General features: G+C 31.1%; 1 protein-coding gene across 1 annotated transcript; it reads right to left on the reverse strand.

Annotated features, from left to right (window-relative positions):
- Positions 1-25,634: 25,634 nt before the first annotated feature.
- LOC131596356 (probable histidine kinase 1) lies at positions 25,635-32,136 on the reverse strand. Its single transcript, XM_058868985.1, has 12 exons — positions 31,855-32,136; positions 30,612-31,622; positions 30,299-30,355; positions 29,808-30,035; positions 29,624-29,717; positions 29,307-29,513; positions 29,046-29,226; positions 28,567-28,937; positions 28,339-28,442; positions 27,450-28,226; positions 27,082-27,246; positions 25,635-26,872 (listed from the first exon to the last, which is right to left on the reverse strand). Exons 2-12 carry the CDS (start codon positions 31,344-31,346, stop codon positions 26,750-26,752), a joined length of 3,042 nt encoding a protein of 1,013 aa, XP_058724968.1. The 5' UTR covers positions 31,347-31,622; positions 31,855-32,136; the 3' UTR covers positions 25,635-26,749.
- Between the last annotated feature and the right edge of the window lie 25,364 nt (positions 32,137-57,500).

Genomic DNA, 57,500 nt, shown 5'->3' on the forward strand with positions numbered 1-57,500 from the left:
GTCAACTTCACTAAAGCTGAGTGTGTGGTTACTAATGAAGAAAAGGAAGTAGTAATGAGGGGTGTCAGATCCAAAGATAACTGCTACTTGTGGGGTGTCTCATGAATCCAGTTATTCTACTGTATGCTCTAAGGAAGAAGAAGCAAAGCTGTGGCACCAAAACCTTGGTCACCTTCATCTAAGAGGTATGAAAAGGATTATTTCTCTGGAAGCTGTGAGAGGAATTCCTAAGCTACAAATTGATGAAGGAAGAATATGTGGGTGAATGTCAGGTAGGAAAACAAACCAGGATGTCACATCCGAAGGTTACACATCTGACTACTTCCAGAGTTCTTGAACTGCTACATATGGACTTGATGGGACCAATGCAAATAGAAAGTCTTGGAGGAAAGAAATATGCTTATGTGGTGGTAGATGACTACTCCAGATACACTTGGGTAAATTTCATCAGAGAAAAATCAGATGTGTTTGATGTTTTCAAGGACCTATGTCAAAGAGTTCAAAGAGAAAAAGAAAATGGTGTTGTCGAGAATTAGGAGTGATCATGGAAAGGAATTTGAGAATCAAAAGTTTGCTGATTTCTGCCTCCTCTGAAGGAATACATCATGAATTTTCTTCCCCTATTACTCCACAGCAAAATGGGGTTGTTGAAAGAAAAAATAGAACTATTCAAGAATCAGCCAGAGCCATGATCCATGCTAAGAATCTTTCGAAGTTTCCTGGAATGTGTCGAAATGCAACCGAACCGAAAACTTTTAAATGACTTAAACTTGGTATAAATCCACTTCATACCTCTTCTGGAGTAACTTTGTCTAGCTTCTTTGTAGGGCACATTTCAACAATATGGTGACTTCTGAGACAACTTCACCCCACAATTCCTTCGGCAAGCTTTTACCCTTTAACATGCTACGAACCATATTCATTATCGAACGATTTTTCCTCTCGGAAACACCATTTTTCTGAGGTGTATAAGGTAGCACAACCTCACGCACTATACCTTCCTCATCACAATAATTCATAAACTCATTCAAGGTATACTCACCTCCACCATCTATTTTAAGAATCTTCAACTTGTGCCCGCATTGCCTTTCCGCAATGGATTTGAACCTTTTGAACACATCATACACCTCATATTTCCTCTTGATAAGGTAGGTCCATAGTTTCCTACTGAAATCTTTGATAAACGTGACAAAGTATCGATTGCCGCCATAAAAGATGACTTGCATTGGACCCCAAATGTCAGAGTACACAACCTCAAGGTGAAATTTGGTCATATGACCCGCATATTTTTTTTAAGCTACCTTTGTATTGCTTCCCTTGCACTCACTCTTCACACATCTTAGCTGGAACATTGATTCTTGGCAACCCGGTTACAATATCGTTCCTATGTAACACGTCGAGATCTCAAAAATTTAGATGTCTAAGACGTAGTGCCAAAACCACTCTTTTCAACTTGCCTCTGTAGCAAGACACCTATGCTCCATTAATTTCAACTCTATCTTGAAGGTTCTATTGGCAGCCATATGAGATTTAAGGACTAAAACCTCGTTTTGGTCATAAACGCGCAAAATCTTATTTTCCATGCGAATCGTGTAATCCTTCTCAAGAAATTGACCAATACTCAAGAGATTACATTTAATTCCAGGAATGTATAACACATCTTTGATCAAGGAATGGCCACCATCCCTTCTCATGATCAAAACATCACTGACCCCGTCGGTCGCTAAAGTGGTGTCATCCACAAAACTCACTTTATTATTTGTGGCTTGATTGATTTTGACAAACCAATCCTTTCGACCTGTCATTTGTGTTGAACAAACAAAATCCAAGTACCATTTATCACTGCCTTGGACTCCATCTCGAAGCCTTACCATAATAATTTGCTCCGGACGCATTTTTGCAACATTTTTCAAGCTACTGCAGTTGCTGCCCTGCAACTTGCAGTTGCTACTGCTGTTGTCCAGCACCTCACTACTGCCATAATTCTCTTCTATGATCATCCCAAGAAGCTTATTATTATCATACACTTCTTGTCGAGCAGCCTTAGCCTCATCGCTTTGACTTTCCATTTGTTTCGCATTACAATCTCTTGCAAAATGATCGTATCTTTGGCAATTGTAACATTTCAAGTTACTCGTGTCCCTTCTCTTTGTGTTTTCGCTTTTCTCACTACCTTTGGAGATGATCTCTAAATTTTCCCCAATCCAGACCTTTGAGTTTTGCGAATCATTTCCACCAAAATTCTGGACATTTTCTTTTCGATAGTTTGTTCTTCTCATTGAGTCGTGCTTACAACGCAACTTCTGCTTTGGCCTTATCATTTCCTCGGTTCATCCATCCTTTGTTCATGAGCCTGACGTGAGCTTTGAATCTCTTCCTTGCTCAATGACAAAAGATCCTTTGATTCTTTGATAGCCACTACAATATTGTCGAATCTTGACGTTAAAGAACGCAAGATCTTCGACACAACATTTTGCTCCACAACTGTTTCTCCACAAGTTTTGATTTGATTCACCAAACGCGTAATAGGCATTACGTATTCATTGATAGTCTCATTCTTTTCCATTTAAACCAACTCAAACTGATGCTTGTGAGTTTGTAACCTTACCACCTTTTCCTTATCAGCCGCTTCATAAGCTTTCTTCAAGATCTGCCAAGCTTGCTTCGCTGAATCGTAATTGCTAACTTTTTCAAAGTTATCACCATCAACACAAGAGAGAATCCAGAAGCGTGCCTTGTAATCTATCTTCTTTTCTTCATTATTTGTAGCCTTATCTGCGTCAGTAGCTTCTACCCTAAGTGGTGCAACACCATTGTTAACCACTTCAAGAACATCTTGATAGCCAAATAACACCTTCATTTGTTTGCGCCATTTGTCATAGTTCTTCGAATCTAGGGTTAGAAGATTGGAGGAACATGGTCATTGAATTCGGTAGTCATCTTTGCAGCTGATTAAGGATCAAAACCAGGGCTCTTGATGTCAAATGTTGGAACAAGCACAAAGCTTGTAGGTGAATCAATGGAGAACATAGAGAATTTGAGAAGATGGGGAAATATGAGATATTGAGGTAGAGAACAATTGAGGAAAATAATATCAAATGGCATTAACATTGACCATATTACATGAGGGAATTTATAGGATACTAAACATTACAACTTGGAACTAAACAGACCCATAAAACAGGTAAAAACAAATTATCGCACAAGAATCGATTTCCCCATACTGGGTAATCAATTTCCACAACTGAAAATCTAAAAATAAGACACTTCAAGTCTCAGGGATATGAGGGATAAAGGAACCAAATTCTTTTAAGAGAGTGATTTAAGACTAGTTTGAGGAATAAATTTGAGAACCAGTAGAGATGAAGATGTATCCCCACCCCCACCCATTGACATCACTAGTAGTTAATTTTTTGTGTGTTTATTATTAGTGCAACAATCAGAGAAGAGTCGAGTGAGGAGCATTATTACTTTGTGGGACTTTCTTTGAGCAACACACCTTTGTGGGAGACACACCACTTGTCCACCTAAAACCTTAATGTGATGGTGAGTGGGTTCTCCAATTATAAATGCTCAAGTTACCACATTCCTATCCAATGAGGGACTATTTCTCACGGTTGTTATATTCTCAACACTCCCCCTCAAGTGTGAGTCCACAATACCCCCCTATGCTCAGGTTATCACATTCATATCCAATGTGGGACTATTTCTCACACCTGTTATATTCTCAACACTCCCCTTCGAGTGTGAGTCCATAATGATCTCCCTTAAGTGGAAGCTCTTTCTACATACACTTGTACTACAATTGACACTCTTTCAACGAGACACTCTTTACCTACATGCAGGACAGAGTCACCCTTTACCTACATGCGGGATGCTTATCAAATGTGGGACTATTTCTCACACTTGTTATATTCTCAGCACTCCCGCTCAAGTGTGAGTCCACAATGCTCTCCCTCAAGTGGAAGCTCTTTCTTCCACATGCACTTATACTACAGTTGAAACTCTTTCAACGAGACACTCTTTAGCTACATGCGGGACAGAGTCACTCTTTACCTACATGCGGGACGCTTACCCTTGCTCATGTGGGGTACTTTTCGATACAAGTAAGTCGGTCCCTTTCTTGAAATCAAAGGTTCTGATATCATTTGTTAGTGCAACAATCGGGGAAGACATACTACTTATCCACCTAAAACTTTAAGGCGATAGTGAATGGATTTTCTCACTTATAAATGCTCAAATTACCACATTCCTATTTAATGTGAGACTATTTCTCACACTTGTTATATTCTCAACATTTATAAATACAAAGAGACAACTCTTCTATCACCGTGAATTTCTTAATTACCCGTTTTTTACATGTGAAAAACAAAGACTCGTAGATTTTATCATTGAGATGCAGAAGGAATAACTTTAAGAGGCGACCCTAAGAACTAAGAAGGATCAAAGTTAGAGAGCATTTCAACTCTTTAATTACCAAATGGGTAGGGAATATATTTTGACATTATGAAAGCAAATACAATGAAGCATCGAAGCGGACAATTGTGCCTATGGCAAAAAAGGTTGTTCTTATCTATAATATAAGAAAATTAATGGTTGTGGAAAAGTCAAACATACCCTTATTTAATTTTTTGCCACCACATTAAAATTGAGGTTTTTTGGTCTTTGCACCATAAAATTCTTAATTTTATTATTAAAATAATACAACTCTTATATTTTATCAAACTTATCAAATCTCTCTCCATTCTCTATTTTTTTTCTCTTTCATCACTTTCTCACTTCTTTCTTTCACATAAAAAAAACTATTATTGATTTTTTTATATACGAAAAATGATATTTATGATCGAAATATTTTTTAGTAAAAAATGATATACGGAAAAAATTTATTCAAAAAATCTATTATTCATTAAATGTTTTTATATACGAAAATTTAATATTGATTCAAATATTTTTGTAAATGATACCTAAATAAAAATAATATTTGTATACGGAAAAAATCTATTATTTACGAAAAATGGTATTTATGATCCATATATTTTTTATTCAAAAATGGAATAGGCCAAAAAAATCTATTATTGATCTAAATATTTTTATATACGAAAATTTGATATTGATCCAAATATTTTGGTAAATGACACCTAAATAAAATTAATATTTGTATATGGAAAAAAATCTATAATTTACAAAAAATGGTATTTATGATCCAAATATTTTTATTCTAAAATGGTATACGGGAAAATAATCTGCTATTGAGCTAAATATTTTCATATACGAAATTTACTATTGTCCAAATATTTTTGTAAATGATACCTAAACAAAAATGAGGTTTGTATACGGGAAAAAATCTATTATTTATCTAAATATTTTTATATACAAGAAAAGGTATTTATGATCAAATATTTTTGATCCAAAAATGGTATACGGGAAAAATCTATTATTGATCTAAATATTTTTTATACGAAAATTTAATATTGATCCAAATATTTTTGTAAATAGTATCTAAATAAATCTATAATATAAGAAAATTAAAGGTTGTGGAAAAGTCAAACATACCCTTATTTGATTTTTTGCCACCACATTAAAATTGAGGTTTTTTGGTCTTTGCACCATAAAGTTCTTAATTTTATTATTAAAATAATACAACTCTTATATTTTATCAAACTTATCAAATCGCTCTGCATTCTCTAATTTTTTTCTCTTTCATTACTTTCTCACTTCTTTCTTCTAAAAAAAACTACTATTGATATATATTTTTTATAGGAAAAAGCTAACATGTGCCCCAAGGGCACAAGTTAATGAAATATTTATAGAAATATTTTATTGGAACGCGTGCATTCAATGTATCGAAACTTTAAATTTGACTTTATTACATTTAATTACATTTAACTTTTTCTAATTATAGTATCATTAACATGTGCCATAAGGGCACATGTTAGCATGACCCTTTTTTATATACGAAAAACGGTATTTATGATTGAAATATTTTTTAGTAAAAAATGATATACGGGAAAAATTTATTCAAAAAATCTATTATTGATCTAAATGTTTTTATATACGAAAATTTAATATTGATTCAAATATTTTTGTAAATGATACCGAAATAAAAATAATACTTGTATACGGAAAAAATCTATTATTAAATGGTATTTATGATCCAAATATTTTTTATTCAAAAATGATATACGGGAAAAATCTACTATTGATCTAAATACTTTTATATACGAAATTTACTATTGATCCAAATATTTTTGTAAATGATACCTAAACAAAAATAAAGTTTGTATACGGGAAAAATATCTATTATTGATCTAAATATTTGTATATACGAAAAATGTTATTTTTGATCGAAATATTTTTTATTCAAAAATGGAATAGGAAAAAAAAATCGATTATTGATTTAAATATTTTTATATACGAAAATTTGATATTGGTCCAAATATTTTGTAAATGACACCTAAACAAAATTAATATTTGTATATGGAAAAAAATCTATTATTTACGAAAAATGGTATTTATGATCCAAATATTTTTATTCCAAAATGGTATACGGGAAAATAATCTACTATTGAGCTAAATATTTTTATAAATAAAATTTACTACTGATCCAAATATTTTTGTAAATGATACCTAAACAAAAATGAAGTCTGTATACGGGAAAAAAAATCTATTATTGACCTAAATATTTTTATATACGAGAAATGATATTTATGATCAAATTATTTTTATCCTAAAATGGTATACGGGAAAAAAATATATTATTGATCTAAATATTTTAATATACGAAAATTTAATATTGATCCAAATATTTTTGTAAATGATACCTAAACAAAAATAATATTTGTATACTGAAAAAAAAAAACTATTATTTACGAAAAATGATATTTATGACCCAAATATTTTTTATTATGAAATGGTATATGGGAGAAAATTTATTATTGATCTAAATATTTTTATATACGAAATTTACTATTGATCCAAATATTTTTGTAAATGATACCTAAGCAAAAATGAAGTCTGTATATGGAAAAAAAATTATTATTGATTTAAATATTTTTATATACGAGAAATGGTATTTCTGATTAAATATTTTTAATCCAAAAATGATATACGGGAAAAAATTTATTAATGATCTAAATATTTTTATATATATGAAATAATCAATTATTTATCTATTTTTTTTTCTTTTTTAACATTTTTATTTAAAAGAAATGATATATCCAAATTCGCATAACCGAATAGAACCCGTGCGTATGCACGGGTTTGTTACTAGTTTTGATACGAAAATATTTATGAAAGAAACAGATCAATATAGGTAGGTAGATAGAATATGTAATCAAGCTACGTCACATCACATGGAGATAAAGAATATTTACACTAACTATAAAACATATCGACATGTTGAGGTTAGTTACATATGTTAGTTAGCATCAAGCATATAATGTTTTTGTAAACATACATAGAAACTACAAAATTTCATAGAGGGCACTAACCTTATTGTATAGCAAAAACATTGACATTGTTAAGCATGTGATAAAAAGTTGAGGAACCTCCATGCTAAATGGAAAAAGTGAATAGGATCTTAAAAAGAGAAAACTTAGTGCGCCATGTTAAGGGGAACATTTGATGAGGAATTTAATCTGACTCAACCTGGCTTGCAGACTCAATTACTTAAAAGATGATATGAAATATTCCAACGGGGAGAGTCTGAGAGGATATATTTGAAAACAAAATATTTGAATTTGAAACTTTGGACTAAAATTATTTTAGTAGTCGTTTAAAATTTTAATGAGTGTTTAATTACAAAGTGTTTAAGGTACTTGACTTTTTCTTTTCTCTTATATTCTAGTGCAGTGTTTTAGAAATAGGATCGGACCGATCAGTCGAATTGTTCGAATTGGGAATTAGAAGTCATCGGTCTAGTCTGATTGTAAAATCAGATATATTATTGAACTAGTGAGAATCGGCCAAAATCGATGAACTGGCGATTTTAGAAAAATCGACGTGTCAAATGCGTGTTTTTCTCTCTCGAATAAAAGAACGCCGTTTTGATAATTTAAAAATAAAATAACATTAAAATATAATTATACTTTAATCAAAAACTTATTTGGAAAAACTTTACTTTGCTTGCAATTAGATTTGATTCAAAATTTATTTAGATTTTTATTTTTTATTATTTTGTTGTGCGTGATGATTATATTTATAATTTGATTTTAAAAAATAAACATTTAAAATTATGATTTTTTAAATTTTTGTAGGTGTCGTGATATTTTAGAGACAAAATCATCTTGTTTGATCGATTTAATAAATATATAGTTTTGTTATAGAGACCGTTTTATTCAACCAAATTATCCAGTTTAATTTGATTTAATCATGTGGTTCGACCAATGACCCAATGATTCGATCAATGAAACAGTAATCCAATATCCTCATCGGTTTGATGACTGACTTAGTCTTTAAAACATTTCCCTTGTGTTTGATTGTTGTGAGATGCAATGACAGAGCCATCAAATTTAATTTGTGGGGACAAAAGTTTTTTTTATAAATTTATAACATATAAAATATTGAAAAAATAGATGATGCAGTGACCTTGTAAATTAATCAACCAATGACGGTCATATATGCCACTAAATCAAACTGAATTTTTTTAAATCTAACATACATCTATAAAAATCTAAGTACTATGAAATCCATTAATTACCCTCTGATTAAAATTAACAATTAAACTAATTACAATGGGCAAATTAGACATTTTGTAACACTACTATCACCATATTGATTTGGCATTTATTGCATCTGATGTGTCAACACATTACATTTTCATACAATATTTGTTTTTTTATTCAGTAAAAAAAATATTATCATTATTCATACAATTTGAACAACCAACATTAATGTTTTTCTTGAAATGATAACTCACGATTTACAACTAAAAAATCTTCTTTTTCAAGATGCAACAAATAACTCATGCACCCAACCCTATTAAAACACAAATCAGAAAACCTAATTTCCTTTCATTCCTGCGCCGTTCCATCTCTTTTTATTCTTCCCTCTTTGCTACAAAGTTTATTAACCATCAGAACACCTTCACCTCCACTTCAAATTTCCTCTTTCTCTTCAACCATCACAACACCTTCACCTCCATCACTCCACCGCTTTCTGAACCGCCATCGACGATCCCATCTTGCTATTTATTCGTTTATAACTTTTCTGATTTTGGATGTTGATTCGACTAGAAAAGTCATCGTGTTATTTCAATCGGTTAATGTATTCATTAATATTTTGAATCATTCTAATCCTAATTAATATTCGGTATTAGGTTTTGCTACAATTAGATCCGTTTCTTAACTAACTCACCAGCATTTTCAAGCGCAACACTTAAAAGGGTTTTGTCTGGGTTACTCTCAAATGATATATGTGTTGTCGTTGATGTTATTTTTTTGTTAGATTCAGTCAAGGTTTTGGGCTTATAGATTCTGAAACTTACTTTTTATTTGTATTTTGTTGTTTTTGGTTTTGTGTCTTTTTTCTTTTCACAAACGCAGTCCTAGCCGCCGCCAGAGAACCACTTGGTCGTCGTGTGCGTCACCATTTTATTGAGGTGAGTGATTTCAGCCTTATACTTCCATTCGTATTGTGAATTTTCCATGGGCTGAGAAACAAACTAAAAGAGAGGTTTTTGATGCGCTTTGTCAAGAACTTGAGTACATGAATAATTAGCTTATGTTTGTTGTTTGATTAAATGGTGCATGTTGTGATAATATTCTACTCTAACTAGAAGTGATTAGTTTTGATTTGGGTGTGCTTCGTAATATTGATACAGTGTGGTGTAGCATAAAGATATCTAAACGCAACTTAAAAGCTTCTACAGTATGCAGCCATGTTCGTGTTAGAAGATGCGCCATTTATTTTCTTGGATTCTGCCAAATGTGCCTTGAGCTAATACTGGTAAGAATTTGAATGATGCATCATTTATTTTCCTGGATTCTGCCAAATATGCCTTGGGCTAATACTGGTAAGAATTTGGATAATTTTCCGTTGTTTGGCGATACATTCAAAGTGGACCATTTATTTTCTATTGTTAAGTAGTGCAAGTTTTGCTTTGATTATAGGTTGGTGCGCAAACTAAGACAGAACTAAAGGAAAAGAAATTAAAGGTTGTTCTGTTCTTATATTTTTTTCTTGATTTACTTAAATAATTGATGACCTATTTGATTCCCAATAACATGTTTAATCTCTTTCTATATCTACACATTGTTTAGTTTGAATTTAATTTATTTTGAATAGTTTTGTTTGATTTTTCTCATGAGGATAGATCTTTCTTTGTGTTTGCTTTGTTGTTGATATCTGTTGGATTTCTAAATTCATGTCTCTTCTTTTACGGATTTGTCATGTAACTTAAGTTGCTTTCACAATGAGAATCCCTAAATCATTGGGAACTTATATGAAAGGTGAGGTATGTAGAACTTTATCCATTTTATCTTCATTCATATAAACTTCAAAAACTTTATAAGTATTTTTCTTTACAATAGCTCGAATATGGGTTCCAGCAAGAATGCAGATCCTTGACAATTAAAATTTATGCAACCATCTATGTCGCTCTTTTATTGATGTTTGATTAATATGACGGTTGAGCTTCTTGAAACAGTTGTACTTCACTCTAATATCCCGGTCTAAGGACAACAACATTATAAAGCGTAATACATTACATATTTGATAAAATATGATATATTTTAGTTTTGGTATCCTATGTGTTGATGGAATGAGCAAGGTAAATAATGCTTCATGAAGATACGAAGGAAAGAGTAACGAGTAAATAGTGCTTTCTTTTTATCTCTGCATTTTGAGTTTTATGTTGTTTAATCATGTAATTTTTTATGCAAAATTATAATTTGTTGCTTCTGTTTGTGACAATTTTGTGTAAATGGTGAATGCTACTTGGAAGTTGTTGTTTCTGTAATTGAAAACTTTGTGTTGAGGAAGAATGTTATGGTAATAACATCTAACCTGATTACCAAATTTGTTTTTTTACTTTATCACTATCTCCACCAACAGGCCCCATTTTGTCACCAATTTCCAAGTTAATTCCACGTGTAGTTTTTCTTGTCTCCATTCATTAAGTTTTCAAGTAATAAATATACTACTTGAATTTGGATCATATTCTTAAAATATAAAAGATATTTTAGTGTTTATCTAAATAAACAATAATATTAAATTTGGATCCTATTCTTATAATATTTTAGTGTTTAATAAATTATACTGATCCCCCGCAACTACGATCGGGAGGAGGCTGATATATCATGATTTTTGTCTTACATCTCTCTAAATTGATTTTTTTCATTGTCATACAACTTCTTATCATCAAATATCATAAGAGTCATTTATTGATTGTTGTACTAAATAATTTTAAAGTATAATGTAGTTTCACAATAATATACGATTTCTTTTGCTTTTGTGAATGATATAATATAATTTTAATATTTGTTTGTTATAAATTAAAACGGAAAAAGTGTATTATTGGTAAAAAAAATATTTTTATAAACGGGAAAAATTATAATATTGATATAATATTTTTATAAACGGTAAAAAACTTACTGTTGATCTAATTATTTTTATAAACGAAAATAAGTTACAAATATTTCTATAAATGCGAAAATATTTACTGTTGATACAATTATTTTTATAAAAGAGAATAAGTTACAAATATTTATATAAACTGGAAAAAGTCTAATGTTGATACAATTATATTTATAAACGAGAATAAGTTACAATTTTTTTTATATACGAGAATAAGTTACAAATATTTTTATAAACGTTAAAAAACCTAATATTGATACAACTATAGACTTTTCATTTTAATGTCCATATTTTTATTTCTTAATTAGGAATAATCAACTTTTTTTTCTTAATTAGTATAAAAATATATTATTTCCTTAATTATTTACGTCTATTAATTTTTATATAACCAAAAATAAATATTGCTTTTATAGTTATTTTGAATTATTAAAGTAATATATAGTATATTAATTATTTTATTTAATGTTATTTCAACTCAATTCTACAAAATTTTAAGATTTTGTACAGTTAAACTTCTATTATGAAATTCTCCTAGACAAAAGAGATAGATAAAATATTAATTTAGAACTGAAATTTGAAGATACCATGGAGTGTAGATATTCATTTAGAACTGAAATTTGACGGGGAGCTGTCATATACAGCAAGTTTGTAAAAATTATAAATATGATATAATAAGAAGGATTTAAAACTGATACTTGACGCGAAGCTCTCATAAATTTTAGGTTTGAAAAAATTGACTAATATGTAAAAAGTAATGTTATTTGAATTGGAAAAATAATTTTATTCAACTTTGTAGTTTTAAAATTAACTCATCTGGATTCAACTGAGTTTTGTTAACTCATCTATATTCACGGGTAGATGTAAATGTATCTCTGAGATACCAGTTGTAGAGTGTTTATTTTAATATCCATCTTTTAAATATTTCTCTTGCTGTTGTTTTATATAATTGAAGTTAGAGAATCGGCTGTACGATTCATTATAAGCATGAATCAATGTTTAAAAGTTGATGCATATTATTAGAATATATTTGTAACTATGTCAATGTTAACCAATTGAAGAATGAAATCAAACTTTATAAATGATGGTTTAGTAGACAAGTGGTGTGAATCCAGACCGAACCCGTGCGATAGCACGGGTTTCTTACTAGTTATATATATGATATGAGAGAATGATATATATATATATATATATATATATATATATATATATATATATATATATATTAGATGATAGTGTAAAACTTTTTTATACTTTTAGTACATCTCTGTTAAACCAGAAAAGTTACTCTCTTTATTTCTAATTATAAAGCTCTTTTGCATTTTTATCCTTTAATTTAATTTTTTTTTTTTTACAAATTTTCAAATATATTAATTGTTATTGTTGCAAATGCATCCTTTATAAAAACTATCAAATTATTTTGAAAAATAAAATGTCAAAGTAAATGTATCTATAAATAAATGATAACTTGCTTGTAGTTATTAAAAAAATACATAAAAATTATACTAATAATTTTTTTAATATACATGATACTTATTTAAGAGTTTTATAAATAGATATGAAGAGAGTATATGTTATTTTTTTAAACGGTAGTTAGTTATTTAGAAAATAAATAGTTTTTGTGAAAATCTTTTAAATTGTATATAACTGAAAAATTATATATATGGTTGAGGAAATTACAGCGCGTCGAAGTTTCTTGAACACTATAGTTATGAGGCACCATGAATCGAAGGTTGTGATGATGATGCTTCTTGCACCAATGACGTAGATCTTGAATCGGTGTTGTTAACCTCTGATTTGATGGATCAAGGGGGGAGGTTACCTGCATGGTTAGCACGCCAATACCCAAGTCAGTTTATGGTTCAAGATAGTTGTAATGAAAATTGATATTAGAGATAGTGTCCCTATAAACTGTTTGTGAAGTTATGTATACCTTCGGCTCAATGGAGTGTGTAACACCCCTTTCTAATACCCCAATTAAATAGGAATAATAAATAACAGAGTAACATGCATACAGAAAAGGATGTCACAGGTTTGATTTCCATAAATTGAAAACCAGGAATAAAACGACAAAACACGACAAAACAAAATGATATACCCTGGTCATAAAATAACACAACCTGAATAACTTATGCCATAAAATATTATGCATAAACGCAAAGCGGAAAATCAAGAATTGTTATCATACAACTTCAATGAATATGGCCCATACCATATCCATCTACCAAAAACTAAAATATCATATACATCACAATGTTTGGAATACAAGTTTGGGCTACAAGCCAACATATCTCAAAATATACACCATAGTATGAAAACAACATTATACTACACAACATAAGTCGATAAACCCCCAAGTGTTACAAGACTAGAGCATCAGACTCGATACCTAATCTATAACCAAAATCTAGGAGTCCTTCGGCTAATCTCCGACTAAGCTACTAATCGCCAGAACCTGCACGTTACCAGCAAAGGACAACATTCAAACAGAAGGGTGAGTATTCACATTTTTATGAAAAAGTATAATAAGGCACAATGAATGCATACATCAATACACAAAGTAGATATAATACTCACATAACAAATTATCATCAATTCAATTACCACACAAAATCATTCACACCGAAACAATCACACAATGATTATAATCAAATATCACACAGCAAGAAAATGTGACTCGATGCAAATGTGACTCTTATGCATGTGGTACCCAAACGTGAACCCTCTGTTTCACCGCTTTCCGATTCAATATCTAGAATCTAAGCCACACTCCTGAATCCGAACAAGATCCAAAAGTTACGTCTATTTCAACGTCTGCACGTCTATTTCCAATTAAGGATCAACGACCACGCTTGATTCCATTAAGGACATCAACGTCTGCACGTCTATTTCCAATTAAGGATCAACGAATACGTATCTTTTTAACTTCTGCTTGTGAACCCACAGTTTCACCACTTCCTCAACGAAGTCGACTAATGGCATGAATGTGTGCACAACAACAAAACATATATGCAATTCAGATTATCACACAAAATCTTAACATACAACATATCTCAATAATCCGCACAATTCGAATTATCCACCAAAATGTACACAACATTCACCAAATGAAATTAACACTAGTAGCTCGTACTATCTCATGTTAACCCATTCACCAACAACAATCGCAAACAAGCACAATGATTATCATCCAATCATACCGCATAAATAAACAATTACATGTATTTTCCAATCACATCATAATTATTTAATCACATGCTAACCAATCCTATATCATTATATAGAACATTCAATTAGGTTCCTAACACTTCAAATGACGCGTAAAAACGACTTACGGATCAAAAGATACAGTAAAACGAAGTTTGGAAAAACAAAATATTGCACTGGCCGCTTAGCGGGTCGCTTAGCGCAGATTCCAATGGCAAAATGCAAAGAAGCTTCGCTTAGTGGGCTGAGCTCGCTTAGCGGTCTCTGCGGAATTTCCAGAAAATATCTTGCTCCGCTTAGCGGACCCGTGACCGCTTAGCGGACCTGCGGTTATGCAGAAAAATCAGTTCTGCAACAGACCTGCCAAGACCAATCCCACTCCACCAAAACCTCACCTAAGTCTCCTTGTATCTCCAACACAACCCATACATGTTATATATTCATTCCAACATCCATTGATTCATTGTTTATTCAATAAATGTCATAAAACCTAATATATTTCTTAGAACTCAAGAAATTATGGAAACAAGCAAGTAATGGAAAAATCATCAAACAAACACAACAAGAATATTATCCAACACCTATTATCACCCAAAACATATTTGTATCATGCTATTCCATGAAAATCCACCATTTTCTTCCAAAACAAGCAAACATGGAAAAGTAGTAAGGAAGAAGATGAAGAACAAGAAAACCAAACCATACAAGAACATAAGAACATAAATCCTCACCCCCTACCTTGATTCAACAAGCTTTGATGTTTGATTCTACACTTTCTCTCTTCACTTTCTCTTCTTTCTTCTTCTTTCTCTTTTTCTCTCTTTTTCTTCTCTTTTCTCTTTTCTGTTTTTCTTTCTCTTTTCTATCTTTCTATGTTCCCCCCTCTCTTCTATTTTCAAAATATCCCACATAGCGGTCTAAACTTAATTGCTCAGAAAATTCCCAAAACGCAAAATAAACTCTCACTAATATTTCTACTACGGAAAATATAAAATTCGCCGATTAATTATCTCTCCGCTATGTCGAACTAATACCGTCTGAACTACCCAAAAACGATAAAAACACATTTAAACATAATTATGCACATAAACAATTAATTATTATAAAAAATAAATCAGATAACCTATTAAAATAAATACGACTAAAAACAGACTGTTACAGAGTGGGTTGGATAGAGGACCTCATGCTATGGGGCCTTTGGCTGGCACAGAACAGATGCCCCCAAGACTGGCCGGGCACCTTGGATGTTATGAGAGTCTTTTCAGCAGACGTGTGTAGCCTTTGGGAATGGTTGTCCATGAGTTGGTTGGCATGCGCTGCTTTGGTTTTTCCAAAATGTAATACGGGGATGTGAACATTAAATGTAGTCCCATCAAAGAAACATTTTACCATTTTTTTACGTGTGACCTGAAAAGGTATGCAGTGGTGTGTCGTAGCTTACCGTGCACTTGAGTATACTTCTCTTCAATTCAGCTTTTCATTCAAGCATTAACAATAATTTTGTTACGATGAACAATAACCCTATTATAATCGAGAGTGATTCAAACGATAGTGTTTCTTCTCCTTCGATAGAGAAAATGGAGTTTGTGTCGCATTCCCTTCCCTATGCATGTAGGGACTTTGAGTCAGATATCACTTCTTTGATTGGGAATTCTGAAACAGAAAGAGTGTTTAAGGATTTCTTTTCTGAGAGATCATTGTCATGTGGTCCTTCAGAAGTTTTCCTGTTAGGAAAAACTGCTGAAAGTAAGGACCGTGTTAAGTATCCCATATCTCATCCTGTCTTGACTGAGGTAGAAATAGAAGCTTCCCTTCAGAGGAGGGAACTTCCCAGTAGCTTTAGTGGGCTATACAGGCGACCAAATGGTCGTGAGCTAGTCAATGCTGAAATTGTGTGTCATTTTGAATGTCAGGGACAATCCAATGTTGTATCTTGGGTCAATCCTGGTGATCATTATTAGGCGGATGAACTGGCGTGAAAGGCGCTGAGGGAATTTGATTCTTTTGGTCGGACGTGCAAAGCGTCTCTAGTAGCACCTCTAGAATCTGGAGGTGTGAAAGGTGTTGAGAGGATTTATTTATTTTTTCCAACTTGCAAAGTATTTCTGACAACACCCCTAGAGTCTTTAAGTCGGGCAGTCATAATTTGGTGCCCTAAAAAGCAGGATAAGACAGAAATCATGACAACCAAATTATAATACACACACACACACACACACACACACATATATATATATATATAATAGAAATGTGTTAACTAAATAATATTTTTGACCGCGAGTATGTACTGATCGCTTGCCCTTGGATGTGTTGTTTTAATGGCTGGATGGTTGGGTGATATAGAGGACTGGGTCTTTGACTTGTGAGATGGTCGACCTCTGATGAGTGTGTCCATTTTTGCTTCACAGGGTTAAGGTGGACTGACATCTTTGGACTCGGAGCTTCTTCGGTGCATCCGGTATGTTTGGTTTGTTTAGGAGACTAGTGATGATGTGTTCCGACTTGTTTTTTCCCTTCTCATGCCAAAGAACCTTCATCTTGGTGAAGTAGTCATAAGCATCAAGATTTCCTTGCCGAATCTTGTACACCTCTTCTTGAATGACTGAAATACGAAAAATATCACTCAAAGAAAAGTATCTTGAGATTTTGCCAAACTATGGGTGTTGATTTGATCCAAAGAACTGATTTTGCAATGGATTCATTGATGGAACGATGCATACATGCTAGAACCATGGTGTCTCATCGAATCCAATGTGAATACAGATGATCTGATGCGCTTGGCTTGGGGAGAGTTCCATCAACAAAGTTCTCATTATTCTTAGAGCTTAAAGAAACATACATTGAAAGAGTTCAAGAGTGGTATTTCTTGTGATCTAAGGAAGGTGAGACAAAAGTAAGGGTCGGGCTTTCATTAGGATGAAGGTAGTAAGAATTTGAAGAATTAGTTGAAAAATCACCATAATTGACAAGAGCCATGGGAGGGTGATCGAAGGAAGTAGAAGAAGAAGATTATGTATTGAGAATAGATGCTAAAGTTACTCATGATGCCATGTTAATGAAGTAACTTGGAGATTAAGAAACCCATATTATCAATTGAATAATGAAAGTCACATGAGAAAATTCTCTATGATAATCGTCTATATAAGAGAGACCAAAGGAAAGTTAGTAAACTAACTAACTTCCATAATCAATCCTAACCAACTTCTAATAACATAAAATGGTTCAATGAAGTTGTTACTTGAACAACAAGAAAGATGTACAATTAACAAAGGGTTCTCATAATTGAAATTTAGCTATACTCGTCAATTATGGAAATATCTATAAGAGCGTATTTGAATGGAGCATTTTAATGAGGAAAAATAATTTTTTGAGAGAATTTAAAATGACTTAATTAACTAAAATCCATTGTTTGGATACAAAATATAAAGAATTGTTAAAATGATGTAAATTTATGAAATATTTCATTAAAGTTAATTTTAAGGAATTTCAAATGACATTAAAAAGTAAAGAATTTGAAGTTGTTTCTTCGTAAGATATAATGCAAATGTTAAATTGTTTATTATTAAATTCTCAAATTTTGTAAGATGGTCCTTATATTTTATGAAAATTTCAAATTCACCTCCAAAAAATTTTCAAAGAATGGCAAAAAAGTTCCTAATAATTTTTAAATTTTACAAGTTAGTCCTTCAAATTTTTAAAAATTGTAAATTGATCCCTATTTTTCATATATTTAATTTGATCCAAAAGTTTTAAAATTTATGAAAATAACCTTAAAATTTTAACAATAGATCATTTTAATACTCTATCTAAACAAAAGAATTTAAAAATAAATAAATTTCAATTAAATCATTTAAATTACTTAAAATTTAAAATTCTTTAAAAATTCTCAATTATCTCATCCATACACAATGTAAAGAAAAGAAAAAAACTTAAGACCTGATACAAAATACAGAGACAAAAAATGAAGTAGAAAACTCAATGATGGAAGAGAAAAAGAAAACGAAAAAAAAAATTCACCTCATCACTTAGACATTAGATTAATTCAACTTTTTTGCTAACACCTGTGAAGGGTCCAACTATCTACCACTAGTATCTAGAATCTACCGCATGACTTTACCAACAACCTAGTAAAACAAATTCACTGCCTATGTTGTGAAGAGCAAGAACTTTCATTTTCTTGAACAAGTACAAGGTTGTTATTTTCTTTGTCACAAATAGACAAAAGTGTAGGAGTAGCCAAGAATGTTGGTTTCTCATTCCCTGCCATAATGACTAGGATTTTCTCTTCGTAGGCTTTGAGTTCTTTACTTTGAGAGTCACTCTCTTTATTGTCCAAGTCATTATCTTGGTTGTTACTACAATAAGAGCAAGCTAGTGCCAATAACGCCAATGCTATGAGACCCATAATGGCAGTTAGTCCTCCAAAGATGTATGGGACTGGAGTGTGCCATAAAGAACTTGTGTTGGGGTGTGTGTTTAGCATTATGGGGGGTATGCTCCTCATTTTCTCTTTTTTCTAATTTGTTCTAGCAAGGGAGAGGAAAGAGGGTGAAGGAAGTGAGTGAGGTTGGAAATGAAGAGATGTGGAAGTAAGCTATATTTATAATGGCCAACATCCATCAAGAGGAAGATTAAGAGAAAGTGAATTCACCTCTTTGATTTGTAACTGTAGCCAACTTGATTATGAATTTTTCTCATTACACAAATTTAAATTTATTAGCCGGAAACATTTTAAAAACGGCGCGGTCGCGTCGCAATCACGTTAAAGTTTTTCGATTTTGATCGATATAAGTGTTAAAATATTGACTGCGGTCGTCGTGGTGTAAATTAATTACAACTTGTTCGTTAAAATAAAAACGGTGATAATAGTATCAATATTAATATTTGTTGATACCGTTTTGTCGCAGCTATTTTCAGAGTTGCGGACCTTTCTTAGAACCCTCGAAATATTCTATTCTTTAGTTTATTCATACATAATTTAAGAATATTGTGTCGATAGTGTAAATGTGCTAGCAGCATAAAAATAAATTGGGATCTGAGAGAAGAGTGCATCTGTTTTTGATATGTCTCCACCTTAACGAGACAAGATGATATCATGAGACAATTGTATTGTCAAGAGTGGGGATCAAAAAATAAAGTTGGTTGTTAATCATAATAATTGTTTGAGAATATATAATGGAGAAGCATGAATGGGGCAATGTCAATATTCTTAAACTTTTTCATTACTACTAGCACTTCGCCTGGAAATAAAGAAAAAAAAGTAATAAAGAAAGAGACGTTTATATACATTAGGAGAGCCGGACCGGGTTCTTGGGTCCCACCCAAGGCCATAGTTGTGAAAAACGACTAAGTTTGAAGACAGTTAAGACCATTTTGCTAAATGGTTCCACAAGGAAATCTTGAGATTAGAGAAATTAAATTTGTTAAATAAGTATAAAATTACATTTTAGTTAAAAGTTAAATCAACTTTTGTCAGGACTCTTTCACTTAGAGGTGATCGTATCCGAACCAATCCAAAAGGAAAACCGCAAACCGAACCAATCCAAATCGAAAACCGCAAAAACCGCGTTTGGTTTGGATGGTTTTGGATGATTTTTGGGCCAAACCGCACAGTTCGGTTCGGTTTGCGGTTTTCATTTCACAAAACCAAACCAAACCGAACCGAACCGCATATTTAACTAAACTTTTGAATTTCTATAATTAATTTATTATATTTCCAATCCAATTGCAATACTGTACACTCACATCACGTGACTCACTATTCCTTCATTCTTCCTTCCTATTCAACATTTCAACTTCATTCTATGATTTCTCTCTCACTTATTCTAAAGAAGCATTTGGTGTATATGTAGTAAAGATAATATTTAGTCCTGAAGTTGTAATGTTGTACTGATAATATTTATCTGATACTTGTATATGTAGTATGTAGTTTATTAGTATGAAAAACTGTATATAGTATGTAGTATGAATAACTAAAGTTATATTAGTAATTTAGTATGTAGTATATGTAAAATACATAGTATGGTACTGTAAAATACATGATACACTTATATGGTAGTAATTTTGGTGTAAAAGAATTGTTTCGGTGTAATTAGTATGAAAAACTTCTTTTTAATGGTACTGTAATATATGTAATATATGTATGGAAGAATGAATTATTTTTTTTTTTTTTTTATTTCAGTACATTTTTATTTTATGGTGTAAACCGCAGCCCACCGAACCGATCCTAACCGCATTGGTTTGGTTTGGTTTGGAGGACTTTTTAAAAATTAACCGAGCCAAACCAAACCGCATGCATTTTTATCTCGCGGTTAGGATGACTTTTATGCTCAAAACCGAACCAAACCGCACCGCGAACACCCTTACATTCACTTGATGAAATAGATCCTCTCGTGTTGTTTCCATGCTGCTCTCCCTCCTGCGAGGTTTGTGATCATAAGGCAATTTAATATGTAAAGGAAATATAGTTATAAATTTGTATTGCTAAAGTATAATATTTTATTTAGAGTTTATTGGTAGTATATTGTCAGTGTAAAAAAAGATTATATAGTAATATTTTAAAATGCTAAATCATAAAAGTATTTTAAAATTTACAGTATGATTTGCCGCTTTACATAGTCGTCATTGATTAACAGTATAAAAATAATTTACACTGTCAGTGCACCATCCATTTTCTATATATATATCCTACAAAATTATATATTTTAAAATTTATTGAATAATTTTTTCAATTTTAATATTTTTCACTTCATAAAAGAAATTTTATACATTATGTTGGTTGAAAAAATATTTTGTTGCATAACTTTTTTTTAATGTCAAGTTTTTAAAATGCAATAAGGCTTGACTTGGAGAAATTTGATGGAAGAATCAATTTTCTGTGTGAAAATTAAACTCAAAGTTGTTTTGATACAATTAGGATTATGCTAGACATTGAAAGAAAACATTTCCAACATGGACAATGACAACTAGGAGGAACAAAACTTTTGAGAGCTCCGAATACCATTAACATGTCTTTGGCTAAGAATATTCTTCTGAATGATATTAGTATGTCATCACCCATATAGATTTGAAAGAAACTTGAAGGAATATATCAAGGAAAGAGTAATTCAAATTGGTTGTTGTACAATGAGCAGTTTCATATGTTGTGTATGGCTGAAAATATAAAAAGTGTTTGATCATATAAGTGTTCTTAATGGTATTGTTTCTGAATTAGAAAATATTGGCGTCAAGATTGATGATGAAGATAGATATTTGAGATTTACATGGTCTCTTCCATCTTCCTATGAGCATATTAAACTTATTTTAAATAGTAAGAATAATACTTCATCAAACTCAGTGTTGGCTGCAAAAGGAAGAACATATGTGAAAAAACAATGAAATGAGTGTGAGATGTTGAAATGTGAAAAGATTAGGCGTATAAAATATAAGTGTTCCGAAGGAACAACCTCAGATAAGAGCTTTGAGTCAAATTCTAGCAGTATTTCCCTCGCTATAAAAGATAATAATTTTTTTTTTGAAAAAATTGGGAAGTGCATCATGACATTTTCACTATCAAGGAAAAAGATGAACTATTAAAGATGAACTATTGCTAGCAGATTAGCACATGAGTATTGGTGCAAAATATGTTGTGAGATTATTTTGTCGTGATCAAAGAACTTTCTACTAATAAATTTATTAAAAAAATCATTTTTTATAAAGAATCAAACTTAAAAACTTTTTCATATTTTAAAAAATATCTTTTAAAAATCATTTTTAAATATAAAATAATATATATAGTTTTTTAAACTAAAACAAACAAGTCTTTAACGTGTTTTTTTTTTTTTTATTGTAAACTCTCTTTTGTTCCCCTTTTCGATAGTTTGATTTAAATAAAAGCGATTCTCATTTTCAAGAGATAATGGGTCTGTTTGTTTCAGCTTTAAAAAAATAGATTTTTTTTATTTTTGAAAATAGATTTTTCAAAATCGTTTTTCAAAATATTACAAGTTTTTTTATATTCGTTTTTTCTAAAATGAAACACTAATTTTGACATCCTATAACATAAATACACATTATTGAAGACCAAAACTAATTTTTTATATTCGTTTTTTCAAAAAGTTGTATTTCAAAAATAATTTTTATGAAAATATATTTGAAATAGCTTCAAAATTAAGTGATTTTTTAAAATTTTAATATCCAATTTTTTTCTCATAAATAGATGAAATACCTAAAATCACATTGTAAGAATAACTATTTAAACAAAATTTTCATTTGAAACTTTTATAAAAAAAAATTTTGTAAAATTTTTTTCACAAATTTATGTAACACTATAAAAATTATTTAAAAAAAAAATCAAAACAAACGGGCCAAATACATTTAAGTATGAATATAAGGTTAGTGTCATCTATATAAATTTAGTTCCTATGTTTACAGAAACCTTTGATTCTTGGTGCGAGCTATGATATATGTGTAACTAACCTTAACATGTTGATATATTTTATAGTTAGTGCAAATATTCTTTATCTTTATGTGATGTGATTTAACTTGATTACATATTCTATCTACCTACCTATATTGATCTGTTTCCTTCATAAATATTTTCGGAACAAAATAGGATCAACCTTTTTTGCCACAGTCACAATTATCCTCTTCGATGCTTCATTTTACTTGCTTTCATAACGTCAAAATATATTCTCTACCTATTTGATGATTAAAGAGTTGAAATGCTCTATAACTTTCATCGTTTATAGCTATTGGGGTCGCTCTTTAAGTTATTCCTTCTGGCTTCTCAATGATAAAACTATTAGATTCTTTGCTTTTAATTTTATGCATTCATTCTGTAAAAACTATTAGATTCTTTGCTTTCAAATCCGAAGGTAAATCTCAAATCTTTCTTATACGATAGTCTTAATTTAGGTAAGGTCTAAACTATCCTTAAAATGTGATAATGTGATAATTTATTTTAGCTGATATGATCCTAAACTACTAGAAATATACACTTACCTGCAAAATTTTCTATGGAACATAATCCGTGGATTTTCCTGCAGCTTTATACATTAAAATAATTTTACTGCGGATTACGTTTTAGCTGAAAATTTTGCAGGAATACTTGCGGATCTTGCTGCGAAAATTATAGTGAATAAAAAACCCAAACTTCATTAAAATATCTGCAGATAATTTCGCAGGAAATGTTTATGTGGATTTTGCGGAAATTGTATTTTTAATAAAATCAAAATACTACAATATCTGCAGGTAATTTACCGTAAATGTTTTTCAGACTTTGCTGCGAATTCTTTTTTGTAGTATATTTTTATTACTTTTAAATTAAAATAAAATTTAATATTTTTCTTTTAATTTTTTTCTATTTTTAAAATTATTTTTATGGTGTTTTTTATGGTGATTTCTTGTCTCCCTTCATCTCAACAATTTTTCAAGTACCATTTTTATCGAGTGTTTCATTTCCTCGCTCATAGTTTGAACTCTGTTTTTACTTTTCAATGCTTCTTCAATAAATGATGATATTCTCTCAAAATCTAGAGTTACAATAAAACTCTTGATATATTGTGAAAATATGTTTAGAGAATACATATTGAGAAATATGATATCTATATAATCAGGAACACAATCTTCTATATTTTCTCAACGCAATTGATAAATTATATGAATCAATATCATTAACATCATAAATTTAAGAACCATTCATATGGGGAATCATTTTCAATACTTACCTCCTGCTCAGGCGATTGAAGTTTTTTTTTTTTTGAAGCAGTTCAAATTTACTTTTTCTTCGATACACTATAATTGGTGTCAAAGATTTTGATTCTTGCAAAATAGATGGAAATCGAGAAATTGAAATAAGACTATATGTAGACTGAAGAATGTGACTTGGAGTTGACTTAAGACTAGGACTAGAGCAGGTTCACTCAAAATAGATGACAATTGAGGTTTATGAGTAGACTCAAGATTAGGATAAGGTCGAGACTAGGAGCAAGCTCAATACTAGGAATAAGAGTATATTCGCCCAAAATATGAATTGAGATAGGTGTTTTAGAGAAGTTAAGACCAAGGATTACAAACTCAAACTCAGAGTCAGAGTCATACACACTCTCCCCCAAAGGTTGAGGATGAATGAAGTAAGACACATTTTTGTGAAAGGTAACATTTTTAGAAGCAAAAGACTTATGATTGGAAGGATGATAACATTTGTAAATTTTTTGTAATGACGATAACACACAAAAACACGTTTGGTGTTGCTTATAAATATGGACAAAAGCAACACGTTTAAATACTTGAAATTTGAGACTCTACAAGATAGAAGCAAAAGGAAAATATGAGATCCTAAACTAAACAGGATTAACATCACTTATAATATAAGCTGCCACACGAGTAATTAGATTATCAATGCTCAAAACGTTTCACCCCAATCTAATTTAAGGACAGACATTTATAAGAGAAAAACTCGTACAACTTCAAATAAATAATAAGTTTTTTCTCTGAGACACCATTTTGTTTTGTTGTAGGGTGTCCACGGATATGAATCATGGAAGATGTCATGTTAACTTGTATAGCAAGAAAAATTATGAGGATCATATTCTCTATCATTTTCAAAACATATTCTTTTAATGCCTTTTCTAAATTATATTTGTACCATATTATAAAATTGAATTATTCATCAATTAAAATCCAAATTATTCAAGAACAATCATCAATAATATAAAAAAAACAACTCACATTAGAAATGTTGGAAACAGGGGTCGGTTCCCAAACATCAAAATATATAAGATCAAATGGTTCATAAATTCTAGTGAGTCTTTAAAGAAAATTAAACTGGTTATTTTTAGGAAACTAACAAATATTAAATTTTAAAGACTCAGTAATTTTTTTTTTTCAAATGAGGATGACCAAGACACTTGTGCTGAAGTCATAAGATATATATAGAGATATGCTTATAATAGTGATCAGATGGCCTAATATTTACAACCGAAAATAAACACCATCACTGTCTTGCTTAAGAAGAAATGAAACATTTGAAAAAGATTTTTTTGGGAGAAGATGTGATACACAGTATTTACTAGGAGACAACTTATATTAAAAAATAAAAAATAAAAAATGTCATCTAATATGATTTCTTTATAAAAATGTCACTTAAGTTGAGATGGGGGGAGTGCATTCTAACACTATACTATCTTACTTGGGTTCTCTCGTATTTGTAACAAGATATTAAATCTTTCTTCATCTAGTTTTAATTTCATGGAAATTAAAAAAACAAGTCACCATCAAACTGAGTGGCTTTTTTCATTCTTGTCGTGAGATCTTCAACACTCTTGTCTCAATCATGTTCCAATTTTTTGAGTAACAATTCGACCATTCAGCCATACAAATAGTTCGGAATCCAACCTTTCATGAGCGCATAAAACATATCGAAATAGATTATTACCTTGTTGGTAACAAAATCTGTTAAGTGTTGCATTCATCTTCTATACCAATCTCTTCTGCTAATCAAATTGCTGACACACACACACAAAACCTCTTCGTTCCGCCTTTCACTTATCACTCTTCATTATCCAAGATTGACATGGTTGAAAATTCAAGGTATATGCGACAGCTTGACGAGGCTATAGCTCTACCTAATATACCTCTTTGATGGTTAGTTAGTTATGTTAGTTGTATTTCTGTTATCTATTCGACTTTTCGGTAAAGAGCTCTGAAGCTTCCCTTTGTATAAATATTACCATTGATCAATGGTCAAAGCTTCCCGATACATAACCTATTAGAAAACGGTTTTGTACTGCTACGTTCACACTCCAATTAGTCCTATACTAGCTATTTTTTGCAGCACTCCCTTCAGAACTACTAGAAAAAATTGGACTAATAAAGAATAATTTAGATCTATACAATGACGCCGATGAAGAGAAAAAGAACATGATGCATTCTTTTGCAAAACTTTCCTAGGCTCTTATTCCTTTTTACACAAGTAAAATTTACATGAATATCACCTTAGATGTTTTTCAAGACACTCTTTTAATTTTAGGAGTGTCACTGGTTTCGACACAAATGCGTCCATACCGTTGGCGAAACATTCTTCAGCACTTTCTGACATTGTGTTTGCTGTCATCTGCATCGATATGAGATAATATGAAAAATGATAATATACTACTAAAAGGTTGTCTTTTTATAAAAACTAGCTCGTTCTAATATTAAAAACCACTTCCTAAGTTTTTCAAGGTAAACCAAAATATCTTTGCGCGCAATTGTGCAGATTAATCTCTCTAGGACTTCATAAGTTGTTTGTATATTTTTAAAGATTAATAGATAAATGCTCACCGCGACAATGTGGATCCGCTTTTTAGGTGGTACAGAATGATCATCTGAAGTCGATAAACTTGGTTCAATTCCAGCTTCTCTTGCAGCATCCCAATTGCCTGATTCCTCATAAGATCTAATCAGTTTTGTTGTTTGAAGACCATTCATAACTGGCATGTAAACATCCTGTAAATTGCAAGTACCAAACCATTACCAAAAGTCACAGTCTTTGAATTTTATGAAAAAGCAACAAAGTGAAAGATATGACTTGGTGAAAATAAAGAAACATTTCATTGAAAAAACCCAACACAAATTGGGATATGACTAGTTAGTCGCAGATTTATATTGCAAAATTGCATTAAGATAAACTTCAAGATTCAAGAAATTACCATCAAAATTATGTCATAAGAATGCCGTTGAATCTCACGTATGGCTTCAACACCATTATTCACAACATCCATGCTATATCCTAGCTGCTTCATCATTGACTTTGTCACCATGATATTAATTTTGTTATCTTCAACAAGAAGAATATTCGGCTTTAACGTCGATTTGGTTACTTCTGATGATGTGCTGGTGCTACTAGTACTATCTTCCTTCCTTTGACCTTGACATGTTGTTTGCTGTGGTTCACTTGACTTTGTTTCTAAGTCCATTTCTCTACCTGCTTCCTTATATTGACTAGAGTTCGCAGTACCGTTTTCTAACATAACATGTGCCTTATCATTATCATGATTCTGTTTGTTTCCATTAACCAAACATTCATGCTTTGTTTCTGAGCAGTGACTTGACGAACTTGTTGATTCAGACATATCTGAAGCATTAACAATAACTGAAGATGCATCCTCAATTGAATTTGTTCCATTTGAATTGATGTTACTAGAGAGGTTTGAGTAAGAGTTGTTATCTGGAAAACCATTCAACTTGTGTGAGATTCTGTGTGGCCTGGTGGATCCATTAGAAGAGAAAAGCGAACCTAATGTTCGCGGTTGGAATTGGAAGAACCCCTCGGTTGTGTCGTCTTCATTATTCTCAACATCTGAAAGGTCATCTGGATCATCAGAATTATCACAAGCTGTTGAAACCTTGTATGGTAGTATGAATGTGAAGGTAGAACCACAATGTTCTTTGCTAGTTACTGTTAGGCGACCACCCATTAACTCAACCTGTTCCAATCCAACGAAATCATTTTCAAGGAGTAATATATAATCAGATACAGAAAAATAAAGATTAAGACAATATTTTGTCAAATAAAATTGCTTTGAATTAAGAGTTTACCAGTTGTTTGCATATTGCTAATCCTAGACCCGTGCCTCCATATTTTCGAGCATGGTCTGCACTGACTTGCATGTACCTTCTAAATAAAGTAGGTATAGCCTTTTCTGTATCACATTATTACATCAAGAAAAAAATATTAAGCACATGTGCTAATCAAAAATCAAACTTAACTATATGAATACAAAATATAATTAATTCTAAGCAAAAAGAAGGAACACTAATACATACCTGGTATACCAATTCCTGTGTCAAATACATCGCAACGTATCCACACTGTTGTTTCAGTTGAATGAGTTTGCTCCTCAGTATCATCATTCATTGAGCATTCACTGTTGGCCGAAGATCTACTACATTCGTTGCTAAATGCTTGATTCTGGATTGGTTGGTCAGTGTGTTTTTTACCATCAATAAGATTTTGATCGCATCTAGTACTTCTTGGTGATGATGTCTGTTTTTCTTCCTTCAATCCATTTGAAGAAACAGTTGATTGGTCTTCTGTCACCTTTTGGTGGCATTCTTCTGATTTGGCAAATGATGGCTCTGGAACAACATAAAGGTTTATACCAACTTTGCCTTGATGTGTAAACTTGACAGCATTGCTGCAAAAAAAAATATATAATCAGAAATATAATATCAAGTGGAAGAGAAGGAAGCACAAACGAAATTTGGTATTAACTCGATATTACCAATTACATAAATCAAAGTACCTGACTAAATTTGTGAGAATCTGCCGAATCCTTAAAACATCTCCGGTGACCTCAATAGGTATATCATCTGCTATATCCCCTTCCAATGTTAACATTTTCTGCAATGATGCTGCAGCTGTCTGGAGAACATGCCTTACTACCTCTCTTGGCCTGAATTTTGTAGCTTCCAATTTCATAGCTCCTAAAGATAATTTGTGAATATAAAAAATCAGTATTTGAATAAGTTAATAATAACAAACAACTATAAAGGAGATTTCTAACCTGACTCGACTTTGGAAAGATCAAGTATGTCATTTATAAGTTGAAGAACCAAATCTCCTGAAGATATCATGACATCCAAGAGCTGTCTTTGCTCCCTATCAAGTTTTGTTGTAGTGAGAATTTCAGCCATGCTAACAACACCAGAAAGTGGTGATCTTATCTCATGAGACATTGTTGCCAACATTTGTTTTGCTCTCATAGTCTCCTCTATTACAATGAATCAAGAAAACTATAATAAGCTTCTTGCTATCTTAAGCAAATTAAATTGTAACACACAAATTTTTTAATCAGGATTCGGCGTGAATGACTAAGCAAACCTGTAATGTGAATGGTTTTATTAAGTTCTGTTTCCTTAGCTTTCTGAACTGCAATTTCTTCCCTTAGCTTAGCCATTCTTTCTCTTTTTCTCACCTGCGGTTTTTCGAAATTATGAATATTCTCTTCACAAGAAGAATAAGATTGCAAATAAGTACTTTCAAAAACCAAAACAACGATTTTTACCTGATCTGTTATTTCCATTCCCATATAGTTTACTCCAATTGTTTCCCCTGTTTTGCTAAACACAGGTTCTACATATATCAAAAATGTCTTGGCTCCAAATAGTTCTGTCTCAAAAGTGATTTCTTTTTTTGCAGCTACTCCTTTCTCCATTACTTCTCTTTTGAAATCTTGAGATTCCTTAACACCTGATCCCGTGAAAATTTCGACATCCGTTTTTCCTATGATATCCTGGAAAATATGTACAAGTTAAATAACTTATGAATCCTGTCTTGATAAACAACAATATTTAGCGTTATAGCATAATCACTTATTATATAAGTCACTTATCATATAAGTGCTTATATATAAGTTAGCTCAACATCGAAAGATAAAATAGAGTCAAAATCGTTTTCATAAGCTATTCTGGAAAGCTTATGAAAATAAGCTGGAAAACAACTTATCGCAACTCAATCTTATAACTTTGCAACAAGAGCTTCAAAAGAAATCATTACCTCCTCTTGTAAGCTTGGAAAATGATTATAGATAAAACGATAGCGCAACTCTTTGTCCTGGAACAAATTATCAGAGTCAGCCCTTTGTAGATTGAGAGAATCAATACAATGGAAAACACAAATTCAGCATTCAAAATAACGAATCAACTAAAACTACAATAAAAAAGATATAACCATGTAATAATAAATCATTTAGAACTTAGACTAGTGAAGAAAATAATCCAATACACAGATCTTAATGCCAAACATCAAGATTTTTTTATAAGTAATTTAAGATAAAGAAGAAATAAACACAATACTCACTGTAATATACCTGATGGCCAATAACAACAGGTGCATTTTGAAGTATAAAATGTAAGAAATTATCTGCTCTTTTAAGAATCTGTGACAGTTCCTCCACAGGTGAAGATTGTCTTTCAATAGTCTCTATACTTTCTTGTAACTTCTCCTTTAATATTTCCTCTCTCCGAATACTTGCCTCCAACTGTTTTTCCAAATCTTGCGACCGATGTTTCCAGTAAACAACAGTATCATACTCAGCCTCAATTTCAATTCTCTTATTTTGAACAACAACATCACTTTTCCTTATCGCAACCGGTAGATCTTGCCACGTGTAGTAAACATCATCCAATATCGAAACCGGACGTTTATCTCCACCGTAACTCTCTTCCTCGAACCGATTATTATCTTTAAGTATCTCCAATTTTCTAAGCTCAACTTCCTTCCTTTGTTTACTAAGATTGTCGAGCTCTTCTCGGAGAAGCCGAACCGCATTCGCCTGCTTATACTCCCAATGTTTCATTAAATAAGCCAATTGAGATGACCCTTTTTCTGTATAATTTGTAAGCTCCATTAATCTTTGAAAATCAGCTATAGCTGGTTCTTCTAAGATTGTTACTTCTTCCAACATATCTTGATCTCTTCCTGGTTTTTCTATGTTGAACTGTTTTCCAACATCAGTTCCAACATCCTCTGGCCACATTGATGGTAAAACTTCAATTTCCATCATGTCGTCTTCAATACAATCACTCTCCATCTCACAAACCATTTGAACCAAACCTCACTTAGTCTATGTTTGGCAACCCAGTGGGTCACCTCTACCGCACGTTTAACACCCTTTTCACCGTGATTTTGAGAAGCTGGTATGTGTAGCTTCTGTCCTACCTGATTTCCAACCGTGATTTCTCACCGTGATTTTTAAGTTATTAAACAATCTAAATCCAATTTTCCTTTCTATAAATATACAGCTTTTGATCTCAACTTCAATTCCATAGCACTTGCATCTCAAGAAATTTCAGTCCAAATAGTTGTAAATCATCATCACCTAGAAAAACACAAAAACACAAAAATCAATACACATTTTGAAAATCTCAAAGATGGTTAGTTAGATGATTGATTGATCAAATTCCATTATCACAAACAAGTCTGAAAATAAAAAACATTCACACATTCAAAAACACAAAGGAAGGGAGAAAAATACAAGAATTGAAATTGAGTACACTTGGGATTAAAATCAAACACATGGAATGCATAGATGAAAAGAAAACCAATCTTACAAGTTATATTGTGAATCATTCATGAAGATGAATTGTTGAAAAAGCTTGAAACTTAATTAATAGAATTAAAACTAGTGACAAAAAAAGTTGATGGTGACAATGTCTAAAAGTTTTTTTCTCCTTATGGATCTGAGAATCTCTTTCCACTTTAGAGTCAAAAGCATGAAGTGGACACAATGTTGAAACAAAACAATAACAAAAGAGGAGAGAGAAACTAGAGAGAGAAAGAGAAGACAGCATATACATATGCATATCATATGATTGTAATTGTAAAGTAAACTTGTGATGTAAAGAGAAAAACTTTATAAAAACACAAAATTTAATACAACAGAAACCCAAGCAACCATGTGCATTAAGAGTCAAATATCATAGAAAAATTGAAATTGTTCTAGTTGTCTTACACGTGTCGTATTGTGAAGTCAGAACGTCACTTTCACTGTTCAGAGTTTTTTCTTTTTCTTGCAACCTGCTGAAACATCATGAAGCCAAAATTATAGGAGTTAGCAAATTACAGCCATGCAAGAATATTAATATTTATTTAATATCTTACAAATAAAGAAATTTAATCATATGTCTAATAATGTCTTGTTATGACGTCCAAGGACGTACTCGGGGAATACCGAGTTCGATTCCCAGGCGGAACAATCTTGCTTGGCCAGTGTGCATGCCTCTCCACACGAGCCGGATTAGTGGCCCACCTGTGGTGGGTCGACACCGGTGCAAATAGCAAAAAAAAAAAAATAATGTCTTGTTATGTACTCTGTACCACTTTTTTTAATATTATCTTTATTATCAGATAAGTTTTTGTATAGGTTGTTTTAAATATTATAATACTAATACATTTGTTTTTGAGTTAATTTTAAGATTTAGTTTATATGTATTATTATAAAGATTTTAGGTTTAAATGTATTTTTTGTCTCTAAATTAGCGAGTTTTTGATTTTCGTCTATGTAAGTTTTTTTATTTGGTCAGAGTCCATATTTTATTTTCGCGTTCGTTTTAATCCCTAAAATCAAAATCCGCAGGAAAATGCACAGAAAAATCCGCAAGAAACCTGCAGATTTTCCTGCGGATTTTGACTTTAGGGACTAAACCGCAAGCAAAAAGTAAGATATAGGGACTCAGGCGCAAAAACAAACTTACATGAACGAAAATAAAAAACTTGCTAACTTACAGAACCAAAAGTGCATTTAAGCCAATATTTTATAATATCGATTAATTATAAGATTATTGACTTTAATTCTAATTATTTCTAAAATCACATGTATAATTATGATTTATTGAGTTAAATTTTTTAACTTGATAATGTAAAAAAATAGGACAAACCATACTGAAAAAACTCGTATTAGTTTGTAAAGTCTTTCAACAATCTTTAAAGTTGTCTAAAAGATTGTAAGTGGTATTAGAGCATACCTCTTTTAAGTTGATGTTATTCGAAGACAAATCAAAGGAAAATTGGTGGGCATGTGTCGCCTGAAACTGACGAGGATGAGAAGTGACCGCAAGTAAACAAAATATCAATAATGAACGGTTCTTGGAAGCTGCTAAAAAAAATGGAGACATGGATGAGCAGAAATCACATAGAAAGAAAAAGATCGTAAGATTAAGTTCGTGCAATAATTTGAAATCATATAGGAAAAAATGGATCCTAAGGTTAAGTTCGTGCAATACTTTGTTTGTACTACTTATATCAATAACGTGTATTTTTTCAGCGACTCATGTCATATGAACTCCACAACTAAGTGCGATTGACTTGAAATACTATTTGAATAGGCAACCTTCTAAAAAGTGTACAGCGAGGACAAAACACGTTTAAAAGACTTGTTAATTTATAGGTCAATCTACAATACTTTAAATCGACAATACTTGAAAGAATGATTGATGCCTTTTATTCTTGTACTTGTTGGCTTTGATAAGACATATGCCCTTGTATTCTGCTTTCTTGGCATATGTGCAAACTCATATGCCTTTAATGAGCTCAGTTTCTCTTTACCATGGTTGCGTACTTTTGTAATAATTGATCATTGGGATGTGTGTCTCCCTTGATTTGTGAGACCACTAGATAAGAATATGTGTGTAGTTTGACTTATTATACTCTTATCTATGATGCTAAAGTGATTTCGACGATGAAGGTTTGTATCTGGCTCGATTGTTTGCGGCAGAGAAGTTAAAGCATAGAGGAACTTCCAATACAAGCCCCTTGTCACTCTTGAGGATGAAACTGGTTCCACTTCCTTTACTATTTGATGAACCTTTTGTAAAGACGATCCCCTTCGTGCATGGTTCAGATGTGGCCGAAGTTAATTTTACAAAAAAATCATCAAAGACTTGTTCTTTTAGGGTCTTTATGGACTCGAAAGAGATGTTAAAATCTAAAATATTTATAGACTACTTCGTCATCAACCTTGTTAAATCTAACCAAAATATTACTTGTTTTAAAGGTTGGTCATTTTAGACTATTATTGAGTGGGCTAATAAGTAATGTCGCAATTTTCTTGAAGTTATTACTATAGCAAAATAAATTTTCTCGATCTTTTGGTAATGAGTTTCATGACCAATTAACGCCTTGGAGATGAAATAATTTTGGATCTGGTTGGTACTTACCTTTATCATGAGGATATTGATCACTGCTTTTATTGATACTTCCAAGTATATGAATAAGGTATCTTCCGCCATACGTCTCAAAAGGACTGTAGGTTTGGAAAGAGTGTGCTTCATTTGTGTGAAGGCTTATCTCCACTCTAGCGTTGACTCGAACTATAATTCATTTCTTAGGAGTCTGTAAAACATAAGGGTGTGTTGGGTGTATCTGGAAATGAATCTGTTAATGACGGTGAGCATCTCGTTCGACTTTATTATTATTTATTTTGTGGGCAGGGTCTCCATCTTTATGATGGTGTCGCATTTTTTCTAGGTTTTCTATAATCCCCTTTTTTGTAAGAAAAATTAAATCCTAATAGTTTATCAGATTTGATCCCAAATGTGTACTTCTCCGGGTCAGCCTTATGTTGTATTGTTGTGCTCTATTGAATATACTAATAAAACGACTTTTACGTAGTTCTTCCTTTTAGGACTTAATTATCATGTTATTCATGTATACTTCTAGCATATTATTAATCACTTGCTAAAAAAAATTTCTAGCATGAGGACTTGATTATCATGTTTTAAAATTTTAGTTAAGCAATTTCCCTGTCGACAGGTACTTAGTTATCGGTTTGTTGTGGTTTGTAGTAGAAGCTATATATATTTGATATATTGATCACATTTAATTAAGTTCAATGTCAAAATTTTGTGGTTTCATTAAATATATTAGAATCAACATGAAAGGAGATGGAAACTACAAAATTTCATTGAATTGTAGTTAACTATGTTTATAAGTTAACTATGTGATTCAAATATAAACTTCCATATATATATATATATATATATATATATATATATATATATATATATATATATATATATATATATATATATATATATATATATATATATATATATATATATATATATATATATATATATATATATATATATATATATATATATATATAGGGGACGACTCAGGCGAGAACACTTGGTTATTATGAGAAATGAGAACAATGAATCACAACCATTAGATTTAGATTTGTTGATTTTAATGGACAAGATTTCTTTCTCTTTCTATGATTCTTATTATTTATTTTAAATCAACATAGAAAGAGAATCATATCCTGCCCATTAAAATCAACAAATCTAAATCTAATGGTTGTGATTCATTGTTCTCATTTCTCATAATAACCAAGTGTTCTCACTTGAGTCGTCCCCTATATATATATATATATATATATATATATATATATATATATATATATATATATATATATATATATATATATATATATATATATATATATATATATATATATATATATATATTGAGAATGAATAAGTTATATGAGAATGTAAGAATGAATAAGAATTATCATATTTAAAAAGGAATGGTTGAGATTAAATTGTGATCTTCACTAAATCACGTGTCATTAAGTAGAAAAATAAATTATTAATCAAATTTCAAAAAATATCTTTTAATCTCAATCATTAAATATAAATTTAATGGTTGTTATTACATTCTCACATTCTCATATAACTTCCATATATATATATATATATATATATATATATATATATATATATATATATATATATATATATATATATATATATATATATATATATAAAAGGAGGGTTATATTGACTCCAAGAGTAAGTGTTCAACACTTACTCCAAATCATAACCATTGATTATCATTAATCCAACGGTTTTAATTAAAATTTTATATAAAAAAATATTTCCAAAAATAATTAGATTAAATGATCAATTAAAACCGTTAGATTAATGAAAATCAATGGTTATGATTTGGAGTAAGTGTTGAACACTTACTCTTGGAGTCAATATAACTCTCCTCTCTCTCTCTCTCTCTCTATATATATATATATATATATATATATATATATATATATATATATATATATATATATATATATATATATATATATATATATATATAATGTGATTGTCTTTTATATATGAGAATGTGAAAATGAATCTGAACCGTTAGATTTTAAAATAAATGGTGGATATTATATGTGAATATTTTGTTATCTCTCCTCCATTATTAAAATAAATGATGTAGGAGAGAGAGAGAAAAATTTACACATAATCTTCACCATTTATTTTAAAATCTAATGTTTCAGATTCATTCTCGCATTCTCATATAAAAAGGACATTCTCATACGATATCATATGTCCTATATATATATATATATATATATATATATATATATATATATATATATATATATATATATATATATATATATATATATATATATATATATATATCCCTCCTCATAAAATTATTAATTATTAATTGTAACAGTGACGCATGTAAATTAAATTAAATGCATTATGTATTTTTATTCTTATGCGTTTTTTAATCAATAATAACACTTCAGTATTTTTATTCTTATGGGGTTTGAAGTTTTTAAAATCCAAATGTAGCTATATGTTCCCCGCCATTTTCAATATGACACGTGTAATGGTGGCGCGACGCGTGGAATGACGCGCTATAGTAGTGTTGTGGGTTTAACTGAAACACTACTCCACATGATAGATCTAAGCTTCATGTTTTTGTTAACTATTTTACTTTTGTTTGTGATATGGTGCATTGCACTTGAAACTAGGGGTGACAATTGGATCCGTTACCCTAAAATCCATCCAATCCATCCACCAAAAAATCTATCCAATCCATCCACCAAATAAAAAATTAAGTTAATGGATGGATTAAATCCATCCATTTATATACATGGATGGATCCAATCCATCCAACACATTTTGATAATCCAATGGATTATTTTTATTTTATACTTTAAATAGTTAAAATTATTTACGAGTTTCTTCAGAAAATTGAAAAATCGAATTTTTTTCCGAAAAAACGAAAAAAATCGTATTTTTACGAAAAACAAAAAAATCCAGTTTTTTCGAGAAAACAAAAAAATCGGGTTTTTTCAGAAAAACGGAAAAATCAAGTTTTTTCAAAAAAACGAAAAAACCTAGTTTTTTCCGAAAAACGACAAAATCGTGTTTTTCCGAAAAACGGAAAAAATCAGGTTTTTCTCAAAAAACAATAAAGTCGAATTTTTTTTTCAGAAAAATGAAAAAATCGAGTTTTTTTCGGAAAACGAAAAAATCGAGTTTTTTTTCGGAAAAACGAAAAAAATCGAGCTTTTTTTGGGAAAACAAAAAAACGAGTCTTTTTCAGAAAAACGAAAAATCGAGTTTTTTTTCTTCAGAAAAACGAAAAAATTGAGTTTTTTCGAAAAAAACGAAAAACACAAGTTTTTTTTGGAAAAACGAGAAATCGAGTTTATTTTGAGAAAACGAAAATTCAAATTTTTTCGGAAGAACGAAAAATCAATTATTTTTCAGAAAAACGAAAAAACTATTTTAAAATACGTAAGTTATTATTTTTATGAAATTTTAAAAATAATAAAATATTTTTAATTATCTTTTGGATGGATGGATATCCATCCATTAGAAATTTGTTAATGGATGGATTGGATGGATTTTATTCCTTAATGGATGGATTGAATTGGATTTTTATTTAGAGAGTTTAATGGATTATAATGGATTAATGGATTGGTTTGATCCATCCATTAAGGATCAAATCCATATCCATCCAATCCATCCATTTTGCCACCCTTACTTGAAACCCAAAATAAGCAACCATTGGGACGGTTTGCACAGATCGATTCTTAAGAAATTAAATAAGTGTGTTTATCTCTGACAAGCTTTTGTTAATCTTGGATTAGTTTGTTTTGAGTAGTTAACATGCTACGTTTGTTTGGTTATGTTATTTTACCATCTCATGTGTCACTTTGCACACATGTTTATTTATAAGAAGTTTTTATTAGTTAAATTAATAGACAATGTAACATGTCAATGGTTGGCTACCTTTAAGAGCTTAACCATGTTTTAACTTTTAATTATTTTATTTTGTTTATACTTTGATTATGCTTAATGAGTGTTTATGATAATGCAAAAAAAAAAAATCACAATCATGTTCAAAACACCATTACCCTTAAAAACCCAACTTGAATATTCATGGATTCTCCATCAAAGACACTTATTTTAAAAGAAGTAATTAATTCAACTGATCGCTAAATCGGTTGCAAAATGTTTTAGTGACCGATTTTTTTACTTTTTAGATTTTTAAATTGGTCACTAAAAACAAATTTTTTTAGTAATGCAAAACACAATAACGATATCCAAATAATATAAAGATTGTATGAGATACTCTCCTCAACAAAATAAAATGATGCAACGAGGAAAAAAATAAAAAATAAGCAAGGAGTAAGTTTTAGAAATTTTCGGAAGTGTATCTTGGTAATTGTTTGACAAGAGGTTTCACAACTACATTCAAGAATTGAATGAAAAGTGTCCAATTCTTGCCATAGCTTCTTTAATTTTATGTAATGATAAAAGATTGAGCAACCATTTTTCTTTAAATAAATTTCTTCTTGAATTTTTGAAATTCTAAAGACATCTCCTTAATAAAATCAATCCATTAATTCATTCTAAATCTCAACCGTATTTTCCATTCATGATATACTTTAAACAATGTTAGGGTCAATAGATTTGTTGATCCATAACATAATTATTGTATTACATTTATCTCAAACAATAGAATCACGATCTTCAGCTAGAAATTGAGGTAATACACCATTGAGTCATTGACGAAATGCAAATTTCTTCTTGAATATTAATCCATGAGATCATTATATTTGTTACAAGTGCATTTCACTCATTCAAAGAAACATAGTAGAATCATTGATTGCAAAAATCACAACATATGAGATTATCTATCATGTAAATTCATACATGAACAATAACTAAGTCGATGTAGCTTACAAGTTTGTCATTAGTTTTTATTTCTTTCTATTTTTAATAGATCAACTTGGTTACCTTTTGTGATGTATTATACTAAAGTGTTTTGGTCATAAGTAGTATGATTATTAGCATTGTTTTTTGTGTGCTTTAAGGAATGTGCCTTTGTACTCTTTACTGCTTTGTACTTGATTAGTCTACTATTCTAGCAATTTATAGTATGGACTATTTGCAATTCTTTATAGAGTATATATACATAAAAGTTGCTTGAATCTATACCTTATTGAATTAAATTATAAATAGTTATTAAAAAGAAAAAAGAAATAAATATTTTTTTAAAAGTTATTAAATACATATATTTTTTATCCTAATTAAAAAAATGAAAATATCTAACATATGAAGGAATCCTGCTGAATAATAAAATGATGTCCTTGTCTAAAAAAATGATAATATTATTAGCAATAAATAGTTGGATAGACATGGGAGTATTATAAATTTGTCTATATTATAAAATATATTAAATCCATATTTTGTTATTTGTTAATGCATTTGAACAACTAAGCCATATTCTGTTATGTTGTGTCTGCTTGTTGAACTCTGTCAAATTAGCCATTTTCATGTGACAGTCTGTTTAATTTATTCATAGAATTCGTACAGCCACATCAATCTAACAACTTCCACGTGGCACGCTGACTTTTATGACATTTGGCATTAATATTAATATTTTTGGGGTATTAAAGAATTTTATAACATTAATGTATGGTTTTTATAGTTATGTGCTTTTTCTTTTTTGAATATTAAAATTGAAATGCCAGTTAACATTCAATCATCACTTCTAGATAGAATGATTAATATCCACAAGCCAAGTTATGAAGCTTTCTTCTTTTTTTAGAAAAGGAAAGTAGATGTCGTGGTATTACCATATACATACATTAAACAGACATCTTATTTGTATTTATGAAATTATATCTGAGTTGAAAGTATGTCTGAAAGAGTCGAGATGTATTCTCAAATACTCAAAAAAATTATCAAGCATAAAAAAGTCTAGTCCTATGAGTTAATTCAAATACTCAGAGTTTTATCAAACATAAAAAAATGGGAGATCAAAATTGCATAAGCATTTTGATGTCTTGTCGTAGCTAAATTTTATTGATTAAACTGTGGAGCTGTAATTTTAGATTGTAAAATAGATTAGTTTAATAGAATTCAAATTACTTATTTGAATTGTTGTATATTAAATTTTATTGATTAAACTGTGGAGCTGTAATTTTAGATTGTAAAATAGATTAGTTTAATAGAATTCAAATTACTTATTTGAATTGTTGTATATTACTTTTACGTTATCCCTATCCAATTTGATGTTTGATTCGTTACATAAAATTATTTTTAATTGCGTAAATTCATTTCATAACAATTTTCACCAATACAACTTCCGCAAAGTAACTCTAATTTTCCTTATAGACCTTTAACCATCATATCCAAGAACTTGTTCCTTTGTTCATGATCGAGTTGCAAATTCAATAATAAAAATAGGAATCAGTTTGATAGTGTTTTTCTTTTTAATAAAACCTTGTATATTAAAACGGAAATATTACAAAAATGAAGAGACTATAACAAAATTCATCAACAAGAAAATTCAAAACTAGGCATTATTAGTTTATTACGATTTACGAACAAATTCCTTCTTAATGTTTAAAGGAATAGAATCAAAAAATAAGAGACAGTTATAATTAATATTTATATTTGCTATTAAATCCGTACAAGAGTTACCGTAGATGTGCGAAAAAAAACTACCTAGACACAAAAAAAAAACTTATATAATTGATTCAATAGATTTTGATCTGCCAAAGAATTAAAGCCGGCTTAAAGAAAGCTTGACCCACTAAAATTGAGTCTATTTCAATCCAAAGTCTACAACAACCTTTCTCAAAAGCAATCTCCATAGTTTCGAATAACTACAATGAATTCAATTAAATAAGACGAGTTTTCATTGCTTGATAGTATGTTGTGGCTTCCAATGATCAATTTGATTGTACATTGTTAAATCAAAAGGCAGCTATATATACTTGTATTATGAGTATTATGTTGATGCATGGTACTTGAATAAGGAGCACACAAATACATGTTAGAGGGACAACTCCATACTTTGAAGAATTGTTCCCACCACTAATGCAAATTAGTACTTTATCATGTGAATAATCTATAGTAATGAAATTTATGTCAACACTAGAATTGTGTCCTCTAACACCAAATCAGCTTTGATAGCATCCCTAAATAGTAATTTTGTTGTTTAGATTATTTTTTTGCAATAACTAAAAAGCTTTCTTAAAAGTTATATTGCTTTGGACAAAACATCCCTAATAAACGGAATACGTTGTTTTTTGGTTAAAGTGATGCATTCCCCTTTACTTGTTTTCTAGACGGTCTTGTGTTATATGAGTGAACAAATTAGATGCAAATCCAATTAACCTTATAATATGGTGCAAATTCACGTTAGTTTCCTTTAAATTAAATTTTTATTTTCATGGATCTGACCACATATGTTTAATTACATGAAGAATCCTGAAAAGTTGAATTAGTATTTTGTTTTACTCAATTACACTATCGATTCTTAAGTGTAGGTAGTGAACCCTAAATTCACATTAGTAAAGTAACTATGCTTTTGGTTGAGAAGTTGAGAGGTAATTGATTTGAATATTGGATTGGTCAATCAAATCGGTGGAACCTAATGTGAATTGATCAAAATCGACTAATCGTGAATTTTACAAACAGGAGAGAGGTTAACATTTTCCTTTTTTTTCCTTAAAAATGAAAATGACACTATTTTATCTAATTAAATTAATTTAGTTGATAATTATGCAAAAAATAAGACCATCTCCAATGGTGCAATCCATTTTTGAGTTTTCTATGGGTCCCACCAGCCATATCATCTCAAAATAATTTATTTAATATTTATTTTATTAGTGTAATTCAAATGGGTCCCACAACTTTACCTCATAAATTAATTTGATTGGGTACCACAATTTTTTACTAGTTGCATTGCAATACAACTCTACTATGACATGGCATTTTGATTCAATATTTAATTATTATATTGATGTCTAGTTGGAGAACTCCTTAAAAAATACCACCATTGGAGATGCTCTAATGCGGTTGGAATCTACAAAATCTAATTTATTTACCTTTAAGAAATGAAATATTGATCATTATAAAAAAAATTAAAGAAAATAAAATTTTAAAAAAATAAATCAATTTAAGAAATTAAAATTTTCGAAAATTATAAAAATTAAAATCTCCTTTTATCTTTGTTCACCTAAGTTTTTTTTTAAAAAAATCAATTTAATCTACAATATTTTTATTTTTTATATATCATATATTTTAAGGATTTTTTTAGAGATTGAATCATGTTCAATTAAATTTAGTATTTATATAATTTTATTAGCAAGATTAATTTATGTCACTTATTCATTCGATTTTGTCTGAGTCAAACATACAACTCAATAATTGATTCTCTAATTCGACCATCAACCACTCAATTGTGTTGACTGTCGGAGTTAGTTTTAAAAATAATGATCTAACTAGAAACAAAATAGAAAAATCACAAAAAGTTTATTGAATGTTTTAACTATTTATATAAATTTATTCTTTTAAAAAAATTAATTAATATTTAAATAAGGGAAATATATATATATATATATATATATATATATATATATATATATATATATATATATATATATATATATATATATATAATGCACTTTAAAAAAAATTCAAAAATCTTATAAAAAAAGTATATGAAAAAATCAAAGTATCTTATATTTAAATATAATAACAAATGACAGAAAAATTGAAAATGCATTTTATATAGTGATGATAATTAAAGTAAAAGATTTTAACTAATTTGTAAAATATAATGTATTAACAATATCTAATTATATCAAAAAGTATAAATCACATGTATAATATAACTATATCCACTAAATATCTAATTAATCTAACATTGTAGGCTTAGCTCTGTTTTTTAGGCAATCTAACATTGTTGCTAGAAGGTGCACTTTACACATTCTTTATTAAGTTTAATCATACTTTAATCCGCATCAATTGACACTTACTTAATTTAGTTACATTTATTTTTGAATTACTCTTAACAACATATCATGATCAACAAAATGAAGTGGAGAACACCTTTCCGGATTTTGTTTTTGCCCCATACTTTCCCATTATTAGTTATATTAAAATTAAGATAGAGAAAACACACTATTTAGGTTAAGGTTTTCTTTTTTGTGATAATTTAATTTAGGTTAGAAATTTAAAATAACACATGTCAATTTTTTTTTATAACAAATGCATTAATAATATTATTGACGTAATAATTCACATATTAAAACATTGTAACCATACAATTTAAAAAAAAAAATACAAACATTTAATAATGTATTTAATTGATTTAAAAATAATGCCCTAAGTGAGATTTTTCTAACTCATAGCTCTCCATTAAAAAGACACAGTACAATACAGTACATGTACCAACCTACATCATCTAGCCTCCTAAATACTTTATAAATTTAATCTAATAATTTTTGTGACAAAATCTAATAATTTTTATTACAACTTGCTTTTCAAGAGAAAATTAGTTTGATCCAAAGCTTAGGTGCATGCTTCCAATTCCCTTCAAAAAAGAGGCTCCAATGTACAATGAGTATAATCTAAAAACCAAATCATGAACTTCTACATAACCTTGCATGTCTTGAATTTTGTGCTAGAATCATTCACAATGCAAATATTGTGACCACTTTAATTAAATTGATTAATTAATCATAATAAGAAACAACAAGGAAGGTTACTTTGCCAAAGAAGAAGGGAGCAAAATAAAAATATAATATTTCAGCATTATTATCAATATTAAAATTAGTGGAGCACAATGCATGTCTTTCACATAATATACTATTCCTCTCTCATCTTCATATGAAACATTACAAATAAAATTGGATGTATATTAATTAAACAAAAAGAGGAGAGCTTGATTTAATATTTAAATATGATTAAAATATAATTAGTTAAAGATGATGATTCAGTTGAACTTGAACCTAGATGGATTACTTTAGTTAGACACAAAGGTTCCTTCCCACATGCTGGTTCTATTTATTTAGAACATAAAACAAATGGATCCACTTAATAGTCCCATAATCCTATTGTTTATGTAATAATAAAAGTAGTGGAAGTTTGACTAAAAACTAAAATAGAAACCAATTAATGTGTTTTTGTTGTTTATTACTTTATTTATTATGATCCCGATAATGCTGCATTGGTGGAGATTCCATTAAAATTGCATTATTCTTTCTTCTCTTTGGGTAAAGTATTTACTTTTTTTAATTTGAGGCATATTTTCCTACAATGATTTGGGCCATAAAGCCCGTAATTTTCTATCTTGAAAAATGGGCCAGAGTTCCCTTAGATGGAAATTTCTATTTAGATCCTAATTTTTTTAGGTATTTGGCAGAAAAAAAATTTATCACCAGAATTCAGAGATGCATTTACGAATATATCATATTTCATTTTTTAAGGTGATTTTGGAGATCTGTTTTTTAATTTATCAAATTTAATCTTCTTTTTAATAAAAAATGGTATTTCTGGATACGCATATCCAAAATAACCAATATTTAGTCTTGAAAGTTTTCGGATATGCATTTTCAAAACAACCAGATATTTGGTCTTGCGGATTATTGAAATTGTATTTTTGAAATAACCTAATATTTATTAAAAAAATTATAATCAAATTATATGAATTGTATTAATCCAGATATATAATTAAAATATACCATAAAAAATAAGACAAAAAAAATCTTTAATTGATGTAATTTTTCATATATTATTTGGTCTAATTGATATTATCTCTTTCATCTCATTCAAATATTTTTGGGTAAAAAATAATCTTTAAATTTAGTATTGATTATAATACCCAAAAAAAAAAAACTTCTTATTTTTTATGATATATTAGATCAATTAATATATGAAAAAGTATATGTGATATTAAAGAATATTTGCATAAGTTATAATAATTAATTATTCAATTAATAATATAAACATTATATTTGAATTTAAAAAAACAAATTATTAAATTAAAATCATATATATTTAATTATGTATCTTGATTAATATTAATTAGTAGGTTTAATTGCAATTTCGGTCCCTCTATTATCTATTTATTTGAGTTTTGGTCCCCCTATTTTAAAATCTGGAATTTTAGTCATTGTATTTTAGTTTTTTGAGGATTTTGGTCCCCTTGTAAATTCGAAGGCAAATTTTAATGAAATGGAACTCACATTGATGACATGTTCAACATAAATCTTAAATAAAATTAGTTTTTTTGAACATTTCAATGCCGAACTAACACTGACACATCATCAATGTGAGCCTCATTTCATTTAAAATTGTCTTCGAATTTGCAAGGGACCAAAATCCTCAAAAAAAAAACAAAACTATAGGGACTAAAATTCCGGATTTTAAAATAGGGGGACCAAAACCCAAAAAAAGATAATAGGAGAACTAAAATTGCAATTAAGTCTAATTAATAATAAAATTAATTTTAATTTTTTTTAATAAATATTAGATTATTTTGAAAATACATCCCCGAAAAACTCTAAAACTAAATATTAGATTATTTTAAAAATACATCTTCGAAAACACTAAAAAAAAAATTTAGGTGATTTCGTAAATACATTTCTGAAACACCTTCATTTGGGGTGTATTAGAAAATACACATATTTTTGAGTTTTCAAGATTTTTTCCCACCCATACAAGTGTACAAAGACATTCCCCCTATATTAACTAAAAGCCCATGATAAATAATACACCTACACATCTCAGAAAATAATTAAAAAGTAGATAGTAAATTACAAAAATATCATTTATTTATGATATAAGAAAAATATTGTTCACTATTGGTATAGAAATAATGATTTACCATAAGTAAAAGTATAGAATAATAAATAATAAAAATATAAATGAAAAAAATATAGAATAATAAATAATAAAAAGCATAATTAGAAAAAAAATATGATTATTTTATTAATATTAAAATATATTTCAGATAAACATATTTTTGAAAAATGATATATAAAGTGTTAGAGAAGTAGGTTAATATAATTTAACACTAATAAAGTTACTTAATTAGTTTGTTAGTGGTTATGTTTAACTGTTTCTTCTGTTAGTTTTATAACTTAGGATTGTGTATAAATAAGTTGCAATGTGGAAATGTTTAATGATGAATGTAACACCCGAGGTCGATGAAGGCGAGGGGTGGTTGCACCGCATGTAACACTTGAGGTCAAATATGGTAAAGAGTGGTCGCCACATCGGAATGAGAGAGATCCTGAGGCCGTGCAGGTATGAGACTGCATGGTTGAAGGAAAGCTTATAAGGATTGATGTGTACTACCTATACCAACAAGATGTATCTTCTTTTCGGTTGCCCGTTCCATAAAACTTCGTAGTTAAGCGTGCTTGACTTGGAGCAATTTTGGGATGGGTGACCTTCTGGGAAGTTTTCTGGAAAGCGTGTGACTGAGGACAAATCATGCTGAAAAAGACGAGTGTTGGTTTGTGGGGTCAGTCGATCATTCTGAAAGCAGTCTGGGGCGTTACAAATGCTATCAGAGCCAAACATCTCCTAGTACGATGTGATTCGAGGACGAACCATGCGGAAGCTGGTGGACATGCTTATAAGGATTGATAGGTGACCTTCTGCAAAGTTTTCCAGAAAGCGTGTGAGTGAGGACAAATCATGCTGGAAAAAGACGAGTGTTCATTCACATGTTCTAACCACCCACGCTTCCCTAATTCATCATCTCTGATTCAAATTCTTACTTTCTGCATGCATGGTTAATCATCACAAACTGATGGTTTCAAGGTCCAACAATGGAGTTAAAAGAAAATCAAGAAACAGTGATCAAAGGTCAAGCTCGCACTCAAGAAATTTCCACAGTCTTTGCGTCGACCAAATCCAACAATTCGTTCAGACCGAAACTCTCAATCAAACTACAAGAGAATAACTATTTGCTCTAGAATTAACAAATCGAAGGAGTGATCCTAACTTAGAATATGCACAAGGTCGTTGTTAATCTGCAGGTTCCTCAAAAGTACAAATCGACTCAATATCCTCTCACAGATACAGTTTCTTATGAATATGATGCTTGGATTGTTTAAGATCAAGTGGTGTTCATATAGTTGTTATCTATAATTTTGGAATCAGTCCTATCTAGGGTTCTTCCGTATAAACATGCCTTTAAAGTTTGGGATGAAATTCATCAGTATTTCAATTTCCAAATGAAAGTTGGGGTGTGACAATTGCGGGTTAAACTTAAATCAACAAAGAAGGGGAACAAATCAATCACAAAATTTGTGCTAAGAATCAAAGATATTAAAATTCTCTGATAGCAGTTGGAGATTCTATTACTAAGCAAGACCATATTGACTCGATATTGCATGGACTTATTTAAGAATACAATCCCTTTATTATGGAGATGTATGGCTTCCATGTTTCACCCACACTCTGTGATATTGAAGCACTTCTTTATGTGTAAGAAGAAAACATGACAAATTTCATCAAGAGTTGGTTGCATCAAATGTATGTGCTAATATTGCTCACACCAGTCAAAGGGAGGATAGTTCCAGAGGAACATACTCAAGCAATCATGGAAGAGGTAACAGATTCAGTCGAGGTCGTGGCAGAGGAAGAACTATAACTGGAAATCATCCCACTTGTCCATTATGTGGAAAATATGGCTACTCAGTTGCTACTTGTTGGAATCTATTTGATGAGAATTTCATGCCTCAAAATTCATCCAATGCTCAATCCAGTCAAGCCAAGAGTTCCACACATAATCAATAAATTGCTCAAGATACTGCATAGAGTTCTAAGGCCATGCCTATAATGGCAACTACAAGTCGACCATCATCTTATACACAAGATTACTCTTACTAAATTATAAATAGGCTCCTCACAGTTTTACTCTAAACTCAATATAAACCATAAGTTAACTCTTGCTAATGTCATACATGTACCCTCTATCACTAGGAACTTGTTATCTGCTTCAACATTCTCTAATGACAACAATGTTATGTTTGAATTCCTCCCTAATAAATGTTATATTAAATCTCAGCCTTTTAAACAAGTCCTTGTTGTAGGATTTGTATATGCTAGTAGCCCATATCGCTTTTCTCAACTATGCTTGGAGCCTACAAACTCACAGAGTTTGAATAACAACTTGAGTACTTCTACTCGTATTTAACGTTTTGTTTCTACTAATTCTCTTTTTCATAAGCCAAATACTTGTAATGTTCGTATTCTTTTGAATCATAGGTTAGGTCATTCAACCTTTACTTCCATTGCTCATATACTCGGGTTATGTAATATTGTTGTTTCAAATAAACAAAGTACTAAATTTTGAAATTCCTGTAGTCTTGGTAAGGCACATAGGTTACGTGATCCTTTAACTAACACTATATATCATAAAGTCTTTGATATGATTTACACTAACTTGTGGCTCCATCTTCTAATCCTTCTAGCTCTGGTTATAGGTATTACATTACCTTTTGTTAATGGTCACACCAGATACACGTGGCTTTATTTTCTCAAACAAAAATCTGAAGCTTTACAAGCCTTTAAATTGTTTCATCGATTTGTTCAAACCCAGTTCAGTGTCACAATTAAGTTTGTACAATCAAACTTTGGTGGAGAATTTAGACCTTTTACAAAATTCTTGATAGAGCTAGGGATAAAACATACATGTCCTTATACATTCCATCAAAATGGATCTAATGAGAGGAAGCAGATACACATATTTGTAATGGGACTTACAATGTTAGTTCATTCTTACATACCTCTATCATATTGGGATCATAGCTTTTCCACTCCAGTCCATTTAATAAACAGGCTTCCCACTACAGATTTGACCAACACTCACTCACCTTTTCAGTCCCTTTATGGTAAGCATCCTAATTGTACATCCTTAATAGTTTTTGGTTGTTCTTTTTCCCCTAATAAGACACTTTAACAAACACAAAGTTCAAATGAAAATCCAGGAATGTGTGTATCTGGGAAAGTCCCCTCAACATAAAGGTTTCAAATTCCTTAGTAAAGAGGGTAAATTTTATATCTCCAAGGATGTAACATTTAATGAATGTAGCTTTCCCTTTCCAAAACTATTTCCAGCTAATAGTCCTAACAGTACTACAAGATGTACATGTGGTCCCACTAACATATCTTTTATTCCTCTAACTACTATTTCTGCCCCTGAAGCGGTTATGTCTCATATACCACAAATTTCCAACACCACAACACGACCTCTTAACTTAGTTGCCTCCAATACCACAGACCAGTCTCATCCTTGTGAAACAACCTTTAGTCAAAACTCTGGTCACAAGATGTACAACTCAGGATCTTTGAGTTAGCCTGCTGGTCCTCACACTGCCTCTAAACACATGTATGTCCACTTTGCTAATGAACTCACTACTTTAGTCTCATCGTCTCACAGGTCTAGTTTCACTAATGTACCTGATTTTAACCTCACACATAATCTCCTAAGCCATTCAGTTCCTAGTATAGGACCTAGTGCTTAACATTATCCTGAGGATAATGACTCTATGTAGTACTTCATCTGTCTTACAAAGAATTGAATTACTTGTAAATTAAGAAGATTAACATTTTTCTATTTTTAATATGAAATTAATTATATTTATTTTTTAAATTATACTAAAGTAACTAAATGAAATATGTTTATTGTTTTGATTTTTTATTTTATACTAAAAATAATAATTTATAAGTTGTGAGTTTGTATTGTAGTTATGCAATGAGATTTTTCTCATAAGAAAGAAAGAAAAAAGAATTAATGTTTTGTGCCAAATATCTAGCATTATAAATAGAGGCGTGTGGGCATAAAAAGAAATTAAATGAAACAACACTTCAGTTTTAACAGACATAACAAGAGCATCCACATCTATACCACTCAATTGAGTAGCATAAATGGACCCTACTTATTATAATATATTTTTTCACACTTTCCAATTATTTAAACAACTCTATTATATATTTTAAACTTTTAAATATCCATATCACTCATCTAAAATTCTAAATTGGATCCCACTAATCACACAATATAGTTCAAAAGTTTGAAAAGCATTGGTTAAAAGTTCAAAATCCAGCAAAGCCAGGGTGGTTTATTGCAGCACCTGTGGTATATTCAAACTACTCAATTTACAATAAAATATTACTATTTCCTGACACAAGTGGCTTAAAATTTGAAAAGCCACTCTTAATTTCCTAAATCAATGTTGAAGAGTAATGTTACATTATTAGTCATTTCCTCTAGTGAGTTATATCTACGAGCAACACGACATTTTAAACAACACCAATATTTTTAACAATATCACCAATTTTCCTAAATTTGAAGGGTATAAACATTTGAACCCCTCTTCTTACTTTGAATATCGAGGAAAATCCAAACATGCACATTGTCAAAGAAGTATTAGTTTGCCAAAGTCGGAATGGTTTAAATTAGATTTAGGTGATTTTTTTATGCCTTATAATATTATCTAATACCACATGTTAAATATATTTGATCTACTTTATATGATATTAGAACATATTTATTTATTGAAGGCACAGTCAATTTTGGTGAAATAGGGGAATGTAAAATTGAGTTTTCCTTTGTCGATCCAGGTTCTCTACGATTTGAGTTCTCAATTAAGAAAACCACATTCATCATAATAATCAAAGTGACGATAAATAGGACTTATATTATGTAAGTATAATCACATAACCCTACGTACCACCCATAAAGGACCCTAATGGTTAGACTTAACATTTACTATACACAAACCAATGTTAGGTGTTTAAAAGTCCATTACAATTGACTTTATAGATCCACATGTTTAAACAAGATACCACATACGGTTTCCATTAAAAGAAAAAAAATTCAAATTTCATTGCCTTTATCCAACAATCATGTTTATAAGCTTGGAAAAAAATTGGTTCAATGGTGGAAGAAATGGAGCAACAATAGTATTTATAGTTAAGTGAGTAGTGTTTATAGTAATAACATAATAAAAAGGGTAAAGTTTTGCAATGGCGCATAAGAGATAGGTTTTGAGGTGAGATAAAAATGGTAATTTTTAAAATGATTAGGAGGGTTAGAAGAAGACCCAGTTGATCTACAAAGAGGGAGTGCATAGTTGTCTTGGTTAGGCTCAGGGATGGTTTGTCTTTAGAACTTTATGGAGGGTCATGGTTGGGATAGGAAAATCTAGGATTGTTAGTAGTAGAATGAGGATAGATAAAGGTGAAAGTGGGTGAGGGAGTAGAGGTTAGAGTAGGATTGGGTAGATGTACAACTAGATAATTGTGATTATGCTCAAAAGGAGGGTTGTGACTAGACTCAAAAGCATGATGTTAACTAGGACCATATGTAGGAATACTTTCAACATAGAGATAAGGTTAGAACCATAGGAGAAGTGACAACATTTCTTTAATTGGACATAAACCTATCTTTAAAAGGAATGTTTGTTTCATTAAAAAACTGAATTTCTTGAAACAAAAATGTCATTAGATTGGAGATCATACAAGAAAATTTCTTTAGCCACCTCCTATCCTTCTTGGCCACCTCTGGCGAATTTACGAAAATACCCCTTGTTTCGGAAGTTCATTTCCGAAAACGTACTTTTATTGGAAAAAAAGGTGTTTTCAGAAATGAATCTCCGAAAAGTTGAATATTTTAATAAAAAATATTGACTTCGGAGATGCATCTCCGAAATAAGGTTAATTTTCAGAAAATTGGTGAATTCGGAAGTTCATCTCCGAATTCACCGAGGAATTCGGAAATGAACTTCCGAAATAAGGTCTGGACAGAAGAAAAATAACAAACAAGAACGATTCGCTTTATTTAATCGGATGAAGATTACATCGATCACATTACATAAGATTAAAGTTACATATTATTAAACACGGGTAGGTGAGGATGAGTCAACATTTTGATAACGTCGGCCCCCGATCTTTGAAGTTTCGCGTCCAACTCGATCGGACCCTTCGAAGAAAATCGGTCGAACGTTGTCCACAAAACCGCTAAATCTTCGTCGTTCTTGATCTCAAAAGGTGTGAACTCAATGCCTCTCTCGTCGTTAAGCGATGGCGAGCGGTACTCGAGCTTGACAACCTTTCGATTTTCGGGATATTGCAATAGCGTGTGGAGCGACGTTATCAACTCCGCAAACGGCGTGTCGCGCGAGAAGCGAAATTGGAACGGCATCGGGTAGCCGGTGGTGAAGTAGACGAATGCTAGGTGGGGGTAGGTTTGTGTCATTTGTGTTTCTAGGTGTGAAGAGGATGAAGAAGAGTGTCTTGTATTTATAGACTTATTGGAGCAATAATGGCCCAACAAACCTTATCTTGCACTCAGTGGATGTTTCGGAAATGAACTTCCGAAAATTGGAAGCAGACTAGTATATTTCGGAAGTTCATTTCCGAATTATGCAGAAACAGACATAAATTTTGCATTTTATTGATTGCTTAGTGTTTTGTGTATAAATTGCAACAGGAATCAAAATAGACATAAATTAGACAATGATGACATAAAACATACTTATATTATATATGTATTGAATCGGTCCGATTTTACATGATAAACAACAATACATACAAAAATGGTCATTACAAACAAAAAATGATCCGGAACAAACTAAAATTCACCGAACCAATCGATGGATCCTAAGTCCAAAATAGGTACGTTCTTCGACCGCTCTCTATTTTGCTCGCGCTCTTGTCTCATCATTTCTTCAAACTCCGCCATTCTCGAAACGAACGGATCCGGCCAAGTCTCCGCCTCATTTGAACGATGTGTCGTCCATTGACAAGAAGTGGCCGGTATAGGACACCCCGGTTTCAAAAACACTTGGACGAAGTGCCGCGAACGTAGATACCCGATGCATATGATGCGGCTCGACGCGTCCAATGGCGGTCGACTATGAAGTGGAAAGAAAGTCTCACTTAGTCCATCTCGGGGAATGACATCCACTTCGAAACCGGAGCGATACCGGTAAGTGATGGAACAAGTGAATCATGAATCTTCGCAAACTTTTCATGATTTTCATATAGTCGGCCGTAGATGTCCCGATACGAAGTCAACTCCGCAATGAGTTCCCGTCGGACTAAAGTGTGATTATTTTCCCCTTTACCGAGCAAACCCGCAACGGCCCGATATCAATTGCCGTCGCCTCCAACATCAACGATGTTATCGATATATTTGTGCATAAAAAGTGGCATCTCATCAATGTAGACAATCGGTGATTTTTTGATCGGCAATGTGCGAGGTGGCTTCGAAATACGGGCTCCTTTGTTACCACTACACTTGGACTTCGGTGTCGGTGAATCCGGGAATGATGCATCAACATGTTCAAAGTAGGAAGGAGATCGTTTTGATGATGTGTCTTCTTGTGTAACTTTGGACTTTTTCGGTGCAACTTTTGTTTTAACCGGTTGAGATGGCGGTTTCAAATCGGTGGTCTCCGGAAATGCAATTTTTTGCAATTGTTCTTTTATGTGCATTTTCGTGGTGTCATCCGCTTTAGCAAACTTCTCCATTATCACTTCCAACTCGTCGGAGATGGTGATCTTGGAGTCATTTTCCTTCGGCGGGTCAAAATCATCAAAACGAAGTTTCTTCCAATGGTCGGCTACCTCATCCATGCGTATTAGTGAATTTAACTTCTTCTTTTTTGAAAGTATACAAGCACATGGAAGGTCGTATGTATTTCTAATGGTACACCCACATAAAGAACTATTCGGCCCCGTGGTCTCCGACCGCTTCGCTTCATGAAACAAAAAATTCAAACCCGTTCGGGATATGTTGTAAATCAATTGGGAGAATAAAATTTGGCCCTTATACCGGTGTTCCATAACCGTCTTGCTCCAACCGAACGATGTTTGAATTTCATTGTGTTGATTTTCAAGCATTTGGTTCACGGTGTCCCCTCTTGAAGACTGCATGTGCGGATTCAACTCGGTTAGTCGTGGTGCAACCAAGATGTCTTACTCGATTTGTCCAAGCGCACACGACTTTTTCTCTTACTTTGTCAAGAATGGTGGATTCGACGTAATGACAAAAAGTCTTAATGGAACCACACAAAGACCTAAAGTGTACCAATTTCTCGGTATACACCTCTTCGGAGTATGCATCCAAAATTTCCCTCCATGCCGCCATTATCCTCTCAACCACAACACCGGCTTTGATAACTTTACCGTTTTCATCCGGCCGATCTTTTGTCCCAACGGCGGGTTTCAACTTACTTCTCACGTTGCAAGTTATGTGATACCGACAAAGTAACACGGTCGATGTTGGGAAGACGGTATCAACCGCATTCATCAAAGCATTGTCCCGGTCGGTCACAATGACTTTTGGCATAACATTTTGATCAACCAACAAAGACTTGCATATTCCCAAAGCCCATGTAAACTTTTCTTCTTTTTCACACTCCAAAAAAGCAAACCCGACCGAATAAGTCTTGTCCGTCGAGGTCACACCGACGATCTCTAGAAGAGGAAGCCTATACTTGTTTGTCATGTATGTCGAATCCATGACAAGAACGGTGAAATGTGTTGAACAATTTGACACTTTCGGGATGAGTCCAAAAAATATCACGAACGGTAACTTTGTCCTCGGACGTTCGGAAGCTTGACACATATTTGTTATCGCCTAATAGTTTCAAAAGTTGTTGCATTTCCGACCGAGGACCCATTTTCAAAATTTTGAGGTTGTGTCGTTCATTGTAAACTTGCTTGATATTTGAAACGCTATCCGGTTTTTTACGCTTCAAATCGGCAAGTATGTTGCGAGGCGCCACTTTGACTATCGTTAAATCCGAAATCACATTCTTCTCTTCGCGGGACAAACGACACGCCATTGGATGTCCGTGTAACTTGGAATCCAATGCATGATTATGAATTCCACAAATCACGGTTAAACGCCACAAATCATCAACCCTCCGAGTCGCCCGCAACTTAAATGGACACCCGCACTTTCTCGATCCCGTGTCTTCGTGTTTTAGCACCCGGTTTGATTGTGCATAACTCCCATCCCGTTCGCAATTCAAAACAACGAAAGCTTTCCGCCTACTATTTCCATTATCGGACCTTAAAATTACAATTCCAAATTCAACTTTACTAGCTTCGTTCCGAACCCAATCAATCAAATGCTCGCGACTACCGAAGCTCCGATCATTGGTAAATTGTTGCCGAACATCAACCGCATTGATCATAGCTCGATCGTCGGTAACCGAATCGTTTTTAACGTTGACAACTTCCGGAACTACTGCGCCATCGGCTTGCACAATGTTGTCCGGATGCACCATACCTAACATATGCGAAAATTAGCAAAATTGGCCAAAACTGTTTTTTTTAACTGCCAGGGCATATTTCGGAAGTTCATTTCCGAAATTTGTTAGGTAATATATTTCGGAAATGAACTTCCGAACCATCGCAGGTTTCAGCATAAATTTGTTGAATCAATGTAGTGAAATAGGGGATGAAATGGGAGATGTTTACCTCAAATTGTAGCTTTTTATGCTCCGTTTAACGTGATCAACGGTTTGAAACTTGATTTTGAGACGAAAAATGGATGGAGATTGATTGAGTTTTGGAGAAAAAATAATGAAATAGTGAAGGAGGGAAAATTGTATATGCAGAATTATTTTCGGAAATGAACTTCCGAAATATTCACGGTTTTTGAATTTTTCCTGAATTCGGAAATGCATCTCCGAAAACACCACTTTTTTGGTGTTTTCGGAGATTCATTTCCGAAAAGTATGAAAATTCAGATAAAATAATAACTTCGGAGATGCATCTCCGAAGTAGGGGCAATTGGGGGATTTCGCTGGGGGTGACCCCCATAGGGAGGTGGGTAAAGAAAAATTCATCATACACAATATATATATATATATATATATATATATATATATATATATATATATATATATATATATATATATATATATATATATATATATATATATATATATATATATATATATATATATATATATATATATATATATATATATATATATATATATATATATATATATTAGTACCATCTTTGTAACCTAAGAAGACAACTTTTCTTTACCTAAAATAAAATTTGGATAGATGAGCTTCTAAGGTTATGGCATATATAAGGTAGCCAAAAACATTAAGGTGGCTAACAGAGGAAACTGATTTATAAGAGAGGAAACATTAAGGTAACCAAAGTACATAATCATAAGGAAGTAAATTGCTTTATATTGAATGAAATGAAACTGATTTGCAATACATTATAGGATAATGTTAGATAAATAGCAAAGTCTCAAATGACAAAGATAAGTTGAGTTATTTTCTACAACAAAATTAAAAATAAAAGAAAAAGAAACAAGTTTTATCAAGAACAGTCAATTCTTGTTGCACCTTTGTTGTACCAACTAATTTTTTAGTTTTTTTTTAAAATAAGACACAGATTAGAGGAAAATTTTAGGTGAAAATCATTATTATTAGATAATTTGGTGATAAAGATTATATTAGCTTGAAAACTAAGAATATAGAGTACATTGTGTAAGCTGATGGACTTAGAAATAACAATTGTTTCTGACACTAAGGCATAAATCTAAGTGTCATTAAATTGACATAGACAAGGTTGTTAATGTATACGTAGTAAGTATAGAAATCTAACATAAAGGTTATACGATAAGTACCCGAAGAAATCTAAAGGTCGGAAGACTTAAATAGGAAATGGACAATTGAAGGCTAAGATAGCAGGTAAGGCGATGATGACACAATTGGGAGGTATATTTTTGAAATGTTGAAGTAAGGCAAAAATATTATTGTATTGATATTGTGTGAAGCCATACAAGTCTGACGAAGATTCATGTTGTTGACGTATATTTTTGGAATATTGAAGTAAGACAAAAATATTGTTGTATTGATATTGTGGGAAGCCATACAAGTTTGGCGAAGATGCATGTTCTTGAGAATAAGTATAAATAGAGCTTTTGGCGGAGAACTAATTTGATTCTCGGGTCAAGATTTGAAATTAAGGGTGCTTGAAAAAACAAATATCAATAGTATGGTCGGTAGGTTTGCAGTGTGTAGCAACAATGGTTGTTCTGAGTGGTAGAACCTTGACCTCTTCCCCTTCCAAA

Source organism: Vicia villosa, linkage group LG4, assembly GCF_029867415.1.
Source record: "Vicia villosa cultivar HV-30 ecotype Madison, WI linkage group LG4, Vvil1.0, whole genome shotgun sequence".
Taxonomy (NCBI): domain Eukaryota; kingdom Viridiplantae; phylum Streptophyta; class Magnoliopsida; order Fabales; family Fabaceae; genus Vicia; species Vicia villosa.

Coding starts and splice junctions, on each gene's coding strand:
- LOC131596356 (XM_058868985.1), bottom strand. CDS start 31,346: ATGGTTTGTGAGATGGAGAGTGATTGTATTGAAGACGACATGATGGAA. Junction 29,718..29,807: donor GAATGGAAATAACAGATCAG/GTAAAAATCGTT, acceptor GAAAAACCGCAG/GTGAGAAAAAGAGAAAGAAT. Junction 27,247..27,449: donor CTTATGACATAATTTTGATG/GTAATTTCTTGA, acceptor TGCAATTTACAG/GATGTTTACATGCCAGTTAT.